Genomic DNA, 72,089 nt, shown 5'->3' with positions numbered 1-72,089 from the left:
CTCTTAACATTCAGCAGTGTGAGTTTACCCTCTCCAGGTCCTGCCTCTTAACATTCAGCAGTGTGAGTTTACCCTCTCCAGGTCCTGCCTCTTAACATTCAGCAGCGTGAGTTTACCCTCTCCAGGTCCTGCCTCTTAACATTCAGCAGTGTGAGTTTACCCTCTCCAGGTCCTGCCTCTTAACATTCAGCAGTGTGAGTTTACCCTCTCCAGGTCCTGCCTCTTAACATTCAGCAGTGTGAGTTTACCCTCTCCAGGTCCTGCCTCTTAACATTCAGCAGCGTGAGTTTACCCTCTCCAGGTCCTGCCTCTTAACATTCAGCAGTGTGAGTTTACCCTCTCCAGGTCCTGCCTCTTAACATTCAGCAGTGTGAGTTTACCCTCTCCAGGTCCTGCCTCTTAACATTCAGCAGTGTGAGTTTACCCTCTCCAGGTCCTGCCTCTTAACATTCAGCAGTTGAGTTTACCCTCTCCAGGTCCTGCCTCTTAACATTCAGCAGTGTGAGTTTACCCTCTCCATGTCCTGCCTCTTAACATTCAGCAGTGTGAGTTTACCCTCTCCAGGTCCTGCCTCTTAACATTCAGCAGTTGAGTTTACCCTCTCCAGGCCTGCTTCCGTGTCTTCTGATCACTTCGGCAATGATTTGATATGATTTTTGTCTCCACAGTCCACGATGCTGCTTCGACGGTTTTTCTGATTTTGTGCCGCTGAGGGCTGGATAACGCAGGGATCCGTCTAGGGGATGTGCAGTCATTCATAGGTTCTTGTGCCCCAACTTGCATTGCATTGTTGGTACCCATGGGGAATTTTTGACTCCTTGGGGTGTAGACACAGATGCTCTCTCTCTGAGTTGAGCGATGCCTTATGTTTGGCTGACGTCCTTTTGACGTGGGTGGAGTATCCCGGTTGTCCTTATTCGGGTATCTCTTTTGGATTTTCTGATTTTTGTAGCCTCTGTGTAGGCTGTTTATCCGCTGGGGATTTTGTCATTCATTTCTTGACTGGCCTCTTCTGTTAGGCAAATGATCTTGATGTTTGGTGCTTGGCTGGATGCCACATTCCGTTTGGGGAATATTTATTGATATATATTTTTTTCCTTTTTTGGAAGAGTGCCTCTGAGTAGGCGAATTATCTTGATGTTCAGTGTTCGGCTGAGTGCCGGATTCCTCTTGGGGAATGGTTATTGATCTTTTTGTGATTTTTCTTGAAGGAATGCCTCTGTGTAGGCTGTTACCCGCTGGGGGATTTTGTCGTTGATTTTGATTAGCCTCTTCTGTTAGGCATATCATCTTGATGTTCATTGATTGGCTGAAAAGCCAAATTCAGCTTGGGGAATAATTATTGATATTTTTTATTTTCTTCTCCTTTTTGCAGGGATGCCTCTTGAGTAGGCGATTGGGGATTTGGGGATCTTATTGTATCCCAGAGTATTATTTAGGAAGCCTCTACAGGCTTAGCCTCGCTCAGCGCTTTGAGTCGGAGAGCTATCTTCCACTGAGGAAGTGTTAAGTCTTTTGACTTGTATATACTGTTTGGATGATCGCACTTCCATTGGGGATTGCGTCGATCTTGCTTTGATAGCTCTCGCTGGGGATTTTCCCGTGAGCTTGAGCTGAGGTTCCCTCTGGGGAGTATTATTTCTGCGAGCCTCTCCAGGCTCAGTTATTCTGCATACTGTGGAGGATGTGGAGTTTTATTTTGGTAAGCCTCTCCAGGCTTAGTTATTCTGTACAAACTGTTTGTTGGATTTTCTATATCCTTGCCTTTTTTCATTTTCGGCTTTTTCTGTATTTTGCCTTTTCTTCTGATTTGGCTTTTTCTGTATTTTGCCCCTTTTTTTATGTTTTTGGCTTTTGCTGTACAGAAATTAAAAGTGCTAAAGAAATTAAATTCAGTTATTATGAGAGAGTATTATTTCGGCGAGCCTCTCCAGGCTCAGTTATTTTGTAGGAGTATTATTTCGGCAAGCCTCTCCAGGCTCAACTATTCTGAAGGAGTATTATTTCGACAAGCCTCTCCAGGCTCAATTATTCTGTATGACGAGGGAGTATTATTTCGGCGAGCCTCTCCAGGCTCAGTTATTCTGAGAGTATTCTTTCGGCAAGCCTCTCCAGGCTCAGTTATTCTGAAAGAGTATTATTTCGACAAGCCTCTCCAGGCTCAGTTATTCTGTGGGAGTATTGTTTCGGCAAGCCTCTCCAGGCTCAGTTATTCTGAGAGTATTCTTTCGGCAAGCCTCTCCAGGCTCAGTTATTCTGAGAGTATTTTTTCGGCAAGCCTCTCCAGGCTCAGTTATTCTGTATGACGCTGTTGATTTTCTGAATCTTTGCATTTTGTTTGCTGCTGTCATACACAAGCAATTTTTCTATTTTTTCTATTTTATGCAATTGCCTCATGATGAGGTCTTTGAATGTGCAATTAATTGTGCGCGATGCACAAAATGCAAGTTTAATTTATTTTATTTTTTGGAAAAAATGAATGGCTTCCCCTATCCTCTTCTTCTTGGAGGAATTTTGTCATTGATGTGAGGGAGGATTTCTGTTATTGCCAATACGGCCGTTATTCATTTCAGTATGCCCGTATTGAATTGAAAATTTGTTCATAACCCTAATTTTGGTACGGGCATACTGAACACGATACGGGCGTATTGTTTTTCTGAAGTTTATATATTTTTTGTTTTTTCAATAAACAGAGAATAAGTGATCTTCCAGTACACCTATCATCTGTATGCATGTATGCAGTATGATGCACCTAATTCTATTTGATTCTTTTTTCAAAAGAATTAACCGATGCGTTTTTGTGTTTGGATTTTGCCATTCCTCCAGACGGACTGTGCTCTGCCGATTTCTGTTACCGAGGAATGATGCATATTTGATTTTGGTGTCATCAACCAAATGATTCTTCCCTTTCTTTAGAAGATGTGTCAACCCTCCTATTGACCACTATATCTCCATGTTTCCACTAGATTATTCAAAAATCGTTGGGACAAGAGAGAAAAGAAGGAAAGGATATATATTTTCAAAAGTTTGTGTTTTAGAGGGGATTATTTTATTTTTGAAAAATTGTTTTTGTAAGCATGGATGGCCAAGGTAGGCTTATTGTGTTTAGGTTTGTTTGTTTAAACACTTATGAGGTTAAGCACATCTTTGTTATTGATGATTGTGCTTTGACAACTTGGATAGCTTCTTTTTTTTTTTTTTTTTTTTTTTGAGCCCCTTTGTTGAATTCAATTGATGGTACCATCATGGATTTATTCTGTTTTTTCCTTTTTTGATGGCTCTTACTTTTGCCTAAAACACCCATTTGTGGTGTCTTAGCGGGCTTTTGTCTTCATTTTGTAACCCTAACTTTTGTCTAGGTCACCCTTTTATGGGATTCCTAGCGGGTCTTTTGCTCTTATTTTTGCGCAGTCCCCTTTTTGGGTTTCCTGCCGAGCTTATTATCTTTAGGATTTCTTTATCCATGATGGCACTTATTGAGGCCAAGAAAAGGTGCTCCAAGCTGTCATGCACATTTCCACATAAAAATGATGCGGGTTTATTGATTATTAAGACGATTTTAACCTCACTTATGTTTATTCAAACAGGGTTAAATGACGTGGTTTAGAATTTTATTGCGAGCAAGAAAAGAAGCAATAAGAAATAATGAAGAATGATTTTATTATAATCATAGTGGAAACATGTGCCCTATCGAGGCTCGGGGGTCGGGCTGTCCCCGAGGAGTGATCTCTAATAGTCACTGAATTTACACATCCCTATTAGAAGGAAAAGGACACTTGATGACGACAACCGGCCTTGACGATTGTGAACCGGCCTTCCTAAAGATTTGGCTTAAAGAACGTCGAGAAGGATCTTGGTTCCTCTTCGTCCTTTGATCTTTGTTAGGGTTGTATCTTAACCCTTGTTTCCCCGGATTGTCCTTGATAATGGGTAGCTCCGGGATTCCTTGGGAGTCCTTGCCTAATTCTTGTCTTGGCAAGTATCCGTTCTTTGTGAGCATATGAGCTACCTTCTTCATTTCTCGGGGAAACGTTTCAACATTGGCAATCTCCAATGCTTGGAAGGCGGTTTCTAGAGCTTCCTCCACTGCATCCACATAAGGTATGGTGGATGGCTTGCTGATGAGTATGTCGTCTTCAGCTTGTACAGTCACCAGCTTGTCACCCACAATGAATTTGACTTTCTGGTGAAGCGTAGAAGGAATAGCTTTTGCATCATGAATCCAAGGTCGGCCGAGGAGACAGCTGTATGTTGGAGTAATGTCCATCACTTGGAATTCGACATTTAAAGATAGTGGGTCCAATTTGGATTGGAAGATTGATCTCTCCCACCACTTCTCTTTTAGAACCATCGAAGGCTCGAACGATCATGTTGCTCGGGCGCATTTGGACTCCCTTGATTGCCAATTGCTTGAGCGTTCTTTTTGGCATCACATTCAAGGAAGATCCATTATCCACCAAGACTTTTGCGATGTGATACTCCTTGCACTTTATAGAGATGTGCAAGGGCTTGTTGTGTTTTGATCCCTCGGCGGGGATTTCTTCATCGATGAAGGTGAGGTGATCATTAGCCTTGATGTGACTAACAATCCCCTCAAACTCGTCTTGGGAGATAGTGTGCGACACGTATGCCTCGTTCAAGACTTTCAACAGAGCTTGCCGATGCGATTCGGAGCATAGGATCAACGACAACAGCGTAATCTTTGCTGGCGTCTTATGAAGTTGATCCACGATGGAGTACTCGCTCTGTCGGATATATTTTAACAGCTTGTCTGTCTCCTCCTCGGATTCTTTATTTTCCTCGGTTTTCTCCTCTTTTTCTTTCCCTTTATTCTTGGGAACTTTATCATGAAGATCTTTGGGAGTGTAGATCCTGCCACTCCTAGTCATGCCCCCAAGTCCAGCGATGTTAGAGATATCGCTGTCGGCAGAAGAGTGGATGTCGTATATCCACGGCACAGCCTTATTTGATTCGTAAGGGAAAGGCCTTGGAACTGTGATCCTTAATGGTGTTGGACCTTCCCCTATGTTTGTCTTGATTACCAACAACGGAGTTGATGCGCACTTGCTTGGCGCGGTTGTTGGCTTACACTTAAAAACAAATGGCGTGCGATCCATCTTGAACATACGCATCGATTATTTCTTTCTTTTTATTAATGTTTATTAATGATTTATTGGGAGGGATGTATGAAATGCAAATCTAGATCCCTCCATGATCTTTGATAAGAATGCATGATATGAGATGATGACGTTGAATATGCATGCATTATGTTTATTCAACTAAGCATTATCATGTTTTTAGGATGTCCCTAAGATGATGCATGATATTGCTTGGTTTGGATAAATGACCCTTTTTTTCTTTTTTTGGGTATTTTTATTTTATATATTTTTTGTATTTTTTGGGTGAAAAGGGAAACTACCTATATGAATGTGATGAAGGTAGATGTTAACACCGTATAATGGAAGATTCTTATTCCTATTTATTCTTATTTTTAAAAGAATAGGAATGTTGTATGTTTAAAGAAATGCAATGTATGCTCAAACAATTTCACATAAACAATGCACAAACAATTCACTCATCCACGAACAGTCACGAGCGAATCACGAGGTAGGGGTCTCCTGCAGAAAAGTGCATATTCAAGGAGGATCTAACTGTTCTCACTTGGTCAAAGGCCCCCAAGGTGCCCCCATTATAGGGACCCAATTCCTCTCGTCGTAAGTCGATGGAAAGCTCCAACGCACTGTCGGACTCAAGTTCATGGTTATCACCTTGAGTGATGTTTTTCCGACAACGGTCTCGTAGGCTCCTATAGACCCATTCAACCGGCCGTACTAACATCCACTCCCTATGGATTACCACTCATGCCCCCGGGTATAGAGGGAACTGTTGTGTGCAAAGGTTTGTGTGCAATTTATTTCAAACAATTGCGGAAATTTAAACAAACAACAGTTATTTAAAGCCAAATATATAAAGCATGTTATCATACAAGCAAGGGGTAATGAAGTAATTTTTACTATTATTTGTTAAAAACAATCTGTCACTAAATGGGACTGACTCTCAAAGCTTCCCCAGTGAAGTCGCCATCTGTCGCCACCGGCCCAAACGGGCTTTCGGCATTCGCGAAGGATGGTTGGACTCGTTTAATTGTTTAAAAATATGGATTGCTAGAATGACGTATTCTCAAACTGAGACCTTGTCAAACGAGCAATTTTATTAAATGATTCACCAATCCATATTAATCCCAAGCGGGACCCTCCATGGATTAGTGGTTTTCGCAAAAGGAGGGGTTCGTGGAGTCGCCACCAATGTTTTACTCAAAACATTGGAAAAAGGGATAAGGCAATTGATTTTATAAATCAACTTTGGCCATTACAACCAGAGTCGGGTAAGGGAGTCGGTTACGCGTGGGGAAGGTGTTAGCACCCCACAGCGCCCCTTTCGGGTTCCCTATGACAGATTATTTTCTAAAATAACAGCGTAAAATTACTAAATTACCCCTATTTATTATAAGCGATTATAAATTAATTATCTACATGATGACAGTTTAAATATGCACACAGAAAGCAGTAAAAGGAAGGATTTAAGAAGAAACCTCTTGAAGCGTGCTTTTATATATTGAGTAAAACTGGGAAGCTTTTTGGCGTTCCCTCGCTCTACAAGCTCGCTCGCTCCTTCCTAAAAACTTTTAACTATGGAAATCCGGAGGATTTCCCTTCGACTAGGTTCGATCCTCAAGCAAAATGGCTCGGGGCTCAAAAACTTTGTCGGATCAACTCTCCGAGTGATTTCTAGGGCAGAACACTGCTCAAAAACCCCAGAATACTCAAGGAGAGGGTTAAAACTATCTCAAAAAGTGTGGAATGACGTCCAATTGACGTCATATTTATAGGGAATAGGCGCAATACGGCCTACAGGAGCAATACGGCCGTATTGAAATTTTTGAACTTCAATACGGCCGTATTGAGTTCAATACGGCCGTATTGAAATTCAGAAATTTCAATACGGCCGTATTGAGTTCAATACGGCTGTATTGAAGCTTCAATACGGCCGTATTGATTTCAGTACGGCCGTATTGAAGTTTCAGAAACTTCAATACGCCGTATTGAGTTCACTGCGGCCGTATTGAAGCTTCAATACGGCCGTATTAAGTTCAGTACGGCCGTATTGGGCTTCATTCCCTCCACTTCCATATTTTGAGCTATTCTAAGACCTCTAGACCTACAGAGAACCCTCCTAGGGCCTTCCAGGAGTCCTTCTGGCTGATCTTCCTTCAGTCTTCGAGAGTCTTCAAGCTTTATTTCCGACCCGGACAATTTTAGGGGTCTACAGTGCAATCTTCTTCTATCCTTATCTTTTACTTTGAGTAATATCTTGATTGTACATTAAAGAAGATGATTCTTGATTAGCATGTGTGAATGAGTATTGCTGGTTTAAACTGAATTAAAGCATTACATTTGAACATCATTATTTTGTAATCAAGAAAGCATATAAAATTCATTCTTCTATAACAAGTCTTTAAAGAAATTTCATTGAAAATTTAGTCTTAGAAAAGTTTAAGTGAAATAAAGATCCTAAATACTCTGAAATTTTTAAAGTGTCATAGAATCCAATTCACCCTCTCCTCTTGGATTGTGCCATTCTTTTCTAACAAATCTAACTCTAAGAATTCACCAATGAACTAATGATGAATATGAACTCAAAGTTGTAAATCAAAAAAACACAAAAGTAAGGCACCAAATGAGAAGCTCTGGGCCAAAGCAAATCAATCAACAATTGAATCAAACCAAAATAGGTTTAAGTAAAGAATATCTTGAATTTATGACATCAAATGAACTACACATGACTCTAGACAATTATAAGATTCAAAAATGAAAATCACATGCAAGACTCAAAGGATTGACCGAATCAAATCAAAATTCTAGACTCAACAAAATTAAAACCGCACAAGTAGAATCCTAGACTCCTAGTGACTGTGGAATGAACACAAATACAATCACTCTCTTGGATCGATCAAATTTGAGTAGAAAATTTAGATCCAATCGGAAAGAACAAAAAATGAGACAATCAAGAACGCAAACACACAATTTCAATCGATGAAAGTGAAGTACATAACCTCAAGTGAAGAACCTAAGCTCTTGATACAAAAAATGATGGCAACTCCAAGTGGATAGGATTGATGTTCTCCACTCCTTGAGTTGCACAACTCCGATCACTTCCTTGAGGATGATAGAATGGATTTCCAGCCATGGAGATGAAAGAAATATGAAGTAGAAACAAATCCAGAAGTACTAGAGCCAAGGGAGCAAAGGATTGCTCATAAATGTTTGACCTAATTCCTAGAAGAACTCTAAGAACACTTTTGGCCAAGGGTGGCTTTGAAGGGAGAGAGTGCTGAATAGTTTTCAGAAATCTCATAAAATGATCAAAGTGTATTACATGAGTGAAGGAGTAAGCATTTAAAGGCCATGGATCCAAGGAATTGGCGCCACATCCATGTGCTCAAAAGTGGCGCCAATTTTGAATTCAAATTGGACGTCCACTTGCACCATGCCATGTGCAACGATCCCTTCTAGAATCCTAATTGCTAGAGGTAATTTAGGGTTCATTTAAGTATACACATGTGCAGCCACCTTTGGCACAAAACATGTGACTCAAATGAAACTCTAATTACTCCTAAATGTAATTAACATTCTATGATTCATGCCTAATACTTATTCCCTTTAAATTCCTATTCTAGCGGCCTAAATACAATGGCCAATCAATTACAATATAAAGGAAAAATTACAAGGATTAAAATGAGCCCAATATTGGGTACCAAAAGCACAAAGGCCCATGAAGCCCAAAACTCGGCCCAATGAGCCTAAAGCCCAAAAGTCCTATACAAAGGTCCATAATACAAGACCAAACAATATGAAATCCTATACTACCAAAGATATAAGAAAGGTGGTCAATCATGTAAAGCCCAAGTGAAGAGAACCCTAGGCCCACCAAGCCCATTAGGCCTACTAAGCTCTGAAGTAGTCAAATCTTCAAGTAATCTTCTGGCCATAGCTCTAGTGGTTGGACCTTTGGTCCATGCTCTTCCATCAGCATGTGGCTTGCATTTTTCGGCCATGCACCTCCTTGCGACCCTAATTTCCCTTCCTTCCCCTATAAATACCCTAGACCATGCAACTTGTAAATACTTTGGATTATATGAATTTAAGAGAGCATTTTTTGCCTCAAATCCTTTCCTTAGTCACCTAGGTCTACACAGCCACAACCTCCCTTCTCCTCCTTTGAGCAAGTTTAGGATTTATTTGAGTGGGCTTCGCCTCCACTTGGTGAAGTGAGCCAACCTAGAGCAACCTAAACACCTTCCCCTTCCATTTTACCCTATTCGCCCACCTTAAACACTACACGCCCACTCTTCCTTTGACTCCACCCTTAAAGGAAAATCAACCTTTCTAAGTCATCATCTTGGTCGTGGAAGGAGCTTCTCTCCCACCTTGGACGTTTTACTCTCTCCCATGGTGGAAGGATTCCATCAAATTTTAGAGAAAAATAAACAAGAAATGAAAAACTTTCCACAAGGAGGAATTCCTTGATAAAAGTTTATGAGGAGAAGTGTCTCCAAAAAAGAGAACTAGACTTTTAAAGGAGAAAACTTATTTGTATTTTTCATAAAAATGATCCAAAATACATGTCCTAGTGAGGTTACATGTATATATAGGGTTTAATGGATTATGGTGCAAGTTAAGTTAACCTAGGTTATGAAATAATCTAGGTTAGGTTAACTTAAACTCAAGAACACTAACACTAGTCAAAATTCAAATTCAACCAACATCTTCATATGTCACTGTCTTAGATATGGAATGAAAAATGAGATCTTACCATGTGACAATGTAATGAAAGTCTGACTCATGTCATCGTCCTAGATCTAGAAGAGTTAATAAGAGGTTGCCATGTGGCAAGTTGCATGTGTTTGGTGTGATTAGACAAGACCATGCGACATATAGGCTCCTTGAATAGCCTAGGAACACCTTGTCCCCTCCTGTCGAATGTCTAATACACCAAGTGTGTTGTGCAAGTGGACGTGCCACATGGAGCATGGTTAGGTTTTCTTGGGTCTTCCAAGCCTAATATGTCCAACAATCCTTTACTAGTTGCACCCCTCATAAAATACTATTTACACCCTTAAACTAAAAATACAAGGACATAAATTCCTATGTTACTTGACCAAAATACAAGGTCAAAATAAAAATCATATTTACAAGGAAATATATACATAGAGAAAAATAGACTAAGTAATAGCCTATGGCTCAAAAGAAGCTTTGGCCTTCTACCTTCACCATGAGTCTATTCCTCTTACATAGTCCTTGATATTACTCTTATGATAGATCCTATGAACATGTCATCATATCTCAATAAGGAACAAGTAGACTATGTACTAAGGGAAATCCACAAAGTCATTCAAGCACTATAAAGATGGCTCACAATCTTTAATAGGGATGAATAAAAAAATAATTTAATCTTTTCTTAAAAATTATGAGATGTATCATATAAAGAATATTTTTTTTCTAAATTTTTTTATAATAAAAATTGGAAGGAGTAATTTATAACTTTAATAACTAATGAGGTCATATTTTCAAAATTTTAAATAAACATTTTAGTGAATTTATAATCCAACAATTTCAACTTACACAAGTTTGGAATAATGATAGATTTCTGTTTTACAAAATAATTAGGTTATGATTTATCAGATACATTAAGTCTTCTAATTAAGGTCAAGTCCACGCATATAAAGCCCCAATTATTCGTCCCAAATAATGGTAGTCATAATGACATAGACGTATATACTAATACAAGTCAACCATGTCATATACTTGGAAATTTAAACTTAGATTCAACTTCACGGCACAATCTTTAACTAATTTGCGAAATTTTCTAAAAACGTGGTAGACTTTTGGAAGTAGTGAGTAGAATTGCGTCCATTTACGTTGTCCTTCACCTTTAACACATATCACAGACTAATTAATGAATAATAGATATGATAATGACTATTTTGTTTCGTACTAATGAATAATAAATGTGATAAAGACTATAGCTTGTTCCAAGAAATTAACATGTGCTTTATAATATATGAAATATGTGCAGTCTAGGGATAATTAATATGTAGTTGACGTCTCTTGTGGTACGTCTCTCAAGGCAAGTTATATGTTGTTTAAAAAAGAGAAGAAAATTTTTTGTGAGTATTTATGAGGCGGATTCGTATGATTTTTCTTTTGATATCAACAGACTTGTATCCATAAAAGATTTTAATTTATTAGATTTAAAGTCTCACGATTTAAAGTTTCAAGTATAAGTTAGCTAGATTTGTTATGCAAAATTAAAATTTAAATATAGTTTATTATCTATTACAGACTTTTTTAATAAACTTATTTTTTTTTTAAAATTATTTTTAAAATATAGTTTATTTAATATTATTAAATTTTAAATTTTAAAATAAATATAGAAAAAAATTGAATAACTTTCTATTGAAGGAACAAATCATGTGTAATTATATATAATGATGTACACTCATGCATAAATTGTAAGTTTACAAACCGATAATTAAAAAAAATAATTGTTTAAAAAATATTTTAAATATTGATAACTTATTTTTGTTTTATAAATTTATTTTTTTATATTTTTAATAATATATATATATATATATTATTTTTTATAATTATATATAAATAAATAGACTGATGAATCAGGTCTAACAGGCTTTTCTATAAGCCTAAGCTTAGCATTTATAAATAGGTCTTTTTAAAAGTCTAAGTTTGACATTTTTATTAAATAGGTTAGGATAGGTCAAACTTTAAAGAAGCCGGACCATAGACTCCTATTTAATGTCTGACCTATTCGCATCCTTACTTATGGCAATTTAGGATATATTGCCTATAAAGTTAGATATGTCATAACTAGATTGTGTTTTTTTTAAGACAATATTTGTAGTAAAGTGGTTGATCCTTGAAAGTTGGATGAGTTAGAGAATGAGGTCGTTCTTACCTTGTGTCAACTAGAGATGTATTTTCCTCCATCTTTTTTTGGAAATCATGGTTCACTAAATTTTGCATCTATTTAGAGAAGTTAGATTTTGTTATTTGATGTTCTTATAGTGGATGAACCCAATTAAGCAATACATGAAAATATAAAAAGGGTATGTGAAGAACCAACATTGTCCAAAAGTATCCATTGTTGAAAGATATATTGTAAAGGAAGTTATTAAGTTTTATATCGAATACTTATCGAAAGTTAAAGTAGTTGGGTTACCTAATTAAGTTCCATCACCATGGAAGAACTACTGGTAAGGGTTTACAAAGTATAAAGATTGTGAACTACTTACAAGAAAAAGTGTTGTAGGCATATTATTTTGTAGATATTGAATAACCTCAATGAAGTTGTACCTTACCTAACTGCTTACAAGAACATTGTGAAGAAAAATCATCCACGAATGCTTGAGAAATGGTTGATCAATGAGCATAACATAACATTCTCAAAGGGGCTAGAACTAGAGCCTAAGTTTGATGTCATATGTTGTAGTGGGTACAATATTAATAATTACACATTCTTTACTAAAAGGAAGATCTCAAAAGTATCATGCACAATAGTTGGATATGGTGGTCACTGAGTCACAACATTTCTCAAGCATTATATTGTTTTGCTTAATATTACTTATTATTTTAATTATTAAGTTATTCGGTAAACTAGCATGATTGATTTTTCTTTTAACAAACATAAGGCTAGCACATCCAAAACTCCTCATCCTTTTCATTCAAAAGTTGGAGAATATAGTCAAAAAAGTCAATCATAAAGAAAAGGGTTAGGCAACTCACGACTTTGAAAGACTTGACTATTAGTTAAAACAAGGGTGACAAGATGCAGGTTGACATTGATATGGAGACAATGATTTCTTTTAGATTGACTAAAAGGGATTTCATAACTTTGTTGCCTTGACTAGGAGAAGCAAGGTTTTAATTACCTATGATTGTTGAGCTATGTTCCAGAAAGCATGGAAAACCAAATATATAGACTATCATGGTATGAAACATTAATTTTGTATATTTAATGATTCTTGATTAATTATTCAATGTTTACTAATACAATTGTTATATGTCTTATGCAATTCTCTTATGACATTTCCAACATTGAATGGTTGAAAAATAAACATGTTCCTTATGTTAGGAAGTGTTGGAGGGGGCTTTAAGAGTCAACTCACCAATTCCTATAATTTTGGTGAAAATGTTGAAGAAGACCCTTGTAATAAGTATAAATTCCTTGATCAAGAGACTTGGCAATAGTTTTACGAGAGCCAACTTAAGGAAGACTTTTCGGTAAGTTAATAATATTACATCTTAAACTATTTTTTACATAAGTATAGTTATTACTAATCCATTACGTGTTTTTATTATGTATATAATAGGAAAAGAAAAGACAAGCACATAAGCTTAATCTCTACCCGACACACTATCTCGTGAGGGATATGAGAAGCTTGAGGAGGATATGATCAAAGAGGCTTTTACTTCTCTAGGTGATGGATTAGGGGTTAGTCTTGTATCCTCACCTATTCATCATGCCACATGGAAATCACTAGAGTAAATGTTTAAGGAAACCTGGGTTGTAGTAGAGAAGATTGTAAGTATCTTTTTTTTTTCACATGTTTGATGGATTATTGATCATGGATAATAACATATTTATTTAAACTATTGTGTCGTAGGATAATTTAGAAGAACAAGCCACACATGGTTCATTTGTTGAGGAGGGGCGTAAGGACATTTTGATGGTTGTCATTGGTCATCCATAACATCTAGGTTATGTTTTAACCACTAGACAAGGTAGAGGCATCCACACTATGTTCAAGCCTCTTTCAGCTAAGTATGTCAATAAATAACATATTACTTGTGCTCACTAGGCAGACTTTAAAGATGAAGTTCTAGGAGAGATGTATACAAACATAAAGGTGGAGTTGTTGGAGTACCTAAGAGTAGAGTTTGCATTGACGGGTCTTACTACACAACCTTCATAGGCATCTTTCTCTCCTCCTTCAAAGATTTCCCTTTCTTTTAGGGTAGCCAACACGAAAAGGAGTTGTTCTACCTTTAACACATCAAAGGATGATGTTGTTGATGATATCCTACTAGAGGTGCAATTATGCATTCACAGCACGTTAAAGAAGTTGGTGGCCATGGCTAACGTGCACATGTTGGGGTCAACCATCCACCATTAGCCAGATCCAAATGATATGATACGAGTGGGGTTTGTTGACATTAGAGAACAAATTTCTCGAGTCCATGTACCCATTGTAGAGGTTTAGACAATGGAGTAGGCCTTGGGAACTTTTATTCTATGGTTGAGTAGGCTAACTAAGGCTTAGATGCCTAAGGTAATCAATGATTTAGTTTATTGCATTTAAATATCCAAGGTTCATTATCAACATCTTATTATAATTATAATGCAGTTTCTTGTGATTTTTTTGTGTTCATTACACAAGTAAATTATTAAGTTGCTTATTAGACATTTTATTGACTCGTAAGTATATAATTTGAATACATATTCTATTTTATATAATTTCATTAAACCAATAATAATTCTATTATTTAATTATTTCACTACAAGAAAATGACGATTTTGCGACGGTTATATGACCTACATTGCGACGGTTATAACTGCCGCAAAGACAACATTGCGACGGTTTGGGAACCGTCGCAGAGTCGTCCGTCACCAGGCAATTTTGCGACGGTTATCAGAACCGTTGCACAAACCGTCGCAAAATTGGAATTGCGACCGTTTCATCAACTGTCGCACCAAATGCCTCTATATTAACATTGCAACCCTTTCATCAACTGTCGCACCAACTGCCTCTAAATTAATATTACAATCCTTTTTTTAACAGTCAAAAATTATAATTTTTTTTTTATTTTAATAAATTTATTAATGTAACAATCCTCATATTTGGCCTTTCAAGGATTTTATTTCACGATATTTCACTGTTTAGCATGTTTTATCCTTACTTGTGCAATTTCTGGGAAACTTCCCAGAAGGTCACCCATCCTTGTACTACTCCAGGTCAAGCACGCTTAACTGTTAAGTTCTGATGAGTAAGCTACCGAAATGTATATGTATGTTGTCAGTATAACTTGTACAGATTAATTCATTTAAGTCATCCTCAAATATACAATCTCATATCTGTATTATAATAATTTTATATTACAAATAATAATAATAATAATAATAATAATATATTTAGTTATTCTTTATTTATATGTACTTACTTTTATAATTAACATCTACTTATTTCGATTTAAAATTATAATTTAAATTATTTAAATTTTTTAATTTATAATGATAATATAATTTATAAAATTATAAATATTTATTTATTACATACTTATAAATTATTTTAATATAAGAAATCATCTTCGATTAATTTAACATTTTGTATATATGATTTAACAGTAAAAGATTTTCAATTTAACGGTTAAATTTACAAAATTCACATTTAATATAAAGTTATTGAGTTGTGTAACACTTAGTAAAATTTACACTGATGTAATTATAAACCCCCTCATATATATATATATATATATATATATATATATATTAAATGTGACTTTTACTAAGTATTACACCGCTCAATAACTTTATATTAAATGTGAATTTGGTAAATCCAACTGTTAGATTGAAAGTTCATATCTCTCAAAGATTATATATACAAAACTTTATATTAATCCAAGATGATTTGATACTTCATTTTTATAAAACAAAATTGATGTCATATATTCATTTTAAAATACACTAAAATATAAACAATTTGATTACCTTCCAGTTGTTGTTCAATTTTAACAAAATTTGATATACACTTATAAAGTGATATGAACTTTCAATTTAACGGTTAGATTTACAAAATACACATTTAATATAAAGTTATTGAACAACATAATACTTAATAAAAGTTACATTGGTATAATTATAACCCCCTATATTATATATATATATATATATATATATATATATATATATATATATAGATATATATAGGGACGGATGTACATTTGGAATAGTGGGCACTTGCCCCACTACTATTTGACATATACATAATTTTTTATCTAAAAAAATAATATATTTTAAAAAATAAAAATTATATTCTAATAAAATAAAAATATAGATTCAGAAAAAATGTTTATTTATTTTATATCTATCAAATTTTTGAAAGAAATTAATTCTCACGTAATAAATTTTTTTTTCTTAATAATGAATTAATTTTTTAAAAAAGTTTAATTATAATATATATATATATATATGTATATAATATATGTCTTAATATTCACATATATAATGTAATATATTAAAATAAAAAGTTTTTTGATAAAATAAAATTTTTACTATGCATGTTTATCTTTTGTGTTTTTTCTTTATTGTATACGTTGATTGAAAAAATCAAAATAGTAAAATTATATATATTGATTAAAAAAATCAAACTAAGAAAAATCAGAAGATTTATGTTCCATTTAGAATTGTTATTATAAGATATATTTTAAAATAAATTATCATCTAAAAATATATATTAGATATTAAAAACATATTTATATCATAAATAAATTAAACTGGATTTTTATAAATTTTAACATATTTATTTTTATATTTTTAAAGAAAGTATATATAAAATTGTTAATAAAATATAAGTTCGTTAAGATAATATACATAATACTTAAAAAAAAACTTTTAAATTCTAATAAAAAAAATGCTGAAAATTTTGCGACGGTTTATGACTAACTGCCGCAATGTTAAATTTGCGACGGTTATGATTAACTGTCGCAATGTTAAACTTGCGACGGTTTATGATAAACCGTCGCAATGTTAAACAAATTTTGCGACAGTTTATGATAAACCGTCGCAATGTTAAACAAATTTTGCGACGGTTTACGATAAACCGTCGCAATGTTGAACAATTTTGCGACGGTTTTGAAAAACCGTCGTATGAAGGGTCGCAATATCAAAGCGACGACGGTTTCTAGATAACCGTCGCAATTTGTCCGTCGCAATTTATCATTTTTCTTGTAGTGTTTTTTATTTATCATTTATAGTCATGAGTCTTCTTTGGATGCAAGTGTGATCTTGCGGAGGCTTCCTCCGATAACTCGAAACAAGTTTCAATATATTGTCCCGAAAGTAAGCCAAATGTCAACCTAACAATTAATTACAAATTCAAATATATTTTAATTGTAGCGCCTACATCAACTAGGTAATCATGAGTGCGATTGTTATGCTATGAATCACATTCTCACCATTATCTTCAACAACATTATGGACTCATGGAGGAATATGTAGTTGAATTTATTAGAATAAATCATTTTACTTACTTTAATTAATTTTTTTTAATCATCAAATTATCTTTAACTTATCTCGATTTAAAAATTGTAGGTATCAAAAAATCTAACTCCATCCACCAATAAAGAATTGGAGGAAATCTGAAAGCAATGGACTGTTAGAACCCAAAAATTTTGACCTTGCCAACAGATGGTTTGGACCTCTATTTGAAAATCTCATCAACTTTGGATTACTTGAATACCAGACTAATCCTTCATCTTATGGTTTTGAAAAGAGTTTAAAGGAGTCACCACCAATATTTTGCTAAAAACACCGAAAATAGAAAATAGTTTTTGAAAGGTTGACTTTGGCCCTCACAACCGGAGTCGGGTCTGAGGGTCAGTTACGTGTAAAGAAGGTGTTAAGCACCCCACAACGCCCAAACTTGGTACCTTGTGAAAATTTTAGCATAATGAAAACATAATTAACTTTCTACCCTTTATTTTATTAAACATGCAATAATTTATATCTACATTATTCCTACTCTAATGCATACATATTACTTTATTATCTATATGATGCCTATTCTATTTCATACAAGAAAAGAGATAAATAAAACAATAAATAAGAGAGAAGAATTTAGAACCTCTGAAGCAAGCCTTTTATAAATCTTCTTGTAAATTTACATAAGGGCGCTTTTTGGCAGCCTCTTCACTTTACAAGGACCTCATTATCGCTCAAAATTTTAGACTAGGGAAACTTTGAAATCTCTGCCAAATGGTTTAGAGATCTCTTAATTAGGAATTGCACTGAGTTTATTTCACTCAAAGTACCCTGGAGACAGTCAAAAAGGGAAAGGGAGCGATGTAGCTTGAGGTGTGTCTATTCCCTTTGCTAAGGGGTTGCTTAAGGAAAAATCCTTAGAGAATTGTTAGATGTGGGACTTAGTCCTTTGATTTTTTTTAGAAGTGGGAATAAATCCACAAAAAAAAGGTGTTGTATGAGATCTCTAGAGAACTCGTTAACCATTGGATTGTGCTTATGTTTTGATGGTATCTTCTCAATACATTGATCTTTAACTTCAACGCTCGGATCATTGAAATTAGATTTATAGCGAGAGATACTATCAGAACAAAAATGTTGTTCAGAGTAAAATTCCTTTGTTTTAGGTGTTGTGCAGGGCTTCTAGAGAAGATCATGCTAATTTTTTAATGGTATCTTTTCAATACATTGATCTTTAACTTCAAAGGTGGGATCGTTGAAAATAGGTTTATAGCGAGAGAAACTATCAAAACATAAATACTATTCATAATAAAACTTCCTTTTTTTAGGTGTTTTACGGGAACTCTATAAAATTTGTTATCCATTAGATCATGATGATATTTCGATGGTATCTTCACAATACATTTATCTTTAACTTCAACGTTCAAATCATTCAAATTAGGTCTTTAGTGAGAGATACTATGTGTCAACAAACGCTGTCCAAAACAAGATCATCATGCACAACCTAGCAACGATTTTCACCCCTTAGCGAATTTATTAACCGTTGGATCAGGCTAAATTTTTTATGATAACCTCCTGTGACATTTTTCCTCTATCTCAATGGTTGGATTAGCAAAATCTAGTCTGAGGTGTGAGATGACCCCTTCTTTATTCATCATGGATGTTTATTGCTTCCTCAGAGGCTTTTATGGTCACTCCTCTATAGCTTAGGAGCTTCCAAGTCTTTATTTTTATGCCCCAGACAAAAGCTAGTGTCTACATGGGCATCTAACTGTCTAGATTTTATTTGAGGGATAATTTATTTTTGAAATTTTTTTATTATAGAAATTTAGCATTATTAAATTAATTGTTTAATTTAGTTTGATATATAGTTATTTTTCTTTATTAATTGACAGTAATTATTTACACCTTTGACAGTGGTTGTTTACACAACTATCATAATATGTATCTTTAGTGTTTACTTAATATATTATAGAATGTTGTTTGATTGTTAATTAGATGCATATTATGTGACACCTTCTACCTTTCATACTTATACTCAAATACTAACAAAACAAAAGAATCTTACTTGAATAAAACTTGATTTGAAATAAATAAATAGTTCATAAAATGCATCTAAAGGATATATGATTAAAATTTGGTTCAAAATAAAACAAGTTCACAACATAAATGTTTCCTAAATAACGATTAGACTATGTTAGTCATCTAAAAACAATACATTAATCCCATGACTAACATTGTTTCAAAATAAGATGAAATAAACTAAGTAAACAAAATAGCAAATCCCAAACTAACTCCAATGTCACATCCTATTAGAGCTTTACCTATAAACATGCTAAAGTCCAAGCCTCAATATTAGCATCACCATTAACCTGATGACCTCATGCAAATCAAACATAAGAACAACAAGTAGAGCAAAAGGAGTGACATACATCTCACTCTAGCTCTTGATCTAAGACAAGGCCTGTAGCCACACACATAACATAACATACAACATATACAATTAATATTCAGGATGTAAATAATATATCATAGTTACAAGTAATAATAAAGAAATATCAAACCATATAACCATGAGCAGTAACAATTTATACACTTGAAGGCTAATACTCATGTATGTTTTCCCGAAAGCCAATACTCATATACAATTGCCCTTAGGCCATTACTCATGTGTTGTTGCCAAAAGGCTAGTACTCATGTGTTGTTGCCCAAAGGCTAATACTCATGGGTTATTGCTCAAAGGCTAATAATATACATGTGTGGTTGAATAAATGTTAATACTTATGTACAGTTTGTCAAAGACTAATACTCATGTAAGGTTTGCCAAAGGCTAATACTCATGTATGGTAGGTAGCCTAAAGACGAATACTTGTGTGCGATTACTACTCATGTATGGTTGGTTTCCCAAAGATTAATACTTATATGCGGTTAATACTCATGTATGGTTGTCTAAAGGCCAATACTTATGTGTGGTTAATACTCATGTATGGTTGTCCAAAGGCTAATACTCATGTACAGTTATAGAATATGTTATACACATGATGTATAACACTCATACTAGACACTATACATCGTTGCATCTCATGGACATGTCTCATGCTTGTATTATATGCTTAACACATTATCTTCATGTCAATCTCATGCATACACATCATCATCCCATCAATATCATGCATACATATCATTATCATGTCATTCTCATATCATACATTATCATCTCCTATCACATATAAGGTTATCATATCACGCTTAACATTTTCATATCGAGCATGATGGAACCAACTTCTCCATGAGGGCTAATGGTTGATTCCTTCTCTTCTCTAAGGTTGAGATGACATGAAGGGTGATCTCTTCAAGGGTATGGAAGTGGTGGAGATGGTGTTTAGGTATGTGAAGGTTGATGCACAAAATGGAAGAGAGGAGGGGAAGGTGTTTGGTGGTGTAGCTCCTTTAGGCTAGCTCACTTCACTTAGGGTGATGAAGGCCAACCAAGGAAGACCCAAGCTCACTCAAGGAAGAGAGGAGAGGATAGGGGGCAATGGAGTTCCTAGGGGACTAAGGAAGGAATAAAGAGGCATAAGGCTCACTCAATATCATTAATTTCCAAAGTGGCTACAAGGTGGGTGACCTAGAGTACTTATAGGGAGAGAAAGGCATCTAGGGTTTCTTGGGAGCATTTGGCCGAAATTTTGGAGTCCAAATGCACCCTAAATGAGCCCTAAATGCAGCCCAAATGAAATGGTTCTCATTCCTACTAAAAGACTAAATTACCCTTAGGCCTAGAAAAAGAAAGAAATGGACTTTGACCTCATAAATTAAGGTTTAAGTCAAAAATAAATTCTGACTAATTTTGCCTCATAATACAAAGGCTAAATATAAATACTAAATAAAATCCTAATATTTAATGTACCCCAAAATACAAGGACAAAATAGGAAAAGAAAATAACAAACTAAGGAGAGGCCTCAAAATCCACACATATGATGATCATGACTTTTGGTGTGGTGTGTTCTTCATCTTCCTCTACTCTCCTAGCCATGGACCTTGTGATAGGCCCTATATGATGCTTCAAGGATGGTCCTCCATCAGAGCACATCACATAGAAACATCTTATATCTCGTATAAGAACAATGTCAATATGATTTCATATTCATAACTCATCTCACACTTATGTCATTCACATCACATATATATCTACCACAAAACTCCTATACATACTTGGTTCAATAGCTCATAGGCACAAACTTCTCAAATCACATCATGCAGAATCATCTCATATCATATCATGTATAATCATCGCTTATCACATATGAAATTCTTATGCCACACATAAACATTTCATATCATGCATATCACATAAGAACACTTCATTGCATACAAACGCAAAGCCCTAAGCACAAGGTCTCACAAACATAATTTTATATCTTCCTCATAACTTATAATTAAATCCCTTCTTATTCTTTCTCTTTTTTAGCCATTCATATAAGTTTCTCAAAACATTTATAAGATTAAATGCTTAAAGGGTAAAGTAACTTACTATTACAACTTTGATATTGTATTTTTTTTTATCTTAAGCTTCTACACTATGGAGTCTAACATGATATATGGAGTTATACTTATGATATGAAGTTGATCTCAACTTTGTTAGGAAGCTTTTACAATTATGTACAACTCTTATGTTGACCTCAAGAGTTGATTTTGTCATCTACTATTTTTAAAATTCACAAAACCACAGTGTTTCATCCTAAATCTAGTGGCTTGATCTCCACTCACTAATTTGATCATAACTTGAATTCTAGAGCGTTTTTTGTAGGTGACTCCAATAATGCATTTGAAAGCTAAAATCTGGGGCTAAACCTCTAATGAAGATTAAAAAACCTAAGTCTAAAATTATAACATCTAGTGTGATACTTTTTGTGCCTGGCATAGAGAGGACAAAATCATCTTTGTTGCACCTATGCCTAGCATGGCTGAGGTCATGCTCGATCCAAAACTACGTAGTAACAATGTCAAATGGTTCCCAATGAATATCCCATTAGGGAACACTATGTATAAACATGCTTAACATCATAAATCTACACTTGGTGTGTCACTAGTGTGTGGGAAACTTGTAGAAAATGTGAGTCACACATTATGAAACCAAAATGCCAAAACTCCAAACCAATCAATTAAAATCACGATTAAAGCCTAATATTTGTCTATTATGGCATCAATTACTCAAACCCAACATCGATTTTACTTATTCATACCATTAACATCAATCTTTACTTTACTTTATAAATGAAAAATTTAATTTCATACAAAAACTACAAGCACTTATAGATTCTCAAATGATTCAAATAACACGAAATTAATTACATGTATAGTTCAAACATCACATATAACACAATAAGAAGAGTATGAAACACAAATTAACAACTTATAAATCAAAATTGGGATTTTTCCCTCACAACATACATGAACAGATAAAAGATTATGACCAATCTCACTATCCCAATAAAACTCTCTTTTTCTTAATAAATAAAATATAATATAATTAAGCATAATAAAAACATCTATCTCAAAGAACTTATATCATATACATATATTTTCATAAACCTTAATAAATAAATAAAAACTCACACTTAATTGTTTTAAAAGCTTTTGTATTATTTTCTAAAACTCATTTAATTAATTAAAAACATACTTAATGACTTTTAGAAAACTTGGGGTTGTTACATATTATATACTAATATATTGGATTGTATTGAATTGGATAGTCCTATATTTTATTGAACTGTCTAAAAATGTAGTTTTTATGTACAAATTTGAAAAAATTAAAAAAAATAAAATATTTTAATAAAACAATCACAATATATGGTTGTATGACCTTATCTATCATAGAATGTGACATTTTCTATGATGGGTGAAGTTTAAGCTGCCATAAAATATGAATGTCAATTTGATTAAAACTCCATATTGGCCCACATACTATGATGCATGTTGATCATCCACCATAAAACACAAATTTTCTATATTAGGTGCTAATTTGTTATAGAATGTGTAGACATTTTATATCACTAGAATCTATGACGAACATAGAGTTTCAAAAGTAACTAGCATCACTACTACAAAAGCACTGTTCTACATCGGTTCTGGAAGGTAATTTACATCGGTTTTATAACTGATGTAGAATAGACCGATGTAGATTTGCGTTCAAATCTACATCGGTTGTCAGAAAACCGATGTAGATTTGCGTTCAAATCTACATCGGTTGTAAATAAAACCGATGTAGATTTGAACGCATGTCTACATCGGTTCTACTTTAAACCGATGTAGATTGCTTTTAAAAAAAATTATTTTTTTAGATTCTTAGCTGGTGCTCCACCAAGTGCTCTCCCGCAGCGAAGTACCGCACTAGATCACATCTCTGCAACCCAGAATACACAAACCCAATCACATTCACCGACAAACTATACCTGCAAAATCACACACACCACATAAAACCAATCAATCAAAACCTAATCACCAAAAGAAAAACAAAAAAACAAAAAAAAAAATTACTACCATAATTCCAGTCATTTGCTAAAGAAAAATAGTAGAGGGAAGTCATATGCCTCATGGAACAAAAACTTGATGGTGAAGAATTGTATCATTAGGTAAAAACCAAACCTTGGAAGATAATAAGCATAATAGAGTTATAACATTTTATAAATAAATTACAATAAAACAATCTCTAAGGAAATATATTGCAAATTGTGAATAACAGAACATAATTGGATAAGTTGTTTACCACACACTCACAAACTGAGCAGTAGTATCCAGCCTGCAATGTACATAATTGAATTAAAAAATTGTACATGATCTGTGTAAAGAAAGCAAAAACAAAAACTCTGAAATCATTGAATAACTCATATTCCTTGCACTCCTTGGTGCCTCTATACGCCTGACACACCAACAAGGCTGAAAATTTCCCCAAGGAAGAGGCAGCAAGATGATAATCCCAGGTCTCTAACTCTTCCATCTTATTTCATTTGTCACATAGTTTATAGATAAACTATCACACTACAATCAGGTATTAATAAGCCCAATTGGGTTCTCAAACCTACCTAAAGCCATAATTCAACTGAACCTGGGAACCATATGCAAACTGTGCACCAAAAGGCATTCTCATGGGTCACATAGAAAAGAGAGCTGATAAAGCTTATGGGCATTGACAATGGCATACATTTCTAACAGTGCTACTATAAAATGCCAGACTTCACTAAGGAGAGTTCGACAATGTCTTGGGTCTCCTGGCAATTAACAACCAGAATTGTGGATATGGTTAATTAATCTTTAATAAATTAGAGACTAAATCAGAGAAACAGGTGATCTTCTGGGCTGGATGTGACTGAGATGATGATGCCTTGGCTGAACCAAAGAAAATGAACAGAGACAGTAAAAAGAAACACAGGACAGAATTGCTGAAAAATAAAAGAAATTGCAGCAAGGGCATATTGCAAGTATGAACTATGAAAAGAGTCACAAAGAAGGCACGGATTCAACAGAAGTAAAAGAGCTGCTAGAAAACATTGAGCTGCTAGAAAAGCAAGACTATCACTGGAACAGGCAATGCTGGCCAATGATGGAAGGTGCATAAGAACTGAACAACCTAGTACATCATTCTTCGAAGAATGAAAGGCGCTTCAAACCCTATTTTCATTCTTATGGGAGAAAATAATGAAATTTCATAAACCACCTCAAAATGTTGAACAAAAGGAGAGCAAACCAAGAATTCAATTGAATGTTAACCATGGTAGCTGTGACAGACTGACAGCCACAATTCAAGCTGCTATGACTACTCCACAAAAACATGATGCAACATGCCTTATGTCATGGTCAGACTGCATGCAAAGGACCTTCTCATTTAGTGCATAACACCATATAACCCCCATATCTCTTCCAACATGACCATTCAAATCCCCTCCCAAAAAATATACAATTATCCTACTGAATTTCTTGAACTAACCCATCCAATCTCCCCAAAATTTGATTTTTGTTGTTCCTCTAGGCCTATTTCGGGAGCCTATACACCTACAATCGAATAGTTCTTGTCCAATGACAAATTTTAGAAATACTATGCTATCATCTGTCTTTTAGCTCCATCTTCAACAGTATGCAGAAGTTATAAGTTCTGAAGTGAAGACCCAGATTAAGATTTTTGAAAAAGATCGAAACTTAGAGAGAATTCAAGACCCCCACAAACGAAAAACAATCAAAAAACCCAAATCACAGATTTACACTAAAACAAATAAAACAGAGTTACACTAAAACAAGATCAGATTTAAAGAAATGTCAAAATGCAGAGGGTAAATAAACTTCTTTTTACGAACCTTTGGCCTTTTTAATTAGGAGGAATCCCAGAATGCTACGACAATAGCCTGCATTTCATTTATTTATTGGATTAATACTCAACCATCTTAGTTCTTCTATGAAGATTACAAACCAACAAGTCTCAATCATACCTGTAAAGCAGTATCAGATGCAGCTTTAACACATCCACAGAGATTCAAAACTTTTAGCTTTCGGCAGATTAGTAATATTCTGTGAACCAGCTTGAATTAAAAGATGATGTTGATAGTAAAGAACAGGTACCAAAAATAACTCAAGTTAAACAACATAACCTATCATGAATATGCATCACTCGGTTGGTAGAACTTATCATTTTATACCTAAACAATACATTAAAAGAAAAATAAAACAGAGAGACACAATAGCCTACTCTCTTAGTATGCTCGCCTGCTAATTATTTTTATATTGATTTATATAAAAATAATTTCTAAGATCAGTAGCAGATTACAGATATGAACTTCTTCATATAACTAATTATTTTTATATTGGTTTATAACTAGAGAATATAAGTCTTGGTCTTCTCTCCAAGAGCTTTAGTTGTTATCAACCAATTAAGAACGTGCAAAAAACTAAACAAATAAAAGGAGTCGGTTTAAGAACGAAAACAAATTACAGATTGATAAAGAGAAATAAATTCAATAAAAACAACTAATCCACAAGTTTTCTAATCGGACCTATCATCAATTTCTAAAGCTCTATCCCAATTCTTGTTTCAATTCATTTTTTACCCTAAAATTAATCAATTAAATGTCAATTAATTCCAAGAATATACCTACGGAATTAAGCGCCTTTTAAATCAACAAACCAATTTATAAAACGATTCCTTATCAAACCACTGATTAAACATCAAAATCTAATCAATCCTAATCAGAATATGCTAAATCATGGGTTCAACATATTAATCCAAAATGAAAATGCTAATTTATATGATGATGCACCAGCCCAAAAAGAATTTAATACTATATGGGAATTTAAAACGGAACCAATTCTCAAATGTGGCAAAAAGTGGCTGGCTATACACCTGCACCAAAACAAGGGAGATTATAATCAAATGAACACATATTCTATAATAGCAAGTACAAGTAGAAAAAAAACATATTATAAAGAGCATAATTGGTTAATTGTATTTGATAACACATTACCCAAGATAGGTTCAATTCAAGCTAAAACAATAGCTTATGCATTTTCACACTTTTTAGTCCAAATGGCTCTTGCACGAGAGGGCTTAATAGAAATTAGAATATAACCATTAATTGAACAATGCAACATTACAAAATATAAATGATTCTGTAAAATCAAAGTTCAGCTAGACATAAACATAAGTTATAATTTATGCAGACTTCTTGGCAACGTGAACAAGCAGGTCAATCACGCAGGAGCTGCAGAACCACGGAACACAGCATGTATTAGATTTTTGGCCAAATTAAAAACACATCCCAAATCTGTTAAGTGATGCACTACCCCATCATCATATGTATTTGAAAAGGTTTAAGGTGGATTACCTGTATCCCCACTCATTGTCGTACCACTACACAATCTTCACAAAATTCTTACTCAATGCAATTCCAGCCTTTGCATCAAAAATGCTTATCTGGCACAATGATAAAGAAAAAGGTCAATAGTTCATTCCAGAAAAAGGCAAATATTGTCAAATGAAAAAAGGCATCCCCACTGCCGGCCATCATGTGTGATAAAATATAACTTTCCAACTGTCACATAATTTATACCTGCTATCACCCACAAAGTCGCTGGAGACCACATCATCTTCAGTGTAACCAAGAATTCCCTTCAACTTGCCCTCTGACTCCTCCCTAAGAAAGACAACATTATATAAGACTCTAATGCAGAAGTACCAATTCCAAAATGGAGGCACTTTCAAATAAATATTTTTAATTCACATACGATCTAATAATACAAATATTTTTCCCTTACTTGATAGCATTTTTAATATCTTCATATGAAGCTGCCTTCTACAACCTCAATGTGAGGTCAACAACAGAGACATCGACAGTAGGAACACGGAATGCCATTCCAGTCAATTTTCCATTCAAAGATGGGAGGACTTTCCCAACAACCTTCACACAGGAAAGAAAAACTGAGTATAATCAAAAAGTTATCTGTAAACAATATAATATCAATTTATGGTAAAGAGCCAAATGCACCCCACATATAGAGTATCAAATGTTCACCTTGGCAGCTCCAGTGTTGCTAGGAATGATGTTAAATGAAGCAGCCCTTCACGTAAAACCCTTTGTTGGCTTCGCATAACTTGAGAAACCTCTCGGCCAAGCGTAGATGAACCTAAGCATCAAAATGATGAGTTCAACATCTCAACACAACATAAAATCGAAGTTATTATCACCAAAACGATTGGAACAACAAAAACATGGGAAATCGCTCGATGGTACTGGTCGGAGTCCTTGTGAAGGCCGCGCAATGAGAATTCGTAGTCAACGACGGTGGAAGCGACCTGCGAGATCGAAGAGATAAGTGAAATTGAACTGTGAGAAGAGCTGAGCGAGGAAAAATAGAATAGAAAATGGAAAGAATTGGCACTGCTGAGACGACACGAGCGGTTGTGGGTGGCGTCGTCGGTGGCACTGGTGGCCTTGATGTAAACGTCCCACAAGATCTTCTTGTGGTCGGAGATGACCTAGAGGAGGAAGGAGGGGAAGTCATAGCGGCAGCGGTAAGTGTTGGGGTTAGGGCTGGAGCGGAGGTGGACGATGGTGGTGTCGATGGCGCCGCACATGTTGGAGAGGGAATAGCGGGAGGCTAGGGTTTTGGCGGAGAGGTGTGGGCGAGGCGCGAGAGGACCATGGCGACGGCGTAGTCGAAGGGGAGGGAGAGGTTGGAGAGGGCGATGTGTGTCGAGAGGGTTCAATCTTGTGAGAGTGCCCACCAGAGTGTTGTGTCGAGAGGGTGAATGGGCCACGAAAATTTGGCTTGAGTTTTACACCAGTTAAATGAAAAACCTGATGTAGAATAATATTATCAATCGAATTTTACATCGGTCAGAAATAGACCCGATGTAGAATGGTTTACTTCTTTAATTTAATTACAAGATTACCACCGCTTTTTCTTATTTACATCGTTTATAGAGAAACCGATGTAGATGTAATGATGTAAAATAGTAATTTTGTAGTAGTGCATAGAATTCCTTTTTCACATTAGTGACAATTTGTAACAAAATACTTCCTTTGGACCATAATTTTTTTATGTTTAAGGTTTTTGCACACCCATAAAGAAACATTTGAATGCTAATACATTAAGTCTCTCATTTAATATCTTAGAATATGTAAATTATAGTTATGAAATAAATATTTATCGTCAAAAAAGAGTATATGTAGAAAAAGGTAATTAATATCACTTAAGATGCATAAAACATAAAAGAAAAATTAATTAGAATAAAATAAGGAGTCTAAAACATTAAAAAAAATATATTATGGTTCGGATGAGGTATAACTTACGAAATGATAGAATTAAAAATGTAAAATGAATGATTCTTGGAAAAAATAATTTATTTAATTTATATATTACTTTCAAATCCAAAAGTTACCTAATACTAAAAAACCTAAATAACACTAAATATAAATAACAAACTCATACATCTACTATTATTCTACAAATTAAAAACATTATTTTTCACCCAATCTAAATGAGCCACTAAAACACATATCTATACGTTTTTAGTCCTTCATTCTTGAATCACTTCTAACTCCAAAGGACGTCTTGTTGAAGTGAGTCCACTAGTAGTAGTGGAAGTCGGTGACTGAAATGGATTAGGAGGCACAATTAAGGACTCTTCCTCTCTTGTTTCTAGCATTTGTAGGACAGCTTTTATGGATGGACGGTTCACTGGCTGCCACTGAATGCACCAAAGTCCAACAATTGCTAGTTGCTTTGCAATTTTAACATCACCTTCATCCTCAACATGGATATGTACATCCCCATCAACTAGGTTATGGATCCAATCAGGATACAAAACATGTGCTGAAGACATGTCTACATTTTTCCTTCCTCCAACCATTTCTAACAACAACATTCCATAACTATAAATATCAGACTTATAAGACACATTCCCAAAGTTCCTAGAGAAAACTTCAGGTGCAATGTACCCCAAAGTTCCCCTAGCAGCTGTCATGGACACCAAACTAGGATTCTTGGAACACAATTTGGCTAAGCCAAAATCAGAAATTTTTGGATTAAAGTTGTCATCAAGTAACACATTGTGCGGATTGATGTCAAAGTGAATAATGGGATGGTTACAACCTTGATGAAGATACTCAATCCCTTTAGCAATACCATGAGCAATGTGTTGCAGCTTCTCCCAGCCAAGGAAATGTTCCTCGTCATCTGGTGGAAAAATGAAGCTTTGAAGGGAACCATTTGGAAAAAAATTGTAGACAAGAGCATGATAGGTCCCTTCTGCACAGAAGCCAAGCAAACGAACCACGTTGATGTGGTGGATTTTTCCCATAATTGCCACTTCATTGATGAACTCATTCCCTTCTTTCTCAGTATTATCGAGGACCTTCACAGCCACCAGAATCTCATTTGAAAGTTTTCCTTTGAATACAGCCCCATGAGCTCCTTCTCCTAACTTTTCCTTAAAACCACCGGTGATTCTTTTCAGATCAGCGTAGGTAAATCTTGTAGGGTTCTCTGCCCTGTAATCCTCTAAGAACTTGTCCACTCTTGCTTGGTCTTCTTCTTTCTTTCTAAAATAGAGGAAGATCTTAAAGAGGGCAATGGCCACCAGCCCCAAAAGAATCGAACCTACAATCACACTAGGAGACTTAATTTAAAAGGTAGAAAAAAAAGAAAAGAAAAAAGAACCATATGAAGTAGTCTTCTTGTCTCACCTGTAGTAGCGAAAATAGATGATTTGGGAACGTGGATTCTTTTCCGTTTGCAGTCAAAACATTCTATGTCTCCTTCAGTGTTGTTCTTCCATTTACATCTCTTGCCTTTTGCTTCGCACTCAATACAATTTTTTTGGGACCATCTTAATTTGACAAAATTTATCTCCAGGTAGTATGCGTCGATTGGCGCAATGAAGTCGAACATCTTGGTACATGATGTTAGATCCAATTCGAGGATACTGTCTTTTGAACTAGAAACGAAAATCGGACAAGAGATCATATCTTGTGAATATGACTGCATGTAGTTTCTGAGGTGTCGATACCCAATGGAAGAACAGTTGAAGAAGCTCAATAAGTTGCCTCCTCCTAGCAGTCCATCATATGTTAATTCCAGTTGGTTATGATGAATAACAAAATTGTTGATTTGCAGAAACTTCTTAGGAAGGCAATTTTCGGGGTCAGTCATCCCAATTACGTGATCTTCGTAGTTTATATAACTGACAAGGAGTTTTGTTGAGGGTAGCACAAGCATGGTCTCATTTTTTTGATTGCAATATAGACAAAGATGTTGATCGCCACATTCATCGTGCGTCCCCTTCACGAGTTTGAAGGGAAATCTAATAAGCGGTTCGTTAGGTCCACAAGACAATTCCCTGCACTCGTCCTCACCGCTCCCATTTTTGATGAGAATAAGCATTAGCAACATCATCATCATCATGAAATCACCTTGTACAAGAAGCACACTTGCCATCCCGCAATGCAGAGGTTTACTTTCTTTGGAAAAAAAGTTGATGTTAACAAACCAAACTGGGTGGTATCTTTGAATTTAGTTTAAACACCTTTTATGTTTTGTTTAATAAGTTGTGGAAAGCAGGAAAAAATTGAAAGGTACCCAGAGTCATGTGAAAACAAGCCTTTCTTGGTTCCGAGGTTGTAAGTTTTGTCCGAATACATGTAAGTGTGATTTTATTTATGTTAAAATAATACTTGTAAATAAAAATTATATTTGTACCGGAGAGACCGTATCGGTCACGTGAGCCAGCACGTGCATATCGGTCACGTGAGCCAACACATGCCATTTCGTCAGACACCCATGCATAATGAACCGCGCACAAACATTAACGTCAGCGTCGGCTCGGCATAAGGCCGAAAGCCGACAACAGTCCATTAACAACTATCGGTTCGGTTTAATGCCGACACAGACCACCGTCACCCATCGAATCAGCTCGACCAAATGCCGAGTGTATAAGACCCAAAAAAAGGCATATGTCGGCCTGATCAACAACCGAAAGGATATAAGCTGCCAAGTACTGACCAGTCGGCTCGGCCGTTTGCCGTCCCGCCAAGTACTGACTAGTCGGCTCGGCCGCTTGCCGAGAGGTTAAACGGATTATAATATTAATCACAATTAGGAAAGGTAAGTACATGATTAAAGCCTAACAACCGATTAGTACCGTATTACCTAATTTGATAAACATCTGAGAAGGCCCATCACGTTCAGGCCCACGTCAGATGCTATAAATAGGTCACACATAACGAGGTATGTCACTGTTCATTAATTATCCTAGAATATCGTGCTTGTCCTGACTTGAGCGTCGGAGTGCCTTTTGCAGGTACCTCCCCTCCTACACAAAGAAGTCCACTGGAAGACCCTGGTTCGGCCCTTTCCCACTAAAGAGTACGAGTGTGCCCTCAGACAGGTACATTTTGGCACCCACCGTGGGGCCGAACCGAGAGACATAACATTAAGAGACCGAGAGTTGATAGGATGGTAAAGACAAGGAAGACCAACATGGAAGGTCATCAGTCCCAAAAACATCAATCGGGGGCTAACGATGTCGAGACAATAGAAGAGACAAATTTGACCGAGATGATGCAATAGTTGAAGGAAGAAATGGCCGCCATGAAGCAGCAACGAGAGAGAGACGCTGCCGAGATGGCTGCCTTGAGAGCGGAAAACGCTACCTTAAAGAGTCAACACCGGGACCCCACCTGGAAACCCTCTGAGACGACCCACTCTCAGGGATCATTCCACTCGCACGGTCATCACACCTCCGCCCCATATACTTCTGCCGCGGTCCCAGACATCCATGCATCGATCGGACGACCGACACAGCCAATATCGGCCGGAGCACACCAACACCCGTTCACGGCAAGTATCATGCAGTCGACACTTCTTGACAATTGGAAGTCTCTACCCCTCGACAAGTACGACGGCACCACAGACCCAGACGAACACGTGGACGTGTTTTTGACACAGGTAACCTTGAGCTCCACGGATGACGCCGCGTTATGCTGTATCTTCCCGACGTCTTTCAAGGGACGCGCGCTGAGTTGGTTTACCCGACTTCCGGCCAACTCCATCGATTCATTCATCACATTGGCATCTCAGTTCACGGTTCAGTTCGCTACCAGCCGTCCTCACCAGCTGACCTCGTTGGCTCTAGTAAGTATTCGTCAAGAGCGTAAGGAGTCCCTACGGGCATTTATGACCCGATTCAACAAGGCAGCCTTGGAGATCCGAGACCTTAACCCTGTTGTCGCATTGCACCACCTTACCACCGCTTTGAAGCCGGGTCCCTTCGCTAATAGCATTTTGTAGACCCCTAAAATTGTCCGGGTCGGAAACAAAGCTCAAAGACTCTCGAAGACCGAAGGAAAGTCAGCCGGAAGGACTCCTGGAAGACCCTAGGATGATTCTTTGTAGGTCTAGAAGTCTTAGAGTAGCTTAGAATAAGGGTGTGCGAGGATTGGAGCTCAATACACCCTCCTAGAGGTTCAGTACGGTCGTACTGAGCCATTTGAACTACAATACGGCCGTAGTGAAATCAATACGGCCGTACTGAAGTTTTTGAACTTCAGTACGGCCGTACCAAATTCAATACGGCTGTACTGTAGTTCAAAAACTCAGTACGGGCCGTAGTGAAATCAATACGGCCGTACTCTGAAGTTTTTGAACTTCAGTACGGCCGTACCAAATTCAATACGGTCGTACTGTAGTTCAAAAACCCAATACGGGCCGTATTGACCTCCCAGGCCGTATTGCGCCTCAATCCTATAAATAGGACGTCATTGGCACGTCCTCCCACACTTTTTCCACACTTCTGGACCCTCGTGCTGAGTATTCTTGGGTTTTTGAGTTATTCTCTGCCCTAGAAGTCTCTCCGAGAGCCAATCCGACGAAGTTCTTGAGTCATGAGCCATTAGCTTGAGACTCGAACAAGTCGAAGGGAAATCTCTTTGATTTCCATAGTAAAAATTATCTTTAGGGAAAGGAGTGAGCGGACGTGTAGTGGGAAGGAGCGCCAAAAAGCCTCCTAAACTTCGTTTTGAATATATAAAAGCCCGCTTCGAAGGTTTCTTTCCAAATCTCTTCTTTTACCGCTTTTATTTATTGCTTTTTGATTGTTGCATTGCATGTTTAGAGCTTTCATCATGTAAATATTTTACTTATAATCGTTTCTAATAAATGGGGGTAATTTAGTAACTTTACGCTATTATTTATGAAATAATCTGTCATAGGGAACCCGAAAGGGGCGTTGTGGGGTGCTAACACCTTCCTCACACGTAACCGACTCCCTTACCCAACTCTGGTTGTAATGGCCGAAGTTGATTTGCGAAAATCAATTGCCTTATATCTTTTTCCAATGTTTTGAGTAAAACATTGGTGGCGACTCCAAGAACCCCTTCTTTTTGCGAAAACCACCAATCCATGGAGGGTCCCGCTTGGGATTAACATGGATTGGTGAGAGTCATTTAAACAAAATTGTTAGCTCGATGAGGTCTCAGTTTGAGAATAAGTCGTTCTAACAATCCATCATTTTTCAAAACTTAAAAAGAGTCCAACCATCGTCGCGAATGCCAATGTCCGTTTCGGCGGGTGGCGACAGATGGCGACTCCACTGGGGAAGCCTCGAGAGTTAGTCCCATTTAGTGATGGATTATTTCTAAAATGATAGCTTAAAATTACTTCATTACCCCTCGCTTGTATGATAAAATGTTTTACCTAGTTGGCTTTAATAACTGTTGGATGTTTAAATTTCCGCAATCATTTGAAATATAAACTGCACACGAACCTTTGCACACAACAGTTCCCTCTATACCCGGGGGAATGAGTGGAAAGCCATAGGGAGTGGATGTTAGTACGGCCGGTTGTCGAATGGGTCTATAGGTGCCCGTAGACCGTTGTCGGAAAACATCACTCAAGGTGAAAACCATGAATTCGAGTCCGACAGTGCGTTGGAGCTTTCCATCGACTTACGACGAGAGGAATTGGGTCCCTATAATGGGGGCACCTTGGGGGCCTTGGACCGGTGAGAACAGTTAGAACCTCCTTGAATATGCACTTTTCTGCAGGATACCCCTACCTCGTGATTCGCTCGTGACTGTTCGTGGATGAGTGAATTGTTTGTGCATTGTTTATGTGACATTGTTTGAGCATACATTGCATTCTTTAAACATACAACATTCCCTTTTAAAATAAGAATAAATAGGAATAAGAATCTTCTATTACATGGTGTTAACATCTACCTTCATCACATTCATATAGGTAGTTTCCCTTTTCACCCAAAAAAATACAAAAAACAAAATACCCAAAAAAAGATATTTATCCAAACCAAGCAATATCATGCATCATCTTAGGAGCATCCTGAAAACATGATAATGCTTAGTTGAATAAACACAATGCATGCATATTCAACGCCATCATCTCATATCATGCACATCTCTCCTAGTAATTCATTAATAACGTTAATAAAAAGAAAGGATTAATCGTTGCGTATGTTCAGAATGGATCGCACGCCGTTTGTTATTAAGTGTAAGCCAACAACCGCGCCAAGCGAACGCACATCAACTCCGTTGTTGGTAATCAAGACGAATAAATGGGAAGGTCCGACACCGTTGAAGATTACTGTTCCAAGACCTTTTCCCTACGAATCGAATAAGGCTGTGCCATGGATATACGACATCCATTCTTCTGCCGACAGCGATATCTCTAACATCGCTGGACTTGGGGGCATGACTAGGAGTGGCAGGATCTACACTCCCGAAGATCTTCATGATAAAGCTCCCAAGAATAAAGGAAAGGAAAAAGAAAAAGAAAAAAAAACCGAGGAAGATAAAGAATCCGAGGAGGAGACCGGCGAGCTGTTAAAATATATCCGACAGAGCGAGTACTCCATCATGGATCAACTTCATAGGACGCCAGCAAAGATTACTCTGTTGTCGTTGATCCTAGGCTCCGAACCGCATCGACAAGCTCTGTTGAAAGTCTTGAACGAGGCATACGTGTTGCACACTATCTCCCAAGACAAGTTTGAGGGGATTGTTAGTCACTGTCGCCACCGGCCCGAAACGGGCTTTCGGCATTCGCGAAGACGGTCGAGCTCGCTTTTATTTTAGTTTTGAAAATGTATTGGATTATTAGAACGACTTGTTCTCAAACTGAGACCTTGTCGATCTTATCCAATTTATTTATTAAATGTCTCACCAATCCATGTTAATCCCAAGCGGGACCCTCCATGGATTAGTGGTTTTCGTAGTAAAAGGGTTCATGGAGTCGCCACCAATGTTTTACTCAAAACATTGGAAAAAGGGATAAGGCAATTGGTTTTATAAATCAACTTCGGCCATTACAACCAGAGTTGGGTAAGGGAGTCGGTTACGTGTGGGGAAGGTGTTAGCACCCCACAACGCCCCTTTCGGGTTCCCTATGACAGATTATTTCTAAAAATAATAGTACAAAAATTACTAAATTACCCCTATTTATTCTAAGCAATTATAAATTAACTATCTACATGATGACAGTTTAAATATGCACACAGAAAGCAGTAAAAGGAAAGACTTTAAGAAGAAACCTTTGAAGCGTGCTTTTATATATTTCGTAAAACTGGGAAGCTTTTTGGCGTTCCCTCGCTCTACAAGCCCGCTCGCTCCCTCCTATAAAATTTTGACTATGGAAATCCGGAGGATTTCCCTTCGACTAGGTTCGAATCTCCAAGCTAAGTGCTCGGAATTCCAGAACTTCGTCGGATCGACTCCCAGAGAGATTTCTAGGGCAGAACACTGCTCAAAAACCCCAGAATACTCAAGGAGGGAGTCAAAACTCAGTGAAAAAGTGTGAAATGACGTCCAATTGACGTCATATTTATAGGGAACAGGCCCAATACGGGCTACAGAATCAATACGGCCGTATTGAAATTTTTGAACTTCAATACGGCCGTATTGAGTTCAATACGGCCGTATTGAAGCTCAGAAATTTCAATATGGCCGTATTGAGTTCACTGCGGCTGTATTGAAGCTTCAATACGGCCGTATTGATTTCAGTACGGCCGTATTGAAGTTCAGAAACTTCAATACGCCGTATTGAGTTCACTGCGGCCATATTGAAGCTTCAATACGGCCGTATTAAGTTTAGTACGGCCGTATTGGGCTTCATTCCCTCCACTTCCTTATTTTAAGCTATTCTAAGACCTCTAGACCTACAGAGAACCCTCCTAGGGCCTTCCAGGAGTCCTTCTGGCTGATCTTCCTTCAGTCTTCGAGAGTCTTCAAGCTTTATTTCCGACCCGGACAATTTTAGGGGTCTACAGCTGCCCCCCCTTTACTTAGTCAAACGGTCTTTTGGTGTACCGGCTGACAAGTAAAGGAGTTGACCCAATTGTCCGGGGAATAAGCCATCCTTCCGACTTGTAGTGTCTTCAGGTGGGAAAATTGTTGAGTAGCCTCTCCAGGTTGAGTATTAGTTGTCGCCTCTCCAGGCTCATGCATACCTCGGTGCTCTCGACAACTGGGTAGCTGAGTACTGCCTCTCCAGGCCTGTGCATACCTCGGTGCTCTCGACAACTGGGCAGCTGAGTATTGCCTCTCCAGGCTTGTGCATACCTCGGTGCTCTCGACAACTGGGTAGCTGAGTATTGCCTCTCAGGCTTGTGTATACCTCGGTGCTCTCGACAACTGGGTAGCTGGGTATTGCCTCTCAGGCTTGTGCATACCTCGGTGCTCTCGACAACTGGGTAGCTGGGTATTGCCTCTCAGGCTTGTGCATACCTCGGTGCTCTCGACAACTGGGTAGCTGAGTATTGCCTCTCCAGGCTTGTGCATACCTCGGTGCTCTCGACAACTGGGCAGCTGAGTATTGCCTCTCCAGGCTGGTGCATACCTCGGTGCTCTCGACAACTGGGCAGCTGAGTATTGCCTCTCCAGGCTGGTGCATACCTCGGTGCTCTCGACAACTGGGTAGCTGAGTATTGCCTCTCCAGGCTTGTGTATACCTCGGTGCTCTCGACAACTGGGTATCTGAGTATTGCCTCTCAGGCTTGTGCATACCTCGGTGCTCTCGACAACTGGGCAGCTGAGTATTGCCTCTCCAGGCTGGTGCATACCTCGGTGCTCTCGACAACTGGGTAGCTGGGTATTGCCTTTTAGGCTTTGATATGATTTTGTCTCCACAGTCCACGATGCTGCTTCGACGGTTTTTTCTGATTTTGTGCCACTGAGGGCTGGATAACGCAGGGATCCGTCTAGGGGATGTGCAGTCATTCACAGGTTCCTGTGCCCCAACTTGCATTGCATTGTTGGTACCCATGGGGAATTTCTGACTCCTTGGGGTGTAGACACAGATGCTCTTTCTCTCTGAGTTGAGCGATGCCTTATGTTTGGCTGACGTCCTTTGACGTTGGTGGAGTATCCCGGTTTATCCTTATTCGGGTATCTCTTTTTGATTTTCTGATTTTTTGCTGCCTCTGTGTAGGCTGTTATCCGCTGGGGATTCTGGATGTTGATTTTGTCTCCACAGTCCACGATGCTGCTTCGACGATTGTTTTTGATTTTTGTGCCACTGAGGGCTGGATAACGCAGGGATCCGTCTAGGGGATGTGCAGTTACTCATAGGTTCTTGTGTCCCAACTTTCCATTGAGTAGTTGGCGCCCATTGAGGAATTTCTGTTTCCTTGGGGTGTAGACACGAAGATGCTCTTTCTGAGATGAGCAGTGCCTTATGATTGGCTGACGTCCTTTGGACGTTGGTGGAGTATCCCGGTTATCCTTATTCGGGTAACTCTTTTGGATTTTTGGATTTTGTTGCCTCTATGTAGGCTGTTATCCGCCAGGGGATTTTGTCATTGGTTGTGATTGGCCTCTTCTGTTAGGCAGATCATCTTGATGTTCAATGATAGGCTGAGAGCCGGATTCCGCTTGGGGAATGATTATTGATCTTTTCGATTTTTTTTTTCTTTTTTGAAAGAGTGCCTCTGAATAGGCGAATTATCTTGATGTTTGATGATTGGCTGAATGCCGAATTCCTCTTGGGGAATGGTTATTGATCTTTTTTATTTTTCCTCTTTTTGAAGGAGTGCCTCTTGAGTAGGCGACTGGGGATTTGAAGTTCAGTGTTAGGCTGAGTGCCAAATTCCGCTTGGGGAATGGTTATTGATCTTTTTTATTTTTCCTCTTTTTGAAGGAGTGCCTCTTGAGTAGGCGATTGGGGAATGAGGGATCTTATGTATCCCAGAGTATTATTTAGGAAGCCTCTGCAGGCTTAGCCTCACTCAACACTTGAGTTGGAGAGCTATCTTCACTGAGGAAGTTTAAGTCCTTTGACTTGGATATTCTGCTTGGGAGATCGTACTTCCATTGGGGATTTTGACGATTTTGCTTTGATAGCTCTCGCTGGGGATTTGTTCCGTGAGCTTGAGTTGAGGTTTCTCTGGGGAGTATTATTTCTGCGAGCCTCTCCAGGCTCATTTACTCTGTACAGTTGGGGGAGTATTATTTCTGCAAGCCTCTCCAGGCTTTAGTTATTCTGAGGAAGTATTATTTCTGCAAGCCTCTCCAGGCTCAGTTATTCTGAAAGAGTATTATTTCAGCAAGCCTCTCCAGGCTCAATTATTCTGAGAGTATTATTTCGGCGAGCCTCTCCAGGCTCAGTTATTCTGAAAGATGTGAAATCTTTGTCTTTTTTGTCGACTTTTGACTTTTTTCTGTATGTTTGCCTTTTTTGTCATTTTTTGGCTTTTTCTGTATTTTTGCCTTTTTTGTCATTTTTTGGCTTTTTCTGTATTTTTGCCTTTTCTGTTGTTTTTCGGCTTTTTCTGTACAGAAATGTCTCAGTTATTATGAGAGAGTATTATTTCGGCGAGCCTCTCCAGGCTCAATTATTTTGAGAGTATTTTTTCGGCAAGCCTCTCCAGGCTCAGTTATTCTGAGAGTATTCTTTCGGCAAGCCTCTCCAGGCTCAGTTATTCTGTGCGAGTATTATTTCGGCGAGCCTCTCCAGGCTCAGTTATTTTGAGAGAGTATTATTTCGGCGAGCCTCTCCAGGCTCAATTATTCTGTACGAGTATTTTTTCGGCAAGCCTCTCCAGGCTCAGTTATTCTGTATGATTTGTTGGATTTTCTGAATCTTTGCATTTTGTTTGCTGCTGTCATACACAAGCAATTTTTCTATTTTTCTATTTTATGCAATTGCCTCATGATGAGGTCTTTGAATGTGCAATTAATGTGCGCGATGCACAAAATGCAAGTTTAATTATTTTATTTTTGGAAAAAATGAATGGCTCCCCCTATCCTCTTCTTCTTGGAGGAATTTTGTCATTGATGTGAGGGAGGATTTCTGTTATTACCAATACGGCCGTTATTCATTTCAGTATGCCCGTATTGAATTGAAAATTTGTTCATAACCCTAATTTTGGTACGGGCGTACTGAACATGATACGGGCGTATTGTTTTTCTGAAGTTTATATTTTTTTGTTTTTGTTTTTTTTTGTTTTTTCAATAAACAGAGAATAAGTGATCTTCCAGTACACCTATCATCTGTATGCATGTATGCAAATGAGATGCACCTAATTCTATTTGATTCAGTTTTTCAAAAGAATTAACCGATGCGTTTTTGTGTTTGGATTTTGCCATTCCTCCAGACGGACTGTGCGCTGCCGACTTTCTGTAACCGAGGAATGATGCGTATTTGATTTTTGGTGTCATCAACCAAATGATTCTTCCCTTTCTTTAGAAGATGTGTCAACCCTCCTATTGACCACTATATCTCCATGTTTCCACTAGATTATTCAAAAATCGTTGGGACAAGAGAGAAAAGAAGGAAAGGGTATATTTTTCAAAAGTTTGTGTTTTAGAGGGGATTTTTATTTTGAAAAATGGTTTTTGTAAGAATGGTTTGGCCAATGGTAGGCTTAAGTGTTTAGGCTTGTTCGATTAAACACTTATGAAGTTAAGCACATCTTTGTTATTAATGATTGTGCTTTGACAACTTGGATAGCTTTTCTTGAGCCCCTTGTTGAATTCAATTGATGGTACCATCATGGATTTATTTTGTTTTTTTTCTTTTTTTGACGGCCCTAACTTTTGCCTAAAACACCCTTTTGTGATGTCTTAGCGGGCTTTTGTATTCATTTTGTAACCCTAACTTTTGCCTAGGTCACCCTTTTCGTGGGATTCCTAGCGGGTTTTTGTCTTCATTTTGTAACCCTAACTTTTGCCTAGGTCACCCTTTTGTGGGATTCCTAGCGGGTCTTTTGCTCTTATTTTTGCGCAGTCCCCTTTTTGGGTTTCCTGCCGAGCTTATTATCTTTAGGATTTCTTTTATCCATGATGGCACTTATTGATGCCAAGAAAAGGTGCTCCAAGCTGTCATGCACATTTCCACATAAAAATGATGCGGGTTTATTGTTATCAAGATGATTTTAACCTCATTTATGCTTATTCAAACAGGGTTAAAATAATGTGGTCTAGAATTTTATTGCAAGCGAGAAAAGAAGCAATAAGAAATAATAATGAATGATTTTATTATAATCATAGTGGAAACATGTGCCCTATCGAGGCTCGGGGGTCGGGCTGTCCCCGAGGAGTAATCTCTAATAGTCATCGGGTCTATATATCCCTATCAGAAGGAGAAGAGCACTTGATGACGACAACCGGTCTTGACGCTTGTGAACCGGCCTTCCTAAAGATCTGGCTTTAAAGAACGTCGAGAAGGATCTTGGTTCCTCTTCGTCCTTTGATCTTTATTAGGGTTGTATCCTAACCCTTGTTTCCCCGGATTGTCCTTGATAATGGGTAGCTCCGGGATTCCTTGGGAGTCCTTGCCTAATCCTTGTCCTGGCAAGTATCCGTTCTTTGTGAGCATATGAGCTACCTTCTTCATTTCTCGGGGAAATGTCTCAACATTGGCGATTTCCAATGCTTGGAAGGCGGTTTCCAAAGCTTCCTCTGCTGCATCCACATAAGGTATGTTGGATGGCTTGCTGATGAGTATGTCATCTTCAGCTTGCACGGTCACCAGTTTGTCACCCACTATGAACTTGACTTTCTGGTGGAGCGTAGAGGGTACAGCTTTCGCATCATGAATCCAAGGTCGGCCAAGGAGACAGCTGTATGCCGGAGTAATGTCCATCACTTGAAATTCGACGTTGAAGATAGTGGGTCCAATTTGGATTGGAAGATTGATTTCTCCCACTACTTCTCTTTTAGAACCGTCGAAAGCTCGAACGATCATGTTGCTCGGGCGCATTTGGACTCCCTTGATTGCCAATTGCTTGAGCGTTCTTTTTGGCATCTCATTCAAGGAAGATCCATTATCTACCAAGACTTTAGCGATGTGATACTCCTTGCACTTTACAGAGATGTGCAAGGGCTTGTTATGATTCGGTCCCCCAGCGGGGATTTCTTCATCGATGAAGGTGAGGTGATCATTAGCCTTGATGTGACTAACAATCCCCTCAAACTCGTCTTGGGAGATAGTGTGCGACACGTATGCCTCGTTCAAGACTTTCAACAGAGCTTGCCGATGCGGTTCGGAGCATAGGATCAACGACAACAGCGTAATCTTTGCTGACGTCCTATGAAGTTGATCCACGATGGAGTACTCGCTCTGTCGGATAAATTTTAACAGCTTGTCAGTCTCCTCCTCGGATTCTTTTTCCTCGGTTTTATCTTTTCCTTTTTCTTTATTCTTGGGAGCTTTATCATGAAGATCTTCGGGAGTGTAGATCCTGCCACTCCTAGTCATGCCCCCAAGTCCAGCGATATTGGAGATATCACTGTCGGCAGAAGTATGGATGTCGTATATCCATGGCACAGCCTTATTCGATTTGTAGGGGAAAGGCCTTGGAGCTGTGATCCTTAATGGTGTTGGACCTTCCCCTTTATTCGTCTTGATTACCAACAACGGAGTTGATGTGCGCTCGCTTGGCGCGGTTGTTGGCTTACACTTAATAACAAATGGCGTGCGATCCATCTTGAACATACGCATCGATTATTTCTTTCTTTTTATTAATGTTTATTAATGGATTACTAGGAGAGATGTATGAATGACTCCTAGATCTCTCCATGATCTATATGCATGATATGAGATGATGAGGTTGAATATGCATGCATAGTGTTTATTCAACTAAGCATTATCATGTTTTTAGGATGTTCCTAAGATGATGCATGATATTGCTTGGTTTGGATAAATAACCCTTTTTTCTTTTTTGGGTATTTTTTATTATTATTTTTTTTTTGGGTGAAAAGGGAAACTACCTATATGAATGCAATGGAGGCAGATGTTAACACCATGTACTAGAAAATCTTTATTTCTATTTATTCTTATTTTTTATTGTAAACAAGAATGTTGTATGTTTAAAAGGTGCAAATATATGCTCATACAATGTCACATAAAAAAATGCACACACAATTCACTCATCCACGAACAGTCACGAGCGAATCACGAGGTAGGGGTATCCTGCAGAAATGGTGCATATTCAAGGTGGATCTAACTGTTCTCACCGGTCTGAGGCCCCCAAGGTGCCCCCATTATAGGGACCTAATTCCTCTCATCGTAGGTCGATGGAAAGCTCCAACGCACCGTCGGACTCAAGTTCATGGTTATCACCTTGAGTGATGTTTTCCGACAACGGTCTACGGGCACCTATAGACCCATTCGACAACCGGCCGTACTAACATCCACTCCCTATGGTTAATCACTCATGCCCCCGGGTATAGAGGGAACTGTTGTGTGCAAAGGTTTGTGTACAGTTTGTATTTCAAACAATTGCGGAATTTAAACATACAACAGTTATTTAAAGCCATATAATAAATCATGTTATCATACAAGCAAGGGGTAACGAAGTAATTTCTAACTATTATTTGTTAAAAACAATCTGTCACTAAATGGGACTGACTCTCGAAGCTTCCCCAGCAGAGTCGCCATCTGTCGCCACCGGCCCGAAACGGGCTTTCGGCATTCGCGAAGACGGTCGAGCTCGCTTTTATTTTAGTTTTGAAAATGTATTGGATTATTAGAACGACTTGTTCTCAAACTGAGACCTTGTCGATCTTATCCAATTTATTTATTAAATGTCTCACCAATCCATGTTAATCCCAAGCGGGACCCTCCATGGATTAGTGGTTTTCGTAGTAAAAGGGTTCATGGAGTCGCCACCAATGTTTTACTCAAAACATTGGAAAAAGGGATAAGGCAATTGGTTTTATAAATCAACTTCGGCCATTACAACCAGAGTTGGGTAAGGGAGTCGGTTACGTGTGGGGAAGGTGTTAGCACCCCACAACGCCCCTTTCGGGTTCCCTATGACAGATTATTTCTAAAAATAATAGTACAAAAATTACTAAATTACCCCTATTTATTCTAAGCAATTATAAATTAACTATCTACATGATGACAGTTTAAATATGCACACAGAAAGCAGTAAAAGGAAAGACTTTAAGAAGAAACCTTTGAAGCGTGCTTTTATATATTTCGTAAAACTGGGAAGCTTTTTGGCGTTCCCTCGCTCTACAAGCCCGCTCGCTCCCTCCTATAAAATTTTGACTATGGAAATCCGGAGGATTTCCCTTCGACTAGGTTCGAATCTCCAAGCTAAGTGCTCGGAATTCCAGAACTTCGTCGGATCGACTCCCAGAGAGATTTCTAGGGCAGAACACTGCTCAAAAACCCCAGAATACTCAAGGAGGGAGTCAAAACTCAGTGAAAAAGTGTGAAATGACGTCCAATTGACGTCATATTTATAGGGAACAGGCCCAATACGGGCTACAGAATCAATACGGCCGTATTGAAATTTTTGAACTTCAATACGGCCGTATTGAGTTCAATACGGCCGTATTGAAGCTCAGAAATTTCAATATGGCCGTATTGAGTTCACTGCGGCTGTATTGAAGCTTCAATACGGCCGTATTGATTTCAGTACGGCCGTATTGAAGTTCAGAAACTTCAATACGCCGTATTGAGTTCACTGCGGCCATATTGAAGCTTCAATACGGCCGTATTAAGTTTAGTACGGCCGTATTGGGCTTCATTCCCTCCACTTCCTTATTTTAAGCTATTCTAAGACCTCTAGACCTACAGAGAACCCTCCTAGGGCCTTCCAGGAGTCCTTCTGGCTGATCTTCCTTCAGTCTTCGAGAGTCTTCAAGCTTTATTTCCGACCCGGACAATTTTAGGGGTCTACAGTCACATCACGGCTAACGATCACCTCACTTTCACCGATGAAGAAATCCCCGCTGAGGGACCGAACCACAACAAGCCCTTGCACATCTCTGTAAAGTGCAAGGAATATCACATCGCTAAAGTCTTGGTGGATAACGGATCTTCCTTGAATGTAATGCCAAAAAGAACGTTTGATTAAGTGGCAATCAAGGGAATCCAAATGCGCCCGAGCAACATGATCGTCCGAGCTTTCAACGGTTCTAAAAGAGAAGTGGTGGGAGAAATTAATCTTCCAATCCAAATTGGACCCACCATCTTTAATGTCGAATTTCAAGTGATGGACATTACTCCCGCGTACAGCTGTCTCCTCGGCCGACCTTGGATTCATGATGCAAAAGCTGTTCCCTCTACGCTCCACCAGAAAGTCAAATTCATAGTGGGTGACAAGCTGGTGACCGTACAAGCCGAAGATGACATACTCATCAGCAAGCCATCTGCCATACCTTACGTGGATGCAGCAGAGGAAGCTCTAGAGACCGCCTTCCAAGCATTGGAGATCGCCAATGTCGAAACGTTTCCCCGAGAAATGAAGAAGGTAGCCTACATGCTCACCAAGAACGGATACTTGCCTGGACAAGGACTTGGCAAGGATTCCCAAGGAATTCCCGAGCTACCCATTATTAAGGATAATCCGGGGAAACAAGGGTTAGGATACAACCCTAATAAAGATCAAAGGACGAAGAGGAACCAAGATCCTTCTCGACGTTCTTTAAGCCAGATCTTTAGGAAGGCCGGTTCACAAGCGTCAAGGCCGGTCGTCGTCATCAAGTGCTCTTCTCCTTCCGATAGGGATGTATAGACCTGATGACTGTTAGAGATTACTCCTCGGGGACAGCCCGACCCCCGAGCCTCGATAGGGCACATGTTTCCGCTATAATTATAATAAAATCGTTCTTTATTATTTCTTATTGCTTCTTTTCTTGCTTGCAATAAATTTCTAGACCACATTATTTTTAACCCTGTTTGAATAAGCATGAATGAGGTTAAAATCGTCTTAATAACAATAAACCCGCATCATTTTTATGTGGAAGTGTGTATGACAACTTGGAGCACCATTCCTTGGCCTCGACAAGTGCCATCATGGATAAAAAAGAAATCCTTTAAAAACAAAAATCATAAAAACAAAAAAAAGCTCGACAGGAAACCCAAAAAGGGGGCTACGCAAAAATAAGAGCAAAGAACCCGCTAGGAATCCCACGAAAGGGTGACCTAGGCAAAAATTAGGGTTGCAAAAATAAACAAAAACAAAGGTCCGCTGAGAAGCCACAAAAGGGTGTTTTAGGCAAAAAAATAAGGACAATCAAAAAGCAAAAGAAATCCATGATGGTACCATGAGCTGAATTCAAAAAGAAAGGTTCAAGGGAAACTATCTAAGTTGTCGAATCACAACGTCAATAACAAGACTTTCTTAACTTCATAAGTGTTTAATCAAACAAGCCTAAACACATGAGCCTACCTTGGCCAGCCATTCTTACAAAAACCGTTTTCAAAACAATAATAATCCCCTCTAAAACACAAACTTTTGAACAAAAATATCTTTCCTTTCTTTTCTCTTGTCCCAAACGATTTTAGAATAATCTAGTGGAAACATGGAGATATAGTGGTCAATAGGAAGGTTGATACGTCTTCTAAAGGAAGGGAAGTATCACTGGGTTGATGACACCAATCTCGATATAACACGCATCATTCCTCGGTTACAGAAATCGGCAGCGCACAGCCCGTCTAGAGGAATGGCAAAAATCCAAGCAAAGAAACGCATCGGTTAATTCTTTTGAAAAATAAATCAAATAGAATTAGGTGCATCATACCGCATACATGCATACAGATGATAGGTGTACTGGAAGATCACTTATTCTCTGTTTATAAAAAAAAAAAAAAAAAAACTTCAATACGCCCGTACCATGTTCAGTACGCCCGTATTGAAATTAGGGTTATGAACAACTTTTCAACTCAATACGGGCGTACTGAGATGAATACGGCCGTATTGGCCGTAACGTTCACATCAATACGGGCGTATTGAATTCAATACGGCCCGTATTGAATCAAGCTTTTGTATATTAACGGTAAGGTCAGTACGGCCGTATTGAATTCAATACGGGCCGTACTGACCTACTTTTTTCTATAAATACGCCCCTCCTTCTCTCATTCTTCACAGCATTCCCATCCCTCTGCATACTTTGTCTGTGAGTGTGTCTGAGATCTCTCCAATTCCGAGAAATGGCCAAGTCATCAAGAAAGAGACAGAGAGTCTCCGCGCAACTCGAAATGACCGCGCGGCATCAAGAGAGGCTGGAGTTCCTCGAGTCGTTCATCTTCCATTCGTCGAGGGTGCTCGACTTCAACATCCTCCGGGCAATGGAATGGGAGGATGAGGTCAGAGGCTACATCGCCGCCATAGGATGGGGGTTTCTCCTTGATCCCCACCCTAAGATCTATCCGACTACGACGAAGGAGTTTCTGGCTACCGTCGGCGTCACAGAGTCGACGAACAGTTACGGCGCGACGGTCTACTCGGTGGACTTCTGGATGAAGGGAGGATACCGCTCCCTGACACTGGACGAATTCAACGTCCAGGCTGGCTTCTTTCAGCGAGCCGATCAGCTGGAATATCGAGATGCCGTCTGTGAGTGCCCCGATAATCTGACCCCGACCGAGATGTGGAGAGAGGTCACGGGTCAGATGGATTACCACGCTGGAGTGAAGGGTACTCGGCTCCCGACTGCGCTCCGGATTTGCCACAAGCTGATCACCGGCTCCATCCATGCCAGACTGAAGAGTCCAGAGTCAGTGATGCGGCAGGATCTGCTGGCTCTTTACTACATGGCCACCGGACAGAGGGCCAACCCCGGATTCTTTTTCCTCGAGCATATAAAGAATCTGGGGGCAAGAGAGGGTAGCGACGCTCGGCGAGGATACATTATGGTCTCCACGCTCCTTTCACGACTCGCCGAGACTTGGGGGTGCCCCGATGGCGTAGATGCGGGGGAGTTGGCGCCCAAGCCCATCAATGCTGCCACCCTGCTCAACATGAAGATCATCGCCAGGGCAGGGAGGCAATATGTACGAGCGACCACCCACGACACCTTCAGCGAGCTCTTCGAGAACATCGAGCTCCCGGGTGATGTGGACCCGTAGCCAGAGGCCAACACCTCGCAGCAGGACAGGGCCTACTTTGATGCTCGTTTCGACGCGTTGCAGCAGAGCATCGACGCTCGATTCGACACTGCTCAGCACAGCATAGACGCCATGAGACAGGATTTTGACAGCCTGTCAGTCTGGCTGCATCGTCGCTTCCCAGACCCTCCACAGGATCCGCCGGCAGAGGAGTGAAGACCGGCTATTTTTCTTGCTTTTTGTTTATTTGATTGATCGGGCTGTGCCCCACTCTTTTCATTACCATTGTACAAATTTCATTCCATTTAATAAATGAAATTTTCCACTCTTGAATCCAAATTCTTTAGCACTTTAATTTCTGTACAGAAAAAGCCGAAAATCGACAAAAAAGGCAAAAATTCAGAAAATCCGACAATTGTACAGAATAACTGAGCCTGGAGAGGCTTGCCGAAATAATACTCCCCAGAGACATCTCAACTTGCACTCTTGGGCCGAATTCCCAGTAAAAGCTATCAGAGCAAGATCAGCAAGATTCCCCAATGGAAGCATGATCATCCAAACAAAATATCCGAGTCAAAGGACTCAGACTTCCTCAGTGGAAGATAGCTTTCTAACTCGAGCGACGAGTGAAGCTAAGCCTGAAGAGGCTTTCTAAATAATACTCTGGGATACACAAGATCCTCAATCCCCATTCGCCTACTCAGAGGCATTCCTTCAAAAAAGAGAAAAATCTGAAAAGATCAATAACCGTTCCCCAAGCGGAATTCGAACGTCAAGATAATCCGCCTAACAGAAGAGGCCAATCAAGATCAATACGACAGAATCCCCCAGCGGATAACAGCCTACGCAGAGGCAACAAAACCAGAAAATCAAAAGAGTCACCCGAATAAGGATAACCGGGATACTCCACCAACGTCGAAAGGACGTCAGCCAATCATAAGGCATCGCTCACCTCAGAAAGAGCATCTTTGTGTCTGCATCCTCAAGGAATCAGAATTTCCCCAGTGGGCACCAACTACGCAATGGAAAGTTGGGACACAAGAACCTATGAGTAATTGCACATCCCCTAGACGGATCCCTGCGTTATCCAGCCCTCAGCGGCACCAAAATCAAAAACAACCGTCGAAGCAGCATCGTGGACTGTGGAGACAAAATCATCACAAATCCCTGGAGAGGGCAAACTCACGCTACCAAAGTGACCAGAAGCACGGAGGTATGCAACCCTAGGGAGGGCAAACCGCAGACCCTGGAGAGGGCAAACTCACGCTACCGAGGTTGTCAGAAACACCGAGGTATGCAACGAGCCTGGAGAGGCGACGACTAATACTCAGCTACCCCGTCGTCAGAAACACGGAGGTATGCAGCTACCGAGGTTGTCAGAAACACCGAGGTATGCAACGAGCCTGGAGAGGCGCCGACCAATACTCAGCTACCCCGTCGTCAGAAACACGGAGGTATGCAGCTACTGAGCTTGTCAGAAACACCGAGGTATGCACGAGCCTGGAGAGGCGACGACTAATACTCAGCTACCCCGTCGTCAGAAACACGGAGGTATGCAGCTACCGAGGTTATCAGAAACACCGAGGTATGCACGAGCCTGGAGAGGCGACGACTAATACTCAGCTACCGACGTCGTCAGAAACACGGAGGTATGCAGCTGCCAACGTCGTCAGAAACACCGAGGCATGCAGACCCTGGAGAGGGCAAACTCACGCTACCGAGGTTGTCAGAAACACCGAGGTATGCACGAGCCTGGAGAGGCGACGACTAATACTCACCCTGGAGAGGCTACTCAACAATTTTCCCACCTGAAGACACTACAAGTCGGAAGGATGGCCTACTCCCCGGACAATTGGGTCAACTCCTTTACTTGTCAACCGGTACACCAAAAAAGCCGTTCGACTAAGTAAAGGGGGGGCAGCTGTAGACCCCTAAAATTGTCCGGGTCGGAAATAAAGCTCAAAGACTCTCGAAGACCGAAGGAAAGTCAGCCGGAAGGACTCCTGGAAGACCCTAGGATGATTCTTTGTAGGTCTAGAAGTCTTAGAGTAGCTTAGAATAAGGGTGTGCGAGGATTGGAGCTCAATACACCCTCCTAGAGGTTCAATACGCGTACTGAGCCATTTGAACTACAATACGGCCGTAGTGAAATCAATACGGTCGTACTGAAGTTTTTGAACTTCAGTACGGCCGTACCAAATTCAATACGGCCGTACTGTAGTTCAAAAACTCAGTACGGGCCGTAGTGAAATCAATACGGCCGTACTGAAGTTTTTGAACTTCAGTACGGCCGTACCAAATTCAATACGGCCGTACTGTAGTTCAAAAACCCAGTACGGGCCGTATTGACCTCCCAGGCCGTATTGCGCCTCAATCCTATAAATAGGACGTCATTGGCACGTCCTCCCACACTTTTTCCACACTTCTGGACCCTCGTGCTGAGTATTCTTGGGTTTTTGAGCTATTCTCTGCCCTAGAAGTCTCTCCGAGAGCCAATCCGACAAAGTTCTTGAGTCATGAGCCATTAGCTTGAGACTCGAACAAGTCGAAGGGAAATCTCTTTGATTTCCATAGTAAAAATTATCTTTAGGGAAAGGAGCGAGCGGACGTGTAGTGGGAAGGAGCGCCAAAAAGCCTCCTAAACTTCGTTTTGAATATATAAAAGCCCGCTTCGAAGGTTTCTTTCCAAATCTCTTCTTTTACCGCTTTTATTTATTGCTTTTTGATTGTTGCATTGCATGTTTAGAGCTTTCATCATGTAAATATTTTACTTATAATCGTTTCTAATAAATGGGGGTAATTTAGTAACTTTACGCTATTATTTATGAAATAATCTGTCATAGGGAACCCGAAAGGGGCGTTGTGGGGTGCTAACACCTTCCTCACACGTAACCGACTCCCTTACCCAACTCTGGTTGTAATGGCCGAAGTTGATTTGCGAAAATCAATTGCCTTACATCTTTTTCCAATGTTTTGAGTAAAACATTGGTGGCGACTCCAAGAACCCCTTCTTTTTGCGAAAACCACCAATCCATGGAGGGTCCCGCTTGGGATTAACATGGATTGGTGAGAGTCATTTAAACAAAATTGTTAGCTCGATGAGGTCTCAGTTTGAGAATAAGTCGTTCTAACAATCCATCATTTTTCAAAACTTAAAAAGAGTCCAACCATCGTCGCGAATGCCAATGTCCATTTCGGCGGGTGGCGACACATTTGCAAGAAGCCACCCGCCGACATGGACGATCTCCGGCGAAGAGCCGATAAGTATATGCAGATGGAGGAGCTAGCCGAGTTTCGCAACCAAGCTAGGACAGAGGTAGCAACCAAGTCGGAAAAGCTGACCGAAAGCAGTTTCTGAAGCCGACCTAAGGAATTGGTACCCCGTGAGAGGCCCCCTCGCGGACCAAGATACTCGCAGTACACACCACTAAACACTAGTAGAACAACCATACTAGAACAAGCAGTGGCCTCTGAAGTGCTAACCGTCCCGAAAAGGGCTTCGACCCCACCCAGGGCTGATACAGCGAAGTCTTGCAGGTACCATCGTAATAGAGGACATTCAACGGAGGAGTGCACAGCCCTAAAAGATAAGATCGAAGACTTAATTAAGAAGGGACAACTCCAAGGTTTCGTGGATCGCCCCAATTCGTCTCGACATGCCGATCGGTCAAGACGGCCTGACCACCCTGAACCAAGAAGAACAGAGACTCGCGGATATAGGGAGCGGAGTCGTTCCAGGGAAAGGCGAGACCCGGAACCTACTTCACAAACTCGGCGGGTCATCAACATGATAGCAGGCAGATTTGCGGGTGGTGGTTCTTCTTCGTCGGCGCAGCGAAGACATCTACATGCCGTTCAACATGTCCATGCCGTTGAGATGGCTTGGCGTCAGCTGCCTACTATTACCTTCACCGAGGCCGACTTCAGGGGGATCGACCCGGATCAGGACGACCCGATGGTGGTCAGTGTTGAAATTCATAACTGCATTGTGCGCAAAATGCTGGTTGATCAAGGAAGTTCAGCCGACATCTTGTATTGGAGCACGTTTAAATAGTTGGGCATCCCGGAGTCTAAGTTGGTCCTGTATGACGAACCATTGGTCGGATTCTCTGGCGAACGAGTCAAAATGAAGGGGTACATCAAGTTGTCGACCCGATTCGGATTTGAAGGAGCAGAATACCGTGACATCCCGGTAAAATATGTGGTGGTCAACGCCAATACATCCTACAACATCCTGCTCGGCCGGCCATCTCTGAATAGACTCGGCGCGATTGTTTCCACCCCTCACCTAGCCATGAAGTTTCCGTCCGGTTCGGGGCGGGTGATCACTGTCCATGCCGACCAAAAAACTGCGCGTGAATGTTACTTTGCCAGCCTGCGGTTACCAAAACCTTGTGCGGAAACTACCGAGGAACCTAAACGTATCCACTCGGTATCATCGCAAACGACACTTGACCTTGACCCCCGAATGGACCAGGATGAAAGAGTTGAACCTATTGAAGAAAAGCAACCTCTCCAGGTCAGAATATCAGACGCCCAACTCACTTACCTGGGAACCATTCTCTCGGAACAGGAGAAAGCAGCTATCGGACAAGTAATACTTGACAACCGAGATTTATTTGCATGGCACCCCTCCGACATGCCAGGCATCGACCCAGATTTTCTTTGCCATAAACTCTCAATCAGCAGGGAGGCAAGGCCGATTGCCCAGCGGCGTCGAAAGACCGGGGAAGAGAGGAAGGCCGCAATCGAAGCGGAAGTCGCCAAATTATTGGAAGCACAGTTTATCCGGGAAGTACACTATACAACGTGGCTGGCTAATGTGGTCATGGTCCGAAAGCCGAACGGAAAATGGCGTATGTGTACCGATTACACCAACTTGAACAAGGCTTGCCCGAAAGACGCCTACCCGTTGCCCAATATCGATCGTCTCGTTGATGGGGCATCCGGCCACTGATTCTTATCCTTCCTTGACGCATATTCGGGGTATAACCAGATCCGCATGCACCCTCAAGATGAAGAAAAAACAGCGTTTATCACCGAAACGGCCAACTATTGCTACCGGGTGATGTCGTTCGGCTTGAAGAATGTCGGGCCACGTACCAGCGATTGATGCATAAAATTTTCCATGATCAGATCGGTCGGTGCATGGATGTTTATGTTGATGACATGGTCGTAAAGTCCAATGATGTTTCTGCCCATGTGCGCGACCTGGCCAAAGTATTCCGAGCACTCCAGCAACATCGAATGAGGTTGAATCCCGAAAAATGTTTGGTGTGTCCGGCGGGAAGTTCTTGGGGTTCATGTTGTCCAGCCGAGGCATCGAGGCGAACCCGGATAAATGCCAGGCTATATTGGAAATGAAGAGTCCAAGCACTCTTAAAGAAGTGCAAAAGTTAGCAGGCTGACTCACCTCACTCTCTCGGTTTCTTCCCCGATTGGCCGAGATATCCCAACCGATCCTTGCCCTGTTAAAGAAAGCAAAGTAGTTTAGTTGGACCCAAGAATGTGAAGAATCATTCCAGCAATTCAAACAACGCCTTAGCTCACCCCCTCTTCCCCGGTTGGCCGAGATATCCCAACCGATCCTTGCCCTGTTAAAGAAAGCAAAGCAGTTTAGTTGGACCCAAGAATGTGAAGAATCATTCCAGCAATTCAAACAACGCCTTAGCTCACCCCCTGTACTCTCCAAATCGATTGCAACTCCGATATGATAGCCTACCTTGCCGTATCAAGTCACTCGGTAAGCGCTGTTTTAATACAAGAAAACCAGGGGGACCAACAACCCGTATACTTTACCAGTCGGACACTGCAAGACGCCGAGCGGCGCTACCAGTTGATAGAAAAGGTAGCTCTAGCACTCGTCTACGCCGCCCGTCGGCTCAGGCAATATTTCCAAAGTCATAGGATAGTCGTCCGAACCGACTGCCCAGTTGCGAAAGTCCTTCGGAAGCCAGAAATTGCTGGTAGAATGATGGCTTGTTCGGTCGAGCTCTCAGAATTTGACATATCTTTTGAGCCGAGGGGACCTATCAAGTCGCAGCATTTGGTTGACTTCGTCAACGAACTCAACCCCCCAGGTAGTTTTGAAGACGAGTCATGGACCATGCATGTCGACGGGTCCTCTAATGCTCAAGGGAGCGGGGCGGGGATAATCCTCGCCAGTCCCTCAGGAATCACGGTTGAACAATCACTCCGCTTCGGTTTTCGAGCGTCTAATAACTAAGCGGAGTACGAAGCGTTACTGGCCAGAATGAGATTAGCAGCTGAAATGGGTGTGAGAAAAGTCATGTGCTGGACCGACTCGAAAATTGTGGCCGAGCAGGTCAACATTAACTTTCAAGTCAAAGATGCTAATTTGTTGCAGTATTACCACCTCTTTCAGAAACTCAAAGATGATTTCGCCGAGGTCCGAGTTAGGCATGTTCCAAGAGGCAACAATGAACGAGTCGATCAGCTAGCTCAGCTCGCTAGCAGCAGGAAACCGGGACAACTGAGAACTACCATTCACCTAGAGGTTTCTTCCCCGAGTGTGGCAGCAGAGTGCATGACAGCCAATGCGGGAACACCGAATTGGATGACTCCCATTCATAACTTCATCCTCCAAGGGGAGTCGCCCACCGAACCGATGGAAGCAAGAAAATTGCGTACCCAGGCAGCTCGGTACTCCATAATAAATAATGAACTCTACAGGCGGGGGTTCTCCACCCCGTTGCTCAAATGCATCGACGACCTGCAGGGCGACTATGTGATGCGGGAAGTCCATGAGGGTATCTGTGGCTCTCATTCCGGGGCTCGAACCTTGGCAGCAAAAGTGTTACGAGCCGGCTATTACTGGCCGACTTTAAAAGGAGATTGTGCTGAGTTTGTCAAGAAGTGTATACAGTGTCAAAAGGTAAAGGGCAAGACTTTATTAGTGAAGTTGCAACAATTGGAAGAATACATCATCAAAATGTAGTACAACTAATTGGATATTGTGTTGAGGGTTCAAAACGTGCTCTTGTTTATGAATTCATGTCTAATGGATCTCTTGACAAACTTATTTTTTCTAAAGATGAAAGTATACATTTAACCTATGAGCAAATATACAATATATCAATTGGAGTAGCTCGAGGGATTGCTTATCTCCATCATGGGTGTGAGATGCAGATTTTGCATTTTGATATCAAACCCCATAACATCCTACTAGATGAAAATTTCACCCCAAAGGTCTCTGACTTTGGATTGGCAAAACTATATCCAATAGATAATAGCATTGTCACCGTGACAGCGGCAAGGGGAACGATTGGGTATATGGCTCCAGAATTGTTTTACAAGAATATTGGGGGAGTATCACACAAGGCTGATGTTTACAGCTTTGGAATGCTTTTGATGGAGATGACAAGCAGGAGAAAAAATCTAAGTCTTGATGTAGAGCGTTCAAGCCAACTTTATTTTCCTTTTTGGATTTATAATCAACTTGAAAAAGAGAAAGATATAGTAATGGAAGATGTCAACGAGGAAGAAAATAAAATAGCAAAAAAAATGATCATAGTTTCACTTTGGTGTATACAATTGAAACCAAATGACCGTCCCTCAATGAGCAAAGTAGTCGAAATGCTTGAAGGAGACTTAGAAAGCCTGGAAATGCCTCCAAAGCCTTCTCTATATCCAAATGAAACAATGGAAGAAGATCAAAGAATCTACTCTAGTCAAACAACATCGACCGACTTCATCAGTTCTTCTAGTTATTCCATGGAAACTACGACTAATCCCATATGGTAAATGATGTATCACTTCAATATTCTTTTAAAAATTTATACATATTAATAGTATTTATTAAATATGTTACTTTATGATTTTAATGAAATAATAATTACTTTGGAAGTAGTGGGCTGAAAATAGGAGGTGTTTTTATAAAGTTTAATGAGATTATGGGCTTTCACTGAAAACAAAAGTTTGGGTAGACTAACTCATCCTTAGAGTTATTAGGATTTTTAAGACTTTATCTTTTTTTTCTAATGCTTAATTTAATTTTTTTTTTATCTTGAAAAAATTGTTTTATCAGAGCTACAAAATGAAGGAGCGGGACATTTGAGGAGTGATCTATAATTTCACTTTGCCTTCGTGAAATCATCTTTTTAGGTAAGAAAGAATAGGTTATATTGTTCATGGGTTCAATTTCATATAACAAGTAGTGGAGTATCCCTTAATTCCAATTTTAATTTTCTAGGATGGGTTATGAATACCCCAAAGTTTTGTAATTTTTGTCTTGATTGATTGTTTTGACAAATTAAATTGTTTATACGAGTTTGAGTATTTAGGATTCATGGAAATTTAAATTTTGAATTATTTATGAGTTTTAGCATTTAGGGTTCATTTTTTTTGAAAAAAATAGATATGCAAAGGCATCACTGTGTGGAAAAAGAGATCCTAACCAAGTTAGCACCTTCATCCACACCAATCATCTGCAGCATATCAAAATGTACTAAAGAATAAAAGAAAGTAAAAGTATTAGTACAAGTGGGGGGACCAAACCAAAACCCACGAAAACATGTAAAAAAAAAGAAAGACAAATAGATCATAGCATTTAGGGTTCATGGAAACTTAACTTTCATGGTTGATATGTGGATGACTTGTAATTGTAAAGAGAAGTTGGTTTTTTTGCATACCTATAAGTGTTTTGTTTAATTTTTTATGATATGTTTAATTGTAAGTGTTTGATCATATGAGATAATTATTGAATTTTATATTTTTGTTTGAATTACTTATGTAACTATTATTAGCTTTTTAAATGAACTGAATGATGTGGAGGAGTGCTTAAGGAGCTATTTAAGTTAAAGATAGAATTTTAGTAAAATATAAAGAAGAAAGAAAGTTCAGTGAAAAAAAAGAGAAAAAAATTATAGGTTAAGCTTCTAAAACTCCCCCAAAGCATAGAAATATAACGTCGGCTTTTTTAACACTAACTTAATTTAAATTAATGTTGCAAAAGATGGCGTTATATGTTAATAATAGTGTTGGCTTTTCTGGGCCGAACTTAAACTAAGTTAGTGTTAGAAAAGCCGACGCTATATTTAAAGAATAACGTTGACTTTTTCAACATTAAACTCAATTTAAATTTAGCGTTATGAAAGCCGACGCTTTATCTAAATAATAATGTTGACTTTTTCGACACTATACATGCTTTGAGAGAGATAGAGATAGATTTTTTAATCTTATATACACATAATGTGTTGTGGTGTAGCTAGTTATCTAGTTAACTTAACACATCGAGGGTCTAGGATCGAGTCTCGACCATGCTAAAAAAATATGAATGAATAAAAAGTAAGCTAGAAAAAGAAGATCAAGAAAAAAATAAAATAAATTTTGTATCAACGTAGTGTCAGCTTAACCAAGAATAAAAATATTTAAAAAATAAAATTTTTAAGTTAGTGTCAACATAATGTCGACTTAACTGATAATAAAAAATTAAAATAAATAAAATCATTAAGTTAGCGTCGACAAATCGACTATTAAAAAAATATTTTTGATGCCTTAGCTGACACAAAAAATTTGTGTCAACTTATTTAAAGTTAACTAAGAGCTGGCGAATAATCAACAATAAATAAAATGTGTTTATAAAATAAAGTAAGGTTGGTTTTAATAAAGTAAGAATATGTTTAGAAAGATAATAAAATGTGTGGGTTGGTTTTGTGATAGTCTAAAGTTAAATTTCGGTTTGGGTTTAAGCTCAAATCAAAACTTTAGATTTTTATGTTTTACAGTTGTGTGTTTTGCTTCTTAAAGCTTGAGAGGACTTGCATAGAATAACTTGCCTGAATAATTTGAGGAGTAGATTTTGTACCCTTAAGAATGCATCTTATACATCCAAATATCACTATCTAAGGTAAAAAGGGAAGTGAGATTGTCTTTATCTGTGGCATATATAAGAATTGTGGGTAGTGAGGTGATTCTTAAGCCTTCTTAAGTATTTTTTTTTTTGTATATGTTTAATGAGATTATTGTTGTTTTAGTTTGAGTGTTGTATGATCATATATTGTGTTGAATTTTGTGGTTAGTTATGTTAATTTATTGTATGTCATATGTTTTTATTTTTTGAAGGTTATGGTTTATGTGAGTGAATTGGGATTTTTTTAATTTGAGTGTTGGAATATAATTTGAAGGTATATAAGTGTTCTGAGGGTGATTTGAGAATGTTTTAATGATTGATTAAGGATTGAAAATGTTAAGGAATGACATAGAGGAAAGTTAGAAACCCAAAAATTGTATAACAAACTGGAATGTTGTCGCTCATTTAAGCGAATTTAGACTCACTCTAGCAAGATTGGGACAAAGAATCTTAGGTAGAAGATCACTTAAGTGAAATAACTCACTCAAACAAATTGAGAGTTTTTCATAAGCGAAAGAACGCTTGACTTGAACGAGTAGATAAAATCAAAATTGGATGTCACATAAGAGTTGTAAATAATTATCTTAAATTTCCAACAAGATAAAGATCAACTAAATAACATAGGTGTAACTCTAGATATCATGTTTAGACCACACGAGGTTATAAAAGCTTAAGATAAGAAAAAATAGTTTGAGAATTGTAAGGTGAGTTGCTTAAGATAACATATTTCTTTTGTTCTTTCTTTTTCTTTGTTAACAAAGGAGTTTAATGCCTTTAAATCAAGTATGAATCTCGGATTTAAACATAAAAATCTGCTGCAAAAATTTTCACACAAAACAAGAGGTGTTCCATAGCAATGTTCAACTAGTGCTTCACAATTTTGTGCTATTTTTAGGTCAAATTTTTAAGCACTATTTCTCTTGTTTTTCTAATGCTTTTAGAACACAAACACCTCTGTTTTGCCTCTATTTTGATGCCTTAAAAATTGTTACAAGTTTCAGCCACAAAGCAAGACTCAAAGAAATCTAATAGGAATTAGTGTTTAACAATTTTTTTTTGACAAACTTTCAACAAGACATAATAGAAACTTAACTCTAGGAAATTTGCTAGAACTAATAGTAAATCATGAATTCAAATATGTAAATAAAAAGCACATGTAAGTAGGTTAAGATTTAATAACAAAAATGACACACCAAATAAGGACTCAAAACAACACAAAAATTAGGTCAAATAAGCTAGTCTAGGAATTTATAACATGTAAAAGGACTACACATGAATTCTAGACAAAAAAAAGTGATTCAAAAACAAAATTAATGCTATATGAATGTTGTCCAATCACGGACTCATGTTAAGGAATGGAGAGACTCAAGCAAACATAAAAAACGCATAAGTTTAAGGAAACCTAAAGTGCAAAACCGAATTGATTCAATGAATTAGGAATAAGCAAAAAACATGAATCAATTAACAATATGTGACATAAGGATCCATCAATACATGAACAAAAACTAGATCCATACAGAAACACAAAGATTTGACATAGAAAAAGGAAGGAAAAAGACGAATTCAAGAACACAATAAGTTAGAAAACATAACCTCAAGAGCACTAGGCTCTAGATACCAAAAATGATAGAGTGAACTTGAAGAGATTGATGTTCTTCCAAGCCATTCCATCCAAGACCGTTCTTACTCTTAAGGTTGACCACGCCTAAGGTTAAAGAACTCCTTTGAAGAAACTTCAATGGAGGTTGAATCACCAAGGAGAGTTTGGCCACTCCAAGAGAGAGTGAAGAAACTTGTTGAACCAAGCCAAAAGATTGAGAACCTTTGAGAGAAACCTAGAGTGAAGGTTTCTCCACGGAAATTATGACTTTAAGAGGAGAGAATTTGAGTCAAATTCTGATTTCATTTCTCAAAAAGTGAAGAACAATGTGCAAATTACAAATATATAGGAGAAGGTAGCTTGTAGAGGAAGCTAACTTTAACCATGGTTCACTAGGAACCATGGTTAGGTTGGCTTAACCTTTTAGGCTAGTTTAGAAACTTGTAGAGCAAGCTTCTCACTTAGCTTGCTTGGGAAGCAAGCTTCTCACTTAGCTTGTTTGGGAAGCAAGCTAAGGAGAAGCTTGTGCTACAAGCTTCTCAAGCTTGAGGGAGAAGAGAAGAAACTCGGCCAAAGCTAAAAGCTAAGCTAGGCGGCCATTTTGGTCCATTTTGCTCAAAATCGGTTTTGAAAAAATGTTGATTTGGTCTAGTTAGGTTCATCCAATGAAGATGAAACCTAGCTACATCAAATCTATGAAAACATAGGAGCAAAATGAGTCCAATATGTAAAATTTAGCCTAGGCCTAACTCTGGCCCAATTACTAGTCACACCCTCAAGCATTGCTAAATGCCACCCCCACTCCTACTACTGAAAAAAATAGAAAAGGGTGAGGTTAGGTTAAATGGAGTTAATGTTCCCAAGTAACCTACCCTAGAAATAATATACAATAAGAAATAAAAGCAACTAAAGTGCCTCACAAATACAAAGGCGAAAATAACCCTATACACAAGTAGAACTAGGCCTTCTCCTTAAGATAGAGTAATCCAAGTGAAGAGTACCTTGGGCTTAGAAAGCCCATTGGTCTTCAAGCTGTCCAACCCTTCTTGTATGCTCCTGGCCATAACTCTAGTGATTGGGCCCTTGGCCCATGGTCTATCACTTTCACTCTTCTTCTCTCCTTTTCCCTCTCACTTTTCTCCTTTCTTATTCCTTCTATTTCTCTTTCTCCATCTCTCTCTTACTCTCACTTCCCATTTCTTCCTCTCTCCCTCCCATATCTCTCTATCTCTCTCTTTCTTTCTCTCTCCCTCTATATCTCTTTCCTTCTTGTATCTCCTTATTTCTTGACCTTATGAATTTTAATAATATAATTAAAATCTATTTTATTTCTAAAGTCTTATGGTATTTGTTAACACTTTATTTATTTATTTTTATTTGAATGAAATGAGATAATATAATTTTATCCTTCTTATTTATTATGTAGAATTTTTCTTTTTTCTTTTTTTATTTATTTTGTTGAATTCTATATTTAAATAGTTTTAACTATAAGTTTTAAACTTTTTAAAATAATTTAATGTCATATTTGTAATAAGATTTGAGTAAATAAATATATCTAATGAGACTATTTTAATAAAAGATATTTTTTTTACAAAATATTGATATATTCAAGAATATATTATTATAACCAAACATGAAAATCTTAATTGTCAAGAATCTTGTATGAATATTCCTAAAAACTTTTATGAGTAATCAAACAAATTTTAACTATTTCAAAGAATCATGATTCTTGAGATTTGTAATTTCCCAAGAATCATGATTCTTGGGTATGAAAAAACTTTTCCCCGAGTAAACGTCCCCTAAGTGTTTAATCTTGAAAATGGTTCAAGATACTTATATTAATGGTTAACAAAAAGAACTTGAGAGAGTGAACTTTTGTGAGTATTTGTGTTTATGAATGGGTTATGATGAATGTGTGAAATTGTGTTTGTGGGATCTTGTGCTTGAGACCTTATGTTATGAGTTACAGGTGTGATGTGAGTAAGTCTAAGCAATTGCTTAACCATGTAAATAAAATTTATACTTAGTCATTTGTGAAGGCTAGATAGAGATCTAGTAGCAAGAAGCATAGATATAGGTTTAGTAGTGTGATGCGCATTTGTGTATTGTGATAATGTGATTTAGTTCATGCATTCATGCATCATTCATTTAAAGGTGCATGTGAGTCTATGTGGGAGGGTCACTATGGTCTTCTATCTTGGTCCCAAGGTTGTTATGGTAGGAAACCTCTTGTCTATAAGTTGGACGAGGGGTAACCACGACTAGCTATGATACCCCAACTAGCTCTTGATAAATATTCCTTCTAGTTGAGAGTGGATTGAAAGGGTTACCAATTGAGTGGTGACTCAGTTCATGTACTCATATGCCACCTTATATTTTCAAGCTTTTTATACGAAAAAAATGGTATCACATGCATATAAAACTAAGAGCATGAGTCCACATGAGTTAAGTACTTTTGTATTATGGTTGTTTGTGTATTCTTATGATGGTTGTGAATGTTTAGATCTACCCCTATTTTTTTATGTGTTTTTAACATGTGTAAAATATATTTTCACTCTATTTTTGTTTATGTTTTTGGTTTGGGCTAAATGCCATTTCAGGTGCAGATCAGGTATACGAGTTTGAGTCAGCTAGAGATGATGTTTAGATTTCATTTTTATGTTGTGGGACTTCTCTGAATAAATTGTGACATTTGGGTAGGACTAGTTATTTTGAACTATATGGTTCATTATGACTTATATTATTAGTGTTCTATTATTTTCTAAATTTTAGAATTGAGAACTTTTGTAAAGGGTTTTTTATACCTATTAATATTCAGTATTCTTCTATTTTTTTAAAGTAATTTTATTTTCAAAACAATGTATGTATAATTATAATTGATTAGTTTTATTATTATAATTATAATTGATTAGTTTCTTAATCCAATTTTAAATTGATTAGTTTTATTTATTATAATTATAATTTAATATTTCATAATATATATGTTTGGTGTAGAAGGGCTTTTTCCTTTATTATTGAAGAAAAAGTGAAGGTATTTAGTATCAATAGGTCTTTTACTTCCATGCATGAATTTTGTTCACTTTCCCGTATGGACCATAGAGCCGAGTTGCTTGGAGTAGTCATAAAATAGTTCCCTATAGTCAACCCTTGTTGTGTAAAAGCTGAAACTAGAGTGCTTTAATAGAGCATACCCCCCTTCATCTCTTACTTTTAGTAGGTAAAGATCATATGTGAGGTAAAAGAGGCTAAGCCTTGGTTGATCTTAGATTTTTTATTTTGGGAAATGGTTAAATGTTGTTGGATAGGCAAGGGGATGTTGGAATTAAGGAAATATGCTTTTGATGTTTTGATTTGGCGGTTCAATTTGATATTATAATGACATGATGAATTTACTCATTGATAACTGTTGAATTGAAATTGTAGGATATTGTATTTGGGATGCATTTGATTATATACTGTTGATGATTATTGATGTCTCTAACTTTGACACGTTGATGGATTTTTCTTATTTGATAAACTGGTGGACTACTTAAGTTCCCTATAGATGATCTATGCAATTTTAAACTATATAATGTGTTGTGTTAAGACGAAGGTGTGGGCATTGTGGTTGTTTGTTGATGTGTTAAAGCATTTTGAATGAGATGTTATGTTGAGATACATTATTAAGTAACTTTTTTATGCATGGTTCGTCTTGATGTTGTGATGATTTTGGGAATCAATGTGACTTGTTAACCCATTTGATTTTCAAGTGTATAAATTTTTTAGTTTGGAAGGTGTTTTGTTGTGTTGAATGAAGATGTCCTTACTAGTGAGGTGATGGATGAATGTATGATGGGTTGAATGTTCTATTGAGGTGTGGATGAATTGAGCGAAACAAGCCTTTCCAAGCTTAACATCCAAGTATGCTTTCAACAATAAGCCTATCCAAGCTTAACAACCAAGTATTCTTTTATAGTCAAGTCTCTCTAGACTCAAGAACAACTATTCATTTTTAGACAAGCCTCTACAAGCTTATCAAGTTAGTATTCTTTTATAGTCAAGTCTCTCCAAGCTCAAAAACCAAGTATTCTTTTATAGTCATTTGTTTTCAGGCTCAAGAATAAGTATTCTTTTTTAGATAAGTCTCTCCAAGCTCAACCTTATAACAATGGTTATGAAGATTACAAAGAAGTTATGTTCATCTTACTAAGATGTTATACAACCAATTACAAAGTAATGAATGTTTACAAGAAAAATAGATTTTCAAAGAATATGGTTCTATAAAAATGCATTTATATACGTTTATTCTCTTTTCTTTCTCGTGCATTTGGTCTTATTAGATAATAACCTAGAGAAGATGACCATTGCAATACTTTGAGTCTAGCTCACAAGTTTGCTTCATCTATCTTCATCATCTTCCCTTGTGGTAGTAAGTGACCTTTTGGCTCATCTAATGCAAACATTAAATGTATTTCACCAAATAGTACCTCTTATCTGATCAAAGAGACTACTTATCAACTTTCCATACCAAATAGAGCTTGAAGAAGTAGTGTGAATTCAGAGCAGCTATAGTAGTGACTATCTTATTTTTCCCCGTGATTTTAGAGATTTGGTTTTGAAAAAAAGTGATGGAAACCTTAAAGAGGAACTAGATTGGTGTAGCTTCTCCTTCAAGCTTCTTCCTAGATCTTTTCCTTCTTAACACTCCTCAAGCTTTATCAATTTCTCCAATGGCAGAGGAAACCTTTGGAATCACCTTTAATGGTAAATAATTCTCTTCTAGTGGTGCCACATCAAGGAAGAAGATAAGTCATTTCAAATCTCACCACACTCTTAGGAAGAGGATAAGATAATTGGAAGCAAATCAAAGAGAGAATTAAGCTGATGGAAAACCCTTTAGAGAGACTAGATTGATGTAGTTCCTCCCCCAAGTTTCTTGAATGAATCTTTTTCTTCTTGTTCTCCTCCTAGCTTCTTCAATGGCTTCTAAAGGTGTTAGAAGTGTCAGAACCCGAGAAATTTTGACCTTGCTAACAGATGGTTTAGACCTCCAGTTTTTAAATCTCATCAGCTTTGGATTGCCCAAATGTCAGACTAAGCCTCCTTTGATGGTTTTGAAAAGAGTTCGAAAGAGTCACCACTGATATTTTACACAAAACATCTAAAAAAAGGTTTTTTTTTTAAAAGTCCATTTTGGCCTTCAAAGCCAGAGTCAGGTTCGGAGGTTAATTACGTATGGGAAAGGTGTTAGGCACCCAACAATGCCTAAATTCGGTACCCTACAACAATTTTATCATAATAGCGGTGTAATCAAATTTTACCTCTTTTATTTATTAAACACGCGACAATTTATCTCTACATTATTCCTAATCTACAACACACATATTACTTTTATTATCTACATGATGCCTATTTTATCGCATACAAGAAGAATGATAAATAAAGCAGTAAATAAGAGAAAAGAATTTGGGAACCTCCGAAGCAAGATTTTATAAACCTTCTTGTAAATCAACACAGGGGTACTTTTTGCCAGCCTCTCCACTCTACAAGAACCTCACCATCACTCAAAATTCTCAAGGAGGGGGCAGGAATCAAGTGTGTGGAAGAATGAGCCTCTAACATGATTTTATAGGTGTCCAGGGAAGTGAAACGACCATTCCTAACATTGGAACGACCATTTCACGCTTTAAAACTACACTAAATTAGGTTATTGGGAACAACCATTCCCAATATAGGTCTTATGTTGAAAATTGTCATTAAGAACGACCGTTCCAAGGGTGGGAATGACCATTCCAAGCCTAAATCAAGGTTTCACCCCTTTTTTGTACATAAATGCCTCCCTAACTTCCCATGCTTCATCTTAGATCGCCTTTGTACCTTTCTTGACCTCCGGGGTTGCTCCTCTTGTCTTAGAGGTTTCTTGATCCTCGTATAAAAAGCCTGGACAAAAATTGGTGTCTATAGTTACCCCTTTTTACTTGTCCTTTGGGTAGGAAAGATACTGTGATTGCGTCTTTCAAAGACAAGTAAAGACGTAAACATTTTGTTCATATTTTTAGCTTCCCATCTTCATAGGTATGAGTGGGGGGACTAGTATCCTTTGTCGCTTCTCTAGGTTAGTGTAGGTGCTAATGCTCGACAAGATTCGTTGATGTCTTGTAGTTGAGCAAATAAGTTCATTTTCATTGAGATTCTCCAAGCTTGCTGGGTAGTGAGTTCATATTTTTCGAGCTCTCCAAGCTCAATGAGTATTCTTTACTAGCCTCTTCAAGCATGAGGTGAATATTCTTTGCATAGCCTCTCCAAGCCTAAGGTGAGTATTCTTTGAATAGCCTCTCCAAGCCTAAGGTGAATAGTCTCTACTAGCTTCTCCAGGCCTGAGGTGTGTATTCTTTGGTAGCCTCTCCAAGCCTGTTAAGTGTTGTCGAGTCAAAACCTCCAAGCTAAATGAAGATTAGTGGTTCTGTGTTGACCGAGAGTATTCTTGAGCTTAGTCTCTCTAGGTTAGACAGATTGATGTTTCTATGTCGACCAAAGGTATCTTCTAAGCTTAGCCTCCTTAGGCTAGACGGTATTAGTGGTTCCTTGTTGATTGAAGGTATCTTCTAAGCACAACCTCCTCAGGCTGGAAGGGTATCAGTGGTTCATCATCGACCAAAGGTATCTTCTAAGAACAACCTCTTCAAGCTAAATGAGTATTAACGATTCCTCATCGACTAAAGGTATCTTCTAAGCACAGACTCTTTAGGCTATATGGTATTAGTGGTTCCTCGTCGATGGAAGGTATCTTTTGAGCACAACCTCCTCAGGCTGGATGGGTATTAGTGGTTCCTCGTTGATCGAAGGTATCTTTTCAGCATAACCTCCTTAGGCTGGATGGGTATTAGTGGTTCCTCGTTAATTGCAGGTATCTTCTAAGCATAACCTCTTTAGGCTGGACAGGTATTAGCAACTCCTCACCAATCAAAGGTATCTTCTAAGCATAGCCTTCTTAAGTTGGATCGGTATCAGTGGTTCCTCGTCGATTGAGGGTATCTTCTGAGCACAACCTCCTCAAGTTGGACGGGTATTAACAGTTCCTCATCGACCAAACATAGGGAATTGAGTATTCTTTGCATCCTCTCCAAGCCTTGGAAGTTTTTCTTAACCTGATTGTCTCTTAACTTAAGCGAGGATGTCTTATAGACAACTTGTCAGAAATGCCCATGTGGTGATGGGAGAGAACTCATCCTCTTGGTAGGGTTATCAAAGCTATATTTTTCTATTTCTTCACTAGGGAATTAGGAAGAGATCGATGTTGACGATGCCTTAGCAAGCTCTACTATTGTATTGCTGCTAGGTAAGAGTGCTGGTGAGCAAAAGGCAAACGATGCCTACTGATGTGATAGGGAGATACTTTTGATGCCCCTCGCTTTGACTATTTTGCCTCTATCTAGGTGGTTATCCAGTGGGAATTAGACGGTTCAGAAGTACAAGCGTTATTTTGCTAAAGCTTCTCTAGGCTTGGTCTATTCCGCTAGGGGGTTTCAGAGCTCGAGTATTATTTGATCCGAAGCCTCTATAGGCTTGATATGCACTACTGGGGAATAGGCTGCTCTTCAAACAAATTTGCTTGTACACGGGTCTTGGTTACCCGCTTTTCTGTTTGACTTGATTGGGAATCTCTATTTGTGGCAATCCTTGCCCCTTGTTTGCATAATTCTTTCGTTAAATCCTTTGTTGAGCGAGGATTTTTGAGCTTTTGCTTTTCATGTGAAGGATGTTCAGTTCTTGCATTTCTTATATTATTATTATTATTATTATTATTATTATTATTATTATTATTATATTTTATGATCTGACTATTGAAGCTAAAGATCAATGTATTGAAAAGGTATCATCAAAATTTCAGCATGATCTAACGGTTAACGAATTCCATAGAGGCCTCACATAACAGTTGGAAAGAGTAACATGTACGCCTCTAAGGGTCCAATAGAGCACCTAAACAGGCCAAAATAGCTCCAGAAGGCCCAAAGAACTCAAAAACACTAATCTAGGGTGCTGAACAGCCATTCCCAAATTGGAACTGGCCGTTCACAGTATTGGAACAATACATTCAGAAATAGAAACAGCCCATTCCCCTTTCCAGAAAATTTTACGTTGGGCAACATTTTGTTATGATAATATCTCTTGATAAAGACCTAATTTTTCTGATCTGACTGTTGAAGTTAAAGATCAATGTATTAAGAAGATATCATCAAATTTTCATCATGATCCAACGATTAATGAATTCTCCAGAGGCCTCGAATTGTAGCTAGAAAATAGGAGTCTTATACCAGACAATGTTTTTGCTATGATAGTATCTCTCACTACAAACGTAATTTCAATGATCCAACCATTGAAATTGAAGATTAATATATTTTTAGAATACCATAAGAAAACCAACACGATCCAACGGTTAATGAGTTCTCTAGTGGTCCTGCATGATGCCTACAAAAAGATTGTATTTTTATAAAATTTAGTCCTACATCGGACAACTCTCTTATGCTTCTACCAACTAGTTGGATATATAAGAAACCCTCTGGCCAAAGGATTGTGGAAGCTGAAGCTGCATAGCTTCCCCCCTCTCTATATAAATGTTTGAATGATAGTGAGACTTTTGTAAAGCGAAGGACTATCAAAACGCATCCCACATGCATTTGGGAAGATTCCCTTATAAAAGGCTTGCTTTGGAGGTTCTAAATTCTTCTCTTTTATTTATTGTTTTTATGCATTTTATTTATTATTTTTGTTTATTGTTTTATTTATTATTTTATTTATTTTTATTTATAATTCTTATATGCAAATAGATAATCATGTAGATAATAGACATTTTTTGTCATGAAAATAATATTAAATAATAAAAAGGGATAAGATATTTAATTTATTATTTATTATTATGCTAATATCATCATAGGATATCGATTTAGGACATTGTAGGGTGCCTAACACCTTCCCTATACATAACCGACTCCCGAACCTAATTCTGGCTATTAAGGCCTTTATTGTAATTTCAAAATCTTTTTTTTTATGTTTTGAGTAAAATATCGGTGGGGACTCCTTTGAACCTTTTCAAAAACTATTGATTAGGGATTATTTTAATTTCTGAGCATTCCCTAACTGATGAAATTTTCAAAATAGAGGTCCAACCCATCTGTGGGCAAGATCAAAATTTTACGGGTTTCGACTGGTGGCTTTCATTTCCTCCTTCTTAAAAAGTAAACCACCTTGGTTAATTAATGTGCAACATCAGTTATCTTAGCCAATTAATGCCTTAATCTATTTTAATGGCTCTCTTTTGCTTTTTATTTTAGAATCCCTAACTTTTTCCTGGGCTTCCCTTTATGGGTTTTCAACCTAGTAGGTCATTTTTCTTTTCTTTTGCTTTTTTAGACTTTTAAAAGTTTTTGACAATCATAAACAAGACACATCATTATAGAAGAGAATAAAAAAGAATGGGTGGCTATGGTAGGCTACTGCTTAATTTTTAAACAAACATTTCCTTAGACAATAAGCATAATCATTCTCCTAATTATCCTAGATTACATGTTTGAGTCTCGAGCAGAATCTTCATAGAGCCTTGACCTCTTGAAAAAATATCCAAGTCGTCTTTTAGTTTTCAACTTGAATAATCCTCAATTGCTCTTTTTATCTCTTATTCTTTTAATCCCTAACTTTTGCCTAAGACATATCTTAGCGAGGATTTTTGCCTTTTTTCTACCTAAGAACCTTGTCTTGGGGGCTTTTACTTTTGCCTAGGACACCCTTTGTAGATTTTCATCCTAACAGGCTTTCCCTTTATCTGAGTCTACCTTCATTCCTTTCTTGCTAATGATAAAACCAAGGAGTTTTCCAGATCGAGTTTTGAAAGTACATTTGGCAGGGTTTAGCTTTAGCTGGTACTTTCAAAGATGTTTAAGTAGTTTTCTCAAATGCATAAGATGGTTATGCTCACTTTTTGACTTCGAGATTATGTTATCCATATAGACTTCGATCTCCTTATGGATCATATCATGGAATAGAGTTACCATGGCTCTCTAATAGGTAGCTCTGACATTCTTCAGAATGGCATAACCCTATACCAAAACATGCCCTAAGGTGTGATGAAGGATGTCTTCTCGCAATCTTCACCAACCATCTTAATCTGGTTATACAATGAATACCCATCCATGAATGAAAAGATGGTATTCGTTGCAATATTTTCAATCAACAGGTCGATGTGTGGTAAAGGGAAATCATCTTTGGGACTAGCTTTGTTCAAGTCTCGGTAGTCTACACAAACTCGAACATTCCCATTCTCTTTCAATACTGGAACTATGTTTGCAAGCCATTCAGGGTAATAGGAGATAATTAGAAATCCTACGTCCAAGTGTTCCTGAACCTCCTCCTTTATCTTGAGGGACCATTCGGGCTTAACTCTTCTTAGCTTCTATTTCACGAGCCATAATTGATGGAAATACTTGAGGAGGTGATTGATGTTCCTCTCCAAGCTCCACCTTGAAATTCCCTTTCTTCTCTTGAGGTATTCAACACGCCATTGATGAAGGATAAACAACCTCCAAAGCTTGTAGAAGCAACTTGAGGAGGTTCAGTTTCTTCCTTGAAGAGGAAGAAACTTGAGGAACCAAACAACAAAGGAGGAAATCCTCTGTCGAGAAGCTTAGGGGAGAAGCTTCTTCTCCACGGATTTATGTCACTTGAGAGAGGGAATTTAGTGAAAATTCTGAATTCATATACTCAAAAGTGTATACAAATGAGAGATTTAGGAATTTATAGAAGTAGGTGGCTTGTGGAGGAAGCAGAACTTAACCATGGCTCAAGTGAACCATGGTAGGCTTAGCTTGACTGTCCACCTTAGTTTAGGAGGCTTGTGGAGCAAGATTCTATCTTAGCTTTCTTGGGAAGCAAGCTAAGTTAGAAGCTTGTAGGACAAGCTTCCCAAAGACACCAAAGGTAGAAGCAAGTCTGGCCAAGGAAATAGGCTCGGCGGCCTTGGGCTTGTTTGCTAACTTAGTCCATTTCAAAAATTGTTGATTTGGTTTGGTTAGGTTCATCCAAAAATGGTGAGACCTAGCTAAATCAAATCCTTGAAAAATATGGAGCAAAACAAGTTCAATATGTAAAATTGTGCCTAGGCCTAATTCTGGCCTAATTGCTAAACACACCCTCAAGCCTTTGTAATTGCCACGCCACTTATACTACTGAAAAATAGAAAAAGAGTGACCTTTAATACAAGGTCAATTGGAGTAAAAGTCTCCATAGAACCTACCCTAAAAATAATATACAATGGTTTATAACAAGAAAATAAAGTGCCTCACAAATACAAAGGCAAAATAAACCTATACAAGTAATTACTATATTTACAAACATTTGAAAGGTCTTCAAACTCATCCCATTCCTCTTGGTTCCTTTAATGTATCACCTCTTGGATTCCTTAGCCTTGACATGTTTCCATCACCCCCTCCCTCTTGAAAAGGATTTGACCTCAAATCTCAAGAGTCTTCATGATGGTCATCCACGCCTACAAATATATAATACTATTCATTAGAGGTGACATTGTCAATCAATAAATGTGAAAGGTATATCCTAAGAGGAATCCTTTCATAGAACCTAATAAAGAAATTAAAGATACTAGACCTTCTAAGATAATGAATAGGATCCTCTCCTAAACAAAATCTAGATATATTACTAAACCCTAAGAATGTGCTAAAACTAAGACTATAACAGCCTAAATACTTAATCCTAACAACTAGAACTTCTTGCCTAAAGTACCCTATGTGGTAACCTAGGCATTCCCTAGAAAATAATGAAAATACTACTAGAAAATTTCCTAAGCAATTTTGGAGTGTAGACCCCTAAAATTGTCCGGGTCGGAAATAAAACTCGAAGACCCTCAAAGATCGAAGGAAAGTCAGCCAGAAGGACTCCTAGAAGACCATAGGATGGCTATCTGTAGATTTAGAGGTCTTAGAGTAGCTTAAAATAAGGAAGTGGAGGGAATGAAGCCCAATACGGCCGTACTAAACTTAATACGGCCGTATTGAAGCTTCAACACGGCCGCAGTGAACTCAATACGGCGTATTGAAGTTTCTGAAACTTCAATACGGCCGTACTGAAATCAATACGGCCGTATTGAAGCTTCAATACAACCGCAGTGAACTCAATACGGGCGCATTGAAATTTCTGAATTTCAATACGGCCGTATTGAACTTCAATACGACCGTATTGAAGTTCAAAAATTTCAATACGGCCGTATTGATTCTGTAGCCCGTATTGCGCCTATTCCCTATAAATATGACGTCAATTGGACGTCATTCCACACTTTCACACTCAGTTTTGACTCCCTCCTTGAGTATTCTGGGGTTTTTGAGCAGTGTTCTGCCCTAGAAATCTCTCTAGGAGTCGATCCGACGAAGTTCTGGAATTCCGAGCACTTAGCTTGG

General features: G+C 38.3%; 3 protein-coding genes and 2 pseudogenes across 4 annotated transcripts; 3 read left to right on the top strand and 2 right to left on the bottom strand.

Moving 5' to 3' along the window:
- Positions 1 to 22,326: 22,326 nt before the first annotated feature.
- Positions 22,327 to 28,093, bottom strand: LOC114917100 (glyceraldehyde-3-phosphate dehydrogenase GAPC2, cytosolic-like; annotated as a pseudogene). The gene is made up of 7 exons (XR_014429845.1): positions 28,068 to 28,093; positions 27,895 to 27,940; positions 27,638 to 27,780; positions 27,433 to 27,516; positions 27,208 to 27,296; positions 25,819 to 27,084; positions 22,327 to 25,734 (listed from the first exon to the last, which is right to left on the bottom strand). The product of XR_014429845.1 is annotated as a glyceraldehyde-3-phosphate dehydrogenase GAPC2, cytosolic-like (transcript).
- Positions 28,094 to 29,208: 1,115 nt separating this feature from the next.
- Positions 29,209 to 31,907, bottom strand: LOC109814232 (rust resistance kinase Lr10). Its single transcript, XM_029274546.2, has 2 exons — positions 30,571 to 31,907; positions 29,209 to 30,484 (listed from the first exon to the last, which is right to left on the bottom strand). The coding sequence occupies exons 1-2, from the start codon at positions 31,319 to 31,321 to the stop codon at positions 29,403 to 29,405; spliced, it is 1,833 nt and encodes a 610-aa protein (XP_029130379.1). The 5' UTR covers positions 31,322 to 31,907; the 3' UTR covers positions 29,209 to 29,402.
- A 20,397-nt stretch (positions 31,908 to 52,304) lies between these two features.
- Positions 52,305 to 53,135, top strand: LOC145952088 (uncharacterized). The gene has a single exon (XM_083064313.1). It carries the CDS (start codon positions 52,305 to 52,307, stop codon positions 53,133 to 53,135), a length of 831 nt encoding a protein of 276 aa, XP_082920439.1.
- A 1,296-nt stretch (positions 53,136 to 54,431) lies between these two features.
- LOC145952087 (uncharacterized) lies at positions 54,432 to 55,136 on the top strand. The gene has a single exon (XM_083064311.1). The coding sequence runs from the start codon at positions 54,432 to 54,434 to the stop codon at positions 55,134 to 55,136; it is 705 nt and encodes a 234-aa protein (XP_082920437.1).
- Positions 55,086 to 57,424, top strand: LOC145951776 (rust resistance kinase Lr10 pseudogene; annotated as a pseudogene).
- Positions 57,425 to 72,089: the final 14,665 nt, after the last annotated feature.

The sequence above is a fragment of the Cajanus cajan genome, chromosome 9 (genome assembly GCF_000230855.2).
Source record: "Cajanus cajan strain Asha chromosome 9, NIPB_CcT2T_4, whole genome shotgun sequence".
Taxonomy (NCBI): Eukaryota; Viridiplantae; Streptophyta; class Magnoliopsida; order Fabales; family Fabaceae; genus Cajanus; species Cajanus cajan.
The sequence above is the reverse complement of the archived record's forward strand: the minus strand, read 5'-3'. Positions and strand labels throughout refer to the sequence as shown.

Coding starts and splice junctions, on each gene's coding strand:
- LOC145952087 (XM_083064311.1), top strand. CDS start 54,432: ATGAGATTAGCAGCTGAAATGGGTGTGAGAAAAGTCATGTGCTGGACC.
- LOC109814232 (XM_029274546.2), bottom strand. CDS start 31,321: ATGGCAAGTGTGCTTCTTGTACAAGGTGATTTCATGATGATGATGATG. Junction 30,485..30,570: donor ATCTATTTTCGCTACTACAG/GTGAGACAAGAA, acceptor GTGTGATTGTAG/GTTCGATTCTTTTGGGGCTG.
- LOC145952088 (XM_083064313.1), top strand. CDS start 52,305: ATGAAGGGGTACATCAAGTTGTCGACCCGATTCGGATTTGAAGGAGCA.